General features: G+C 33.8%; 3 protein-coding genes, 1 long non-coding RNA gene and 2 pseudogenes across 7 annotated transcripts; 4 read left to right on the top strand and 2 right to left on the bottom strand.

The window, feature by feature from the left end:
* Positions 1-24,063: 24,063 nt before the first annotated feature.
* LOC145069963 (uncharacterized) lies at positions 24,064-24,950 on the bottom strand (annotated as a pseudogene). The gene is made up of 2 exons (XR_013689751.1): positions 24,587-24,950; positions 24,064-24,455 (listed from the first exon to the last, which is right to left on the bottom strand). The product of XR_013689751.1 is annotated as an uncharacterized LOC145069963 (transcript).
* An 8,395-nt stretch (positions 24,951-33,345) lies between these two features.
* On the top strand, positions 33,346-36,003 carry LOC145069967 (uncharacterized). Of its 2 annotated transcripts, XR_013689753.1 has the most exons (6): positions 33,346-33,455; positions 33,570-34,846; positions 35,086-35,160; positions 35,241-35,288; positions 35,563-35,626; positions 35,721-36,003. It is a non-coding gene; the product is annotated as an uncharacterized LOC145069967 (long non-coding RNA). The 2 variants fall into 2 exon arrangements; XR_013689752.1 differs by having other exon boundaries at positions 35,086-35,288.
* An 847-nt stretch (positions 36,004-36,850) lies between these two features.
* LOC145066807 (protein FAR1-RELATED SEQUENCE 5-like) lies at positions 36,851-40,149 on the top strand (annotated as a pseudogene). Its single transcript, XR_013688801.1, has 6 exons — positions 36,851-37,007; positions 37,437-37,869; positions 37,928-38,206; positions 38,313-38,571; positions 38,711-39,280; positions 39,443-40,149. The product of XR_013688801.1 is annotated as a protein FAR1-RELATED SEQUENCE 5-like (transcript).
* On the top strand, positions 39,089-39,586 carry LOC145066806 (putative protein FAR1-RELATED SEQUENCE 10). Its single transcript, XM_079014073.1, has 2 exons — positions 39,089-39,280; positions 39,443-39,586. Exons 1-2 carry the CDS (start codon positions 39,089-39,091, stop codon positions 39,584-39,586), a joined length of 336 nt encoding a protein of 111 aa, XP_078870199.1.
* Positions 39,620-40,054, top strand: LOC145066805 (uncharacterized). The gene has a single exon (XM_079014072.1). The coding sequence runs from the start codon at positions 39,620-39,622 to the stop codon at positions 40,052-40,054; it is 435 nt and encodes a 144-aa protein (XP_078870198.1).
* Positions 40,150-48,635: 8,486 nt separating the features above from the next.
* On the bottom strand, positions 48,636-49,500 carry LOC145069966 (uncharacterized). Its single transcript, XM_079016896.1, has 2 exons — positions 49,165-49,500; positions 48,636-49,034 (listed from the first exon to the last, which is right to left on the bottom strand). The coding sequence occupies exons 1-2, from the start codon at positions 49,405-49,407 to the stop codon at positions 48,930-48,932; spliced, it is 348 nt and encodes a 115-aa protein (XP_078873022.1). The 5' UTR covers positions 49,408-49,500; the 3' UTR covers positions 48,636-48,929.
* Between the last annotated feature and the right edge of the window lie 22,589 nt (positions 49,501-72,089).

The raw sequence follows: 72,089 nt of genomic DNA, 5'->3' as shown, positions 1-72,089 counted from the left end.
GGCAATGATTGACTGTGAGTAGCAGCTAGTGAGGGTTTACACTCCTAGTGGGGGAGGACTAGTGATCCAGGGTGAGAGACCACAGCACGGACCAGTTTTCTGTTCAGCAGCGAGGGCGAGATGCCACATTTAGTAGGGTTGCGCAGGATACGTCGCCTATGTCATGGATACCCATGATAAGGGTAAGGTAAAGTTTGATGATGTACTGGTAGTACGAGAGTACCCGGACGTATTCCCAGAGGATTTACGTGGGGTACCTCCGGAGAGACGGGTTGACTTTAGGATTGACCTCGTCCCTGGTGCGACTCCGATAGCCCAGGCACGATATTAATTGGCTCCTCCCGAGATGCAGGAGTTGTCTACGTAGCTGCAAGAGCTACTAGACAAAGGTTTTATCAGGCCGAGCAGTTCGCCATGGGGAGCCCCGATCCTGTTTGTAAAGAATAAGGATGGGTCACATCGCATGTGCATAGACTACCAGGAGATGAACAAGGTAATGGTGAAGAACCGTTACTCACTCCCGAGGATAGATGATTTGTTTGACCAGCTTCAGGGAGCATCTTTGTTCTCCAAGATTGATCTACAGTTAGGGTATCACCAGATGCGAGTCAGAGACGATGATGTGCATAAGACATCTTTTAGGAGTCGCTATGGTCATTACAAGTTTGCGGTGATGTCATTTGGGCTCACCAATGCTCCAACCGCATTCATGGATCTCATGAACTGTGTGTGCAGACCGATGTTGGATCGGTCTGTAATAGTCTTCATTGATGACATCTTGGTTTACTCCAAGATTCAGGAGCAACATGAGGAGCACCTGAGAGGGGTGTTGGAGATGTTGAGGAGGGAGACTTTTTGCGAAGTTCTCCAAGTGTGAGTTATGGTTACGCGAGGTGCAGTTTCTTGGGCACCTTGTCAACCAAAATGGTATTCTGGTCGATCCGGCCAAGATGCAGGCCGTGATGCAGTGGGAGATTCTGAGGTCTCCAACTGAGATTCAGAGTTTCCTGGGTTCGGCGGGTTATTACCGGTGATTTATCCAAGACTTTACCAAGATTGTAGTACCTTTGACCCGACTGACCAAGAAGTCGGTGGTTTTCTGTTGGGGGCCTGAGCAGCAGGCGGCTTTCATGACCCTCAGACAGCGATTGTGCGAGGCACCGATTCTCACCCTTACAGAGGGTGTAGATGATTATGTAGTCTATTGTGACGCTTCGATCACAGGCATGGGTGCAGTTTTGATGCAGCGGGGTCATGTGATATCTTATGCTTCGAGGTAGTTGAAACCTCACGAGGCTAACTATCCGACGCACGACTTAGAGTTGGGGGCAATGGTGTTTGACCTCAAGATTTGGTGGCATTACCTCTACGGGATCTGTTGTACCATTTACACGGACTACAAGAGTTTGAGGTACCTCATGGATCAGCTAAATCTGAACTTGAGGTAGCGTTGGTGGCTAGATGTGGTGAAGGACTATGATTGTGAGATCCTTTTCCATCCGGGCAAGGCCAACGTAGTGGCCGACACCCTGAGCCACTAGGCAGTAGCGGCCTCGATTTGATACATTTGTCTGAGGATGACAGTGATTACCCCATTGTTGGAGCAGATCCGAGAGGCGTAGGTCGAGGGCCTGAAGGAGGAGCGCCGGAAGTGCGAGCGGATTATAGGGCAGGTGGCCTCCTTTAATTATGATAGTTGTGGGTTGTTGACCCTGCACGGGAGGGTCTGGGTACCGTACTGGGGTGGAGTACGGCAGATGTTGATGGATGAGGCCCACAAGTCTAGGTTCTCCATCCATCCCGGAGAGACGAAGATGTACTGAGATCTTCGACCCGATTACTGGTGGCCCTGCATGAAGCGGGATGTAGCCTGGTATGTCAAGAGATGCCTGGCCTGCAGGAAGGTTAAGGCAGAACATCAGAGGCCCCACGACAACATGCAGCCATTAGACATCCCCGTGTGGAAGTGGGAGGACATTACTATGGATATCATCAATAAGCTTCCCAAGACGGCACATGGGGTTGATACGATATGCGTCATCGTGGATCGATTATCCAAGAGCGCCCACTTCATAATGATCCAGGAGAGCATCTGGTCGAGAAGTTGGCCAAGATTTATGTGCGAGAAGTAGTGGCACGACATGGAGTGCCTGTCTCGGTAGTGTCCAATCGAGATGTTCGTTTTACTTCCATGTTTTGGAAGTGGTTCCATTACGAGATGGGTACTCGTGTCCCCTTCAGCACCTCTTTCCACCCCATACGGACGGACAGAGTGAGATGACTATTCAGACTCTTAAGGACATGCTCTGTGCATGTTTTTTGGATTTCGGTGGCAGTTGGGATACGTATCTTCTGTTAGCGGAATTTTCGTATAACAACAGTTACCACGCCAGCATTGACCGACCTCCATTTAAGATGCTCTACGGGAGGAAGTTTAGGACCCCAATCTGTTGAGGCGAGGTCGGTCAGAGGTTCATGAGGAGTACTGAGGTAGTACTCAAGACCACAGAGCGGATCCAGTAGGTCTAGAGCAGGATCCAGACTGCTCAGAGTCGGAAAAAGAGCTACGCCGACAAGCGACGTTTGGATTTGGAGTTTCGGGATGGCGACATGGTCCTCCTGAAGGTGTCACCCTGGAAGGGTGTCATCCGGTTCCGGAAGTGGGGAAAGCTGGGCCCCAGGTATATTGGCCCCTTCAGGGTCATAGCCCGGGTAGGCACGATGACGTACAGATTGGATCTTCCCGCAGAGCTCAGCTAGATCCACAGCATTTTCCATGTTTCCCAGCTACGGAAGTGCTTATTGTATGACACAGCGGTAGTACCCTTAAAGGATATTCAGGTTGATGACAGCCTAAATTACATTGAGAGACCGGTGGCGATTTTGGATCGCAAGACGAAGGAGCTGAGGAACAAGAGGTTTGCGCTAGTGAAGGTGCAGTGGCAGCATCGCAAGGGCTCAGAGTGGACTTGGGAGCCCAAGGAGGAGATAAGGGAGCACTACCTAGAGTTGTTTTTAGACACAACAAACTTCAAGGACGAAGCATAAGACAAGTGGGGGAGAATTGTAATGCCTCGTTCCTAGTACACATTTAACTCGTTTAACTATTCATTTTGTAGAGCTACTCGACGAGTTGGTAGCGCTAACTCGTCGAGTAGATGCTAGTTTGGAAGCAGGGTTTAAGTGATCTACTCGACGAGTCGAGGGCCTTGACTCGACAAGTAGGGCCGCCAGGAGAAAACCCTAATATTTAGGGTTTGCATCCTATTTAAGCATCATATCTGGCCTCCACCCCGACCTCTATCACCTTCATACCCTACTCTCGAAACCCTAATCAACCCTTGAGTTTTCTTGATCTTTTCTTGACAATTGTGTGATTTGAAGCTAGGAGAAGGAAGGAAACCCTTGGTGATTCAAGAAGAGGCAGTAGATCCAGAGCTTATGTTACATTTCAGACCCTTTGGAGGTATAAAGCTTATACATTGGCTTCTATTCACTTAGATCTACATTTGAGCTTGCATATTGTCACTTTTGGGCCATTTCCAAGGTCATTTCCGATATTTGAACTCTTGGTGATGTAAGGACTTCAAATCTGGGCACTCTTGAGCTTTAAAAGCTCAAAGTCGCCACCTTTATTCATCCATGGCCCTATTCCATGAGTTAGACCTCCATTTTTATCTTGTGGTGGATGTTTTAGCTTCATAACACCATGCATGCACATAAATTTAGCAACCTTACGTGTAATGCTAGCCTAAGGAGTCCAGATCTGTGAGTTGGAAGCATTGGAATCGATTAGAATCGGCTGTTTGGATTTGACATATTGGGGACTCGACGAGTTGCTCATGCGACTCGGTGAGTCAAGTCATGGTCCCCCAACATTTTCTAGTTTCGACTGAACTCGTCGAGTTTAGGAAGTGTCTCAGCAAGATGGAGATAATTTAGACTAGGAAAACGAAGAACTCGGCTAGTCCAAGGAGGGACTTTACGAGTTGATTCGTTTTGTCCAGATTCTATACAAGATAGAACTCGACGATTCTGTGAAGAGACCCGACGAGTTGACTTAGTTTATCATGAGACTGGATAGCATAGAACTCGACAAGTTAGGAGATAACTCGACGAGTTGGGTTGAATAGGAGTTGACCTTGACTAGAGCATTGACTTTGACCAAGGGTGAAATGGTCATTTTATCCTAAGAAGGATTTTCTGATCTTGACTAAGCATTATTGTGATATTGATAGTCGGAGAGTCGTTGGAGCAGCTATTAAATACATCTCACCATGAGATTTTGCAGACAGGTTTGCAAGGTGAGTTTTTCTCTTGTAGGAACGGGTCTAAGGCACCAAGGTCGACCCGTTTAGTTATTATTAGTTCTGGACTATGGTCCGATGTCGAGCGGGGCCCGATGTAGATTTATATGCTTTTTTGGATCTCGATCTGATGTCGGGGCGGTCCCAAGGAATGCTTGTATGCTTGTATGCTTGATGTCTTTGTGATTCTTGCATTTGTTTGTTATGAGTAGGTGTTCCGAACTTAGGTCCGATGTCGGGGCAAGCCTAAGGAATATCTAGTTATTATGATATGATAGTATGTTTTCAGACTCCGGTCCAATGTCGGGGCGATTCTCGGACTCCGGTCTGATGACAGGGCGGTTCCTGAGGAATGTTAGTATGTTTTCTGGCTCCGGTCCGATGTCGGGGCGGTTCCCGAGGAATGGTAGTATGTTTTTGGATCTCGGTCCGATGTCGAGCGGGGCCCAAGGAATGTTCACATGTTATTATATGGGTTTATGTTATATGTTAGTTGATATGTTCATATGTATGTCGAGATCTGCTCGATGTCGGGCGGGGGCCGATGCCGGGAAAGCCAATGCCGAGCTAGACTCGATGTAACAGGGGCGGGGCCTAAGATATGTTATATGTTATGTGTATGGTATGTGGTAGTTTGGGGGAGCTCACTAAGCATCTTGCTTACAGTTTTCTGTTTTGGTTTTAGGTACTTCCACTAGCAAGGGGAAGGGATCGGGATGATCACATGGCACACACTACAGTTTAACCTGGGATGTTTCAGACTCATATATTTTTACATGATTTTGATACAATATTTGATATGATGTTTTGAGATACACGATTTATGATTTTTCTATATGATGATGGTTGAATTATGGTTTTCTTAAATGATTTTGAAAACAAAATTTTTTGGCCTATATTTTTGGGATGTTACACTACTACGACCATCAAAACATAGATTCAAGTGACTAGGTGATCCTATGCCACAAGAACCATACTAATAACGATTTTGTTTTTGTCGGAATGAGTTGTGAATCGACTCCATAACTCTTAAGATGTTCCAAGAAGACTTGGTTTACAAAATCTTATTTTCTTTATCACAACGAAAGGTTAATGATGATCTCATTAAGTTGTATCTCAATCTTCATTAGCAAACAATTTGAGAAAATCAAAGGTTTCAACAATAATGAATAAAAGTCGTCGGTGAAATTAATTAAACATCTATTCATGGATTGAAAAGATTACATACATCATTTATGTATAATTCTTTCTCAAGCCTTAAGTTCTTTAACTACTAATAGATAAATGCACCTATGAATCATCTTCTCATATAAATAGATCCACATATATTAAATGAATCAATCTCATTTTCCTTCAAAAATTTCATCCTTTTGAAGTTGGTATATGTGTTTCATATTTATATAGTTATGATTATTATGACATAGATAAGTTCTAATCAAATATCATTTGGTTATTTACGTGTTATGATCAGAACTATCAATTTAATGAAAACTTATAGATTTACTTCACAATTAACATTATGAGAAAATATTCTTTAACACATAATACATCGTTTCAGATCATGAATGTGAACATCCATTAAACGATAAGTAAATCTAGATTTATTCATAAATTACAAACTGTTACATGTCCCTATAAGGATAAGTACAAAACATTTATTGTTTAAATAAAAGACTATAACATCACTTGTTATATCTTCAACATGAAATGCCATTCGTTTGTAATCAGTTGATTATCTCTTCCAATCATTAACGCATAATATCAATTATTAGTGTCACCTAAAGTATAACATACTTAAGTGAATGATGGAAAAGTAAATAGTTCTATCATATAGATATCTGAAGTCTTGTAGATCTGTGTAATAAGTACGACAAAACTACTAGGATCTGTGTAACAAGTAAATGGTAATATCAATTATTAGGGTCTCTCTTTTGATTCGTGTAATAAGTACGACAGAACCTATAGAGGTAATGTCACCAAATCTTGAGGGAGAAAACCAGAGCCCCAACTCCAAATCATGTGTATGGTAGTTCGCCTCATAAGGCTTCAGCTGCCTCGAAGCATAAGCGATCACATGACCCCGTTATATCAACACTGCACCCAAACCCGTGATTGATGCATCACAGTATACCACAAAATCCTCAACACACTCAGGAAGGTCAAAATCGGTTCCTTACACAATCTCTACATCAGAGTCTCAAAATCTACCTGCTTCTCATGCCACAACAGAAGGTGACAGTATTCTTTGTCAACCGGGTCAAAGGAACCGTTATCTTAGATAAATCCAAAATGAATCTCCGATAGTAACCCGACAATCCAAAGAAAATCTAAATCTCGAATGGAGACCTCGGAACCTCCTACCTCAACCTTGGTCGGATCGACCAGGGTACCGTTCTGGTTGACAAGGTTTCCTAGAAACTACACCTCACGCAACCAAAACTCACACTTGGAGAACTTCACATACAACTTCTCCCTCCTCAAAGTCTCCAACACCTCTCCTCAGATGGTCCTCATATTGTTCCTGAGTCTTGGAATAGACTAAGATGTCATCAATAAACACAACCATAGATCGGTCCAACATAGGCTTGCATACACGATTTATGAGATCCATGAATGCGGCTGGAGCATTGGTGAGCCCAAAGGGCATCACCACGAACTCGTAATGACCACAACGAGTTCGAAAGGCCATCTTCTGCGTATCCTCCTCTCTAACCCTCATCTCTTGATAACATGAATGAAGATCATTCTTGGAAAGCCAATGCAACCCATACTTTTTTGGGAGTGGGTAACGGTTCTTTTAGCTTACTCAGCTTCCGGTTGTCAATATAAATCTGATGCGACCGATTGTGAACTACTCGGACGAATAAATCCTTTTTCTAACAACTATTGTAGCTGTGTAGATAACTCTTGCATCTCTAGAGGTACTAACCGATAAGGTATTTTGGCTATCGGAGCCGTACCTGGAACCAAGTCAATCCAAAACTCCACCTACCACTCCGGAGGCACTCCAGGAAAATCCTTCGGAAAAATGTTCGGATATTCTTGAACAATCGGTACATCACCCACAGTCACCTTACCCTCTTCCCAGGTATCCATCACATAAGTCACAAATCCGGAACAACCCTACTGAAGATAGCCCTTGCAGCCGAACAGAGAGTTAGTCCACGCTAAACACCCTCTCCCTGAATCACCAACTATACCCCACATGGGGTCCGAATACGTACCAACTGATGCTCGCAATTAATCATTTCCCCATTGGGTCTTAACCAATCCATCCCATAGTAACCTTTCTCTCGTGTAGGGGAATGAGAACCAAATCGATCGAGTACCACTCGCTGAACTACACCAAGGTGCTTCCCTGATGAACCCTTAATACTCACACGGGATAATCGTCAGCAATCTCAACCTCTAATGGATAATCCAGCTCCCTCGGAGCATCGATAAACCTTTTGCTGAGCGCAAGAGATAGAACGGATCAGTTAGCCCCCAAATAAAACAAAACCAAAGTAGAGATACCATTAACAAGGAACAACCCTAAATACATAACACAAATATAAGATGGAAAATCAAAATAAATAAAGAGATCAGGACAAGATACATACCCTTCACTGCATATGGTGCTGGACGAGCCTCCACAACTGTCAACTGAAAAGCCCTGGCCCTCACAACAGGCGCCTCTTCTTTGCCTTGGGGTCCATCTATGATCCTCAAGGTCGTCGAAATGGGCGCTGCAACTGGTCCCTCCACTGCTAAACTCGTACAATCGGCCCTTTTATAGCCCCTCTAATTACAATGAAAGCAAATTAGACTCGATCCTCGGGTGGTGGTAGTGCAATCCCTACTAGATAGGCCCACACTTCTAGTAGCCTGAACCACCCACCCTGAAAGCTCCATTGTGTGTCTTGCCGCACTTTCCACAACGGCCCCGGCCCTATTGGCTCCTTGATCTCGAATCAAACATCGTGGGCCTATTTCCCGAACCCTTAGACCAGTCTCCCTCTCTCTGGCTCTCATCACCATATCATCTAGTGTCCCGTAACTGGATATGCTCACAAACTGTCGTATATCGCTCCTCAACATATCATGATATCTCGTCGTCTTTATATCCTCGTCCGCCACATACCAAAGAACCAATAAAGCCCTCTCGTGATACATGACGGTGACCTTCGCCATCGTCTCAGTAGTCTGGCGAAGGTCCTGAAACTCCCTCGCCAACTGTTGGACGTCAATCACATGTACGAACACAACTCGATACCTCATCAAAAATTCCTCCCAAGGTGTGAGCAACCTCATCCCACCAGTCACGAGCTATGTCTTTCAGAAGACAGGGTGCAAGTCTAACCTTCGACCCCTCAGGGAAGCAGCTAGTACGGAAGGCGTTTGTGACATCTACTAACCAACGCCTGCTCGCAATAGGTTCCTTCTTCCTGAAGAACTCTCTAGCCCCACATGCCTAAAACTCTCACAAATTCAAAGAGTAAGCTCACACCATCGCCATCATCTTGAAACGAAAAGCTCACAAGCACTCATCCAAAATCTCCATGATATCCTCCTTGATCGTACTGAAGATCACATGAGTCTGGTCCATAATACTCTGGGTAATCTCATATGAAATGAACTCCCGCATCTGATCATCCATATGTCCAGCCCCAAAGCTAGAACCCGAACCATCACCGAAACCTATACCACCACCATAACTTCCTCGAGTGACCACCATGCGGAAAAATAAACCATCCAAACCATCTGAACACACTAGAAGAATCCTACATTCTATAAGCTCCTTGGTATCATCGTGACTTTCCTTGACTCGAGTATGGATCCTATGCTTCTAGTAGAATGGGACCAATACTACCTTCCACATCTATCCATAATTTCCTCAAGGATCACCACAAATCCACCAAGTTACTTCCTTATCAATCTAGACGATCTCTAGCAAAGCAAAGCTCACTGCACCGAATCACCTCCTAGGTTATATTAGGACTAACATCACACCATTCTCCACCATCGGGTGCAGAAGGAACTCCTCTAACACCTTCTAACTGGCTTACAAATAAAATTACATATCACCGGCACCAGATAATTCTTCGACTGAAAGGTCTCACACTACAACGGTTGGACTCAAGCAAGAGCTACATCATAGGGTTAAACCTAACCTACTAAAATTATATAATCCCAGTAATATGTAACTTAACGCATTCGCTTACTAGTTAGCTGATATTAATGAGAAATCTTAAAAGCACAAAGCACACAACATTCGATCATTGAGTAATCTGAATCAAAGCATAACCTAAACATGTCATCCTATCAACTGACTGATCTAGTACTAGCATACAAGTCTATAAGCTCATACAATAGGCATATAAATGCATCTATCCTAGAATTCTATCATGCAATCCTGAGTAGATCCTTAGCCCTAATCTAGCATACGTTTCACAAATTCACAATTCAAAGAATATCACATAGAACATTTATGGATATTTTGGGAAAACTTACTTCAGCTCGGTCGATTACATGCACCACACCCTTTTCTTTTATTAGAAAATCCTTTAATAAAAAATTCTTTTTATGTAAAATCTACCAAACCCTCAATTTAAGTTCAGATACACCTAAGAGTATGCCCAAATCCCTTAAACCATGGTTTTGATATCAACTTCTAATGTCCCAAAAATTAGAACCAAAAATTTATGTTTTTGTAATAATAAAACCATCAACCAAACATTGTTTATAGAAATTGAAAAGGAAATTAGAGTATATCAACAATCATACAAAAATATATCAGAGTCAAGTAGAGTAGAAAATCATGTTGTGTGCATTGCGATCATCCCGAGCTTTTCCCCTTTGAACCGTAAGTACCTGAAACATAAATAAAAAATCGTAAGCACAAAGCTTAGTGAGCTCCCCAAAATACCGCATATTATACATATATCTCAGCTCAAGGTTGTATCGAGTCTATTTCACCCCCGTGTCTATTTCACCCCTAAGTCTATTTCAACTCATATGTCAACATAAGGTTGTACCAAGTCTATTTCACCGCTAAGTCTATTTTAACTCAATCGGTAGTTTTCAACGGTACGGGTCTATTTCACCCCACATACATATAGAAAATAATCACACAGGCATATAGACATACAACAAGAGTCACAAACACTACAAGCACATACAATCCTTAGTGTCCTATAGTATAGTGAGCAAACTCACATCGATCCACTACAAAATAGATAGATACTTAGGCTACTGAACCGTAGAATCCCCACGCTAACCAATAAAATACAACTTTAATTAATAATTAGGTTATAAACCATAATCGAGAATTTAATTTACTAACCCCGACTCCTAGGGTAAAAGACCAATTTACCCTTCCCCTCTTAATTGTCCCAATAAATCATAGCCCAAACCCAAAAATACCCAAAACCCAAAGATAACCCAAATGCATAAAGGCCTAAGGCCTAACAATGGCCCGAATTAATAAAACTTTTAGCCTAACAAGATCCCAAAACCTAGAGTCCAAAAGTCGCCCAAAACCAAAAGCCCAAAATGGCCCCTAATGAGTACACTTAGTGTACTACCTGGGTACGCCCAGCGTACAGCTCCGCAACCAAGGACTTATGAGGCCTCGGCTGCATACACTTAGCCTATGCTGGATTACGCTCGACGTACACCCCTATTTGCCAAAACTCCATTAACCACTTAATGCTTTTCAGTCCAAATGTCCATTTTGCAGATCCAGACCTTAGGGAATGTCTTAAACGATAAAGTTACCAACTTTATGCCTTTGCATGGCTCAAAGAGACTCAAACCTTAGATTTGGCATTCTACTTTCATCAAATGAAATTAACCCATGCATGGTTGATCTATTACCATCAAGATGCAAACTTTATTGATTAGGGACCTCATAAACATCAAGAGGAGCAACTCAAAACTTCTAGAGTGACATTTACTCACTAGAACTCATTCATGGGACCAAAATATGCCCAAAACTCCATTAGATCTAGATCTAAGCATAGAATAATCAAGGTCAAGACTTTATACCTCTATGAAGTTGAGGAAGATGAGTAAACTCTAGATCTACAAGCTACAACTTCATCAATGCTCCATCACCAAGCTTCTTCGTCTTCAAGATTCACTAAACACCCACCAAAAAACACACACACAAGGATCAAATCTCTCTAAAATGGCTTAAGGTTTCCAAATGAGGCTTAAAGGGGCAATGGTGGATGCTAATGAGAGAACGTTAGGACATAAGGTTGTTTAAATAGGGTCCAAACCCAAAAAATTAGGGTTTGACCCCTGACCACATACATCCAACATACTAGACGTATGCCCAACGTACTCACAAAACCTCTAAATCTTCATTTAGTGCCATAAGGGACCAATTTTGCAAACAATTTTCATTCCAAGAGTCAAAATGTAAAATACCTTGAATCGAGTGTTACGTATTGGTTTTATCCGATCCAATTAAGTAAATCCTAATAGATTTCGGTTTTCAAAATATGGATCTAAATAGTCCAAACTAAATTCAAATTCGATCCGATCCGATCTAATTACAAATTGGTTGGAGCGGTTTTTATAATTCGATTTTAAAAAACCAGAACATTTTAAAACGACATATGATTTCCAATGTAGTTTTTACAGAAGAAGTAAAAACAAATTATTTAGTTGTGATTTAAACTTATAAACAACAATTCGGTTCTTATTTAATAAACCAAACCCAACCAGAAATTCAAAATAATAATTCAGTTTTGATGAAAATCAATCAAAAAAATCCGAATATCTGAACCAAATATTTCAATCCAAATTGTTCAATTGGACAATTCAGTTTTATCAAAATAATGTAAATGTTTTAAAACTATTACAACTTTTTTATACTTTTTAATTAGAAGTTTATAAACTTTTTTATTTTTTTAATATAACGTTCTAAACTAGTATTTAACAAATTATTTTAAAATGTTATATGAAATTATTAAATTGTCATACAAACTCTAGGAAACGCTGAACATTATAAATATTTAATCGAAAAAAATAGGCGAGTTTTTTTTTGATATAATCTTATGTACATGCGTCCAATACAAATATTTATAATCATTTTCTTTACCGTTGAACATTAAGATTTATGCGCTCAAAATTGGTTCATTGTCTCCTTTTAATAATGGTTACCTAACTACATATTTATTAAAAATTTAAAATATTGATTACATTTATTTTTAGGGATAATCACTAAAAATGACAAAGTGTATGAACATCTTTTGAGGGTACTATAAAATTATTATTAATTTTGTAAAATGAATTTTGACAAAATTACTTTAGTAAAAATTATTTTATAATATGGGGTAATGTTTTCAGAGTTAGCAATTTTCTTTTATGGTTTTTATTATAAAAATTGTTATATGAAATTTATTTATTTTTTGCAAAAGCTATTCGTATTTTTGGAAAGATTTTAAAGTGATGTTATTAATAAAGCAATGACGAAAATTAGACTCGTTTTATTAAGTCCATTATCCAAAATGTGTAACTATTTCGTCATAATTTCAATTTTAATCATTTTGTGATTAACCCTAAATTCTATGTAAATGTTCACAAAATTAACAAATTAAAACCAAAAGTAATAATGTGATCAGTCACCATATTGAAAAGGTGTTATTACTTGTCAATCCCTACCCAAATAAAAGAATTCATATTTTTCCACGTGACATCTTCTCATTCTAAAAAATTTCAATGTGAACTTCCAAAATTGCCCTTCTTCTCTTTTAGACTCTACCTTAAGTTTTCCCTCTTCAGTTTCGTTCACATTCAATCTACACGAACAAGAAATCAGGGAGTGCTAAGCTAACGGAATCTTCACTAAATTAGCATTACAAAGGTAATCAATTCCAAATTTATTGGTCAATTTCTCTATTTAGTCTATTTGCTGAAGGTAATCCCAAAGTTTTTAGGGAAAATTTCATTTATATCCTTAAAAAGTTTAAATATTACTTCTATATCCTTATAAATTTTATAATTACATATATATCCTTCTCAAACTATAAAACTCACACCTATATTCAAAATGATAATTTATGTTGGTTTAAATTAATCAAATATTAAAAAACTTATCCAAAAATTAAAATCCCGTATGTTTGTACTAAAATACCCTTCCCAAATTTTTAAACGTAATTAAAATTTTCAAAACTTAATGCCGCTAATTCTTCCTTATCGCAGGTATGAAACTGTCGACTAAACCTTGTGCTTCTTTTCTTCATTGCTATATCTCTTATTCATTAGATTAAGGCATTCAATTTGTAGGAATCGTTTCAAATTATTACATTAAAGTTCCTATTAAAGTTAGGAATTGTTTCAAAATGTGGCATTAAAGTTTGCATGTAATAGAAAGGAACAAGGATTGTATACTGAAGAATCTTGAACGTCCAATTCTTCTTAAATAGCTACTAGATTCTCGTATTAAGGGTTCTAAATAATGGTACAAAAATTAACGATAATATTGATTTTCCTCTTAAATAACATTCACAGTTACATTCAATGTTGAAATTACTAGTGAATAATTTAAGAGAAACCAACCAATCACCGAAAATCAAGAGGAATAATTCAATTATGAACTCGTGAAGATTGCAAAAGAAGAGGAGAATAACGACATGCTGGAGAAGAAGAGGAGAAATATGATTGAATTATAAAAACTTGATATCCTAATTAAAATGGTTTATTCCTAACTATTAATTTGAGAAGGGTATTTTAGTAAAACATATGAAATTTTGATTTTTGGATAAGTTTTATGATAGTAGATTAATTTAATCCTAATTAAATTATCACTTTGGATATATGTGTGAGTTTTATAGTTTGAGAAGGATATATATGTAATTATAAATTTTATAAGGATATAGAAGTAATATTTAAAGTTCTTAAGGATATGAATGAAATTATCCCAAGTTTTTAACCCTAATTTTCAGACCATTTAACCAGAAAATTTTAACTAAGGAACTGTTTCTTCTTTTCTTTCTCAAGTCTTATATGGGAAAAGTGGTATTTGATTGTGTCAGTAAACAAGTCTCTTGCTTTCTTTTCAAGTTGATTGGGATTGAATTCTGCAAGAAGGTCATTTGTTTGTGTAAAGTGTTTCTTTTTTTATTAATTACTTGTAATGGTTTTCTTTTTAGGTCTTATCTTTGGCTAGGTTGGTGTTGTCTGTTGGAAGTTATAGAAAAGCATTTGTTGCCTTCCATGTTGGATTTGAGAGCTTGAGGTAAGAGATTTGAAATCCGATTCTCTTTTTATTTTCATACAGGAAAGATATTCCAAATTTTTTCCTATTTCTATGATCATCATCTTCCTCATCAAAAACTTTATTTGTGACTTTTTTTTGTTGGGTCAAAAAATATGGTTAATATTTTGCTTTTCTAGGAAAATATATTTTTCTATAATGTAATATGTAATTTTGTGGTTGTGTACGGCTACACATGTGAGTGCGGCCGCACACCCTGTGTACGGCCGCACACGTGTGTGCAGTTGTACACTCGTGTGCTGTTGGTGGCCCATGTCTCATATATATAGGGCGAGGAGAGTAAGGCTAAGAGAGAGAAGGAGGAGCATATTATAGAGAGAGAAACTAGAGAGAAGAATAATGTGTGTGAGAGAATCTATGTGTATGGAGCATCACTCAGTTCATTGAATACATCATTAGATTCATCTTAATTCTTCTTCTCCTTCTATTCTATTTGATCTGACATCATCCAATTGATTGGGATTCCGCACCATCAATTGAATCTGATTGATACACAAGTAATTTGGGGACTTACAAGTGCTCTGATTGATACCACTTGTAAGTCCCCAAATTGCTTGTGTATCAATCAGACCCAATTGATGGTGCGGAATCCCAATCAATTGGATGATGTCAGATCAAATAGAATAGAAGGAGAAGAAGAATTAAGATGAATCTAATGATGTATTCAATGAATTGAGTGATGCTCCATACACATAGATTTTCTCACAAACACTATTCTTCTCTCCAGTTTCTCTCTCTACAATATGCTCCACATTCTCTCTCTTAGCCTACTTCACTTATGCACTCCTCACCCTATATATATATGAGACATGGGCCACTAGCAGCACACGAGTGTGCAGCTGCACACGCGTGTGCGGCCGTACACAGGATGTGCGGTCGCACACACATGTACAGTCGTACACAGGATGTGCGGCCGCACACACATGTGCAGCCGTACACAGCCACAAAATTACATATTACATTACAGAAAAATATATTTTCCTAGAAAAGCAAAGTATAAACCATATTTGGTCGATGTACATATGTCCAGCCGCACACGAGGGTGTGTGCAGCCGCACACGCACAGTCGATATCGAAAACCTTCAATTGACCATCGATTTTGCTCAAAAACGACATCATGGGAGTCGTTTTTATGGTTCTTACAATTATGAGGCTTCAATTTCACGAAAGATAATGGTTTTTGAAGTTTTTAGAGAGAGAGAGAGAGAGAGAGAGAGAGAGAGGAGTGGAAGCTATGTGTGGTCGAACTCAATGAGGAGGAAAAGTGAATGCTTTGACCGCACACTCTCCTTTTATACATTCCTTAAACTTGGGCTGCCATTCACCATTTAAAAACACAAGCCCAATACTCAAAATTTAAGAAAATAAAGCTTTTTGATGATTAATTACAAATAAAACTAAATTAAATTAAATTAAATTAAAATTAAAATAAAAGTAAAATTAAAAATAAAATTTTCTGAAATTTATCAACCCTAAAAAATAAAATATAAATATAAATAAAAATAAAATAAAACTAAAATTTTTAATTAAAACTATTTTTTTTTCTTTTATCTAAAAATGACCTTTTGAGATGTGGGATCAAATTTGTTAGACAATCATTTTCCGTTTGTCAGTACCTCTCTTTTCATGAATAGATCTGGTCGATCGTCGGTATTGTGGTCCACTTAAACACGAAAAATTGTGACAATTTTTAGGTACTTTATCAGTGACTAGACGGGTTGATCCTAAGTTACTAGATAAAATTCCTGAGGACCATTTATCAGACGATGACCAAGGATATTGCTATCCACCTAAATTGAGCAGCGAGATCTACAGACAATCTATAATTGTTAAATTTTAGTTGTACTAGAACGTGTTTCCCATTTCCTGATATACCCCCAATAATCAAGAACTTCTGAGATACTCCTTACTTTAGGTGAGCAGACAATTATTAGGAGAGAGAATTGATTAGAGTGCATATGCTGTACACCCAGGTCGGATATCTTCCAATCACGTAGAGGGTGAAACATATAACTAACTAGAGTTTCAGAGGGATTGAGAAGTAGAAAGTTGCATATGCTGTGTACCAGGTCGGATTCTTAATCACGTAAAGGAGACATCATATGGCTAACAGACAGAAAGAATAACATAGATAGAAGATGCAGAGACACAGATGTGCAAACAAATCTTGGTTCTTTAATTGCCTTCTACTACGGATTGAAGAACATATTATATGACGCTTTTGGTGACAAAGTCAAGGCTCTGTTTCAGCAGCCTCATGGAAACTGCCACTGCTGCCATCAAATTTAAGGATAGTGAACAGGTTCTAAGGCTTATCAGTGAAAAAGATCTTCTCATATTCAGAGAAAGAGATATTCGTACCTTGTCTCGTCACCAACTCATTTGCAGAAAAGATGTCATGGAGGCTGCTACCAAGGAATTTACTGGAATGGTCGCCACAATCATCAATGGAAAGGTATGGATGGGATCCATGGGAAAATCCAACCTGAAGTTGTTTGAAAAACCTGGAAAATGAAGACCAAGTCTATGATAGCCACAAACTAAGGGGGAGATTGATAGGCTGTACTTTGTGGTTTGGGCTAGGCATTCTTTTGTATAGGTCTTGGTAGGTTGATAGAGTGTGTTGTGGTGGTCATAGAATGTTAATGGGTGTGTGCGGCCGCACACGCTGTGTGCGGCCGTACACGCGTGTGCGACTCCACACTGGTGTACTGCTGTATATGGTATAAATAGGTTGTGTCAGTGTGTCAGTGATAGTGACGTACGTATGTGTATTTTCAAGGTGTACTTGACATTTATATGATATATATGTGTGCATGTTTGACTTAATTCTTCTTCTACTCCTTCTACACTCTGCTTGATTGTTATCAATTCATTGATTACTGATTTGGATCTATAGATTGGGACTCACAATTGGTATCAGAGTTTGGTTTGTATCAGTCAATTTTGTCAGATCTGGAGCTTATTTGATCTTATTTTGAAAAGATTTTAGCGTTTTTGGATAGATCTCTGAAAAATAAGGGGGGTTTCTTCTTTGCATTTTTCATAAAAACGAGTTTTTGATCGAGTTTTGGAGAAAAAGGGGTGAAAAACGTTGTTTTTTCGCGAATCTGTTGAAGTTGTGCGGCACGGTGTGCGGCTTGGTCTCGGTCAGCAGACGCCCTCGCACCTTGTCCTCGCAGCATAGCTTTGTATTAAAAAAAAAAAAAAAAAAAGGGAAATTGGGGCTGCTGGGATTCGAACCCGGGTCCCTTGAATCAACAAGCACGCGCCTTACTGGTTGGGCTAAGCTGAATCTTATTACAAACCTTCGAATTGTAACTCAAATACATTACCTTCGGTTCCTATTTTCGCAATTTTGACATTTTTAACCCAAAAATCAATTTCTTTTAATTTTAAATTCCATTTTCAACCAAAAATTTTAGTTTTTAATTTTTGACTTTTAATTTTGACTTTTGCCCTTAAATTTTGACTTTAATTTTAAAGTTTGACCTTTGACTTTATACTTTGACTTTTAAATTTTCAAATTTAGCTTTTAAGTTTGTCTTTTCAAGTCTGACTTTTAAGTTTGACTTTTTAAATTTGAATTTGAAGGTTGATTTTCTCGGTTTTTAAGTCAAAGGGCAATTAAATAATAATAATAATAATAATAATAATAATAATAATAATAGTAATAATAATAATAAAATGAGTTCCACATCAATTCCTGTAAATGAAGTTTCATGTACTCCATCTTGTGAAACTACTATTAAATTTCTTCGAGATCAAATTGATTTATTAAAAAGAGAAAATGAGGACCTCAAATATGAAGGCTATACTCTTAGGAAATGTCAGAAACCTCTGAAAGCTCAATTAGAGGCCAAGACTAAGGACTTTAGGAAATTACAAGAAGATTATAGCAACAAGTGTGAAAATTACGATCACATTAAGAAAAAAATTGTTGCTGTAACGGAAGAACTTGACGCTTTGAAAATTAAGTGTAGAAAAACAGATGTTAGTTTCAAAAATTATACTGCGTCAAGTAAGACAGTCGAGTCCTTATTTGAAAACCAATTAAAATTTAAAGATAATCAAAACAAGGGTCTAGGGTATGATAGTGTTATTCCCCTTTCAATCATAGCTATATATCTATCCCTATGACACAGGAAGAAATTAATAGGGAGGCACATCTTCAATATGGGAAACCTGCTGTGGTTGTGCCAGAAAAGGTTGAGGTGAACATTTCTAATGATTTTGTTACATGTGCAGGTAAAGTAGCCGAAGATGAGAACAAGGAAAGAACAATTGAACAATCCAATGACTCCTTGAGCTCTGAATCTGTTGCTTCGAACTCAGTTGCTTCTGATCAACCTGTTGTTGAGAAATACAGGCCACCAAAACAAGCGAAGTTGACGACTTGTTGCAAGTGTGCATGTGGGAACAACCGGAAACAAGGCATGGAAACACCACCAGGGGCAGGAAGAAACAACTTCCCAGTGAAGAAAAAGAAATGTTTTCACTGTGGAACACCTGGACACATTGCCCGAAATTGTCCTAATCGCGTATACGTTCCCTACTATGCACTAGGCTGGCAGAACGCGCTAAGAGGAAGATACTCCAAAAGAAACCCCTCAAGGTCACGGTCAGACAATGGCGACTGGAATGCCACGAAGGGCAAGAGTTCAACTCCCAAGGCCAAGAAATAATCTCCCAAGGGCAAGAAGGGAATGTCGGCCCAGAAGTCAAGTTCAAGAGATGCTCCTGTGAAACCAAGACCGGCTAGGTCAAAGTCATCTCGGCGATCGGCTTCGAGTTCAAAATCAAGTGCCGAGGCACCCATCGGATCGAAAATGAAATGGGTCAAACCCAACTACAAATGGGTTTCGAAGGCTCAATCTCCCAAATCTTCTAACGATTCTAATATTTCTACATCTTCTGTTTGTGATAAACAGGATATGTCATGGGAGAGAGTATCGTGCAAGGATAACAAAGGTCGACCCAGTTTCAAAATGGACTGGGTTTCAAAGACCAACTGATTCCGCTCTGTGTTGGAGCAGCTATGGAGGCATATCATCAGACTTGAGTTTGTTGGTAGTGGTTGTTCCAGGCACAAAATAGGAGACATCTCTCAACCGTACAACACTCGAAACTTTGTTTGAGAGTATGTGTCATTTGCAGGAAACGAAGAAAGGAAGGGATCACTCATGGGGTTAGTGCTTAATGACATGACGAATTTTCGAATCTGTTATGAGATTATGCATGCTGTTCTCAGACCTTCTGGATGCAAATTCAATCGGTGACTTACGGTTTGAGTTTTTCTTCTCGATACTCCTGAGTTTATCTTACATTGATTCAGTTCAAAGACAATTTTCTTTAATTTTTTTTTTATAGTTTTTCATTAGTAGGTATTGTTTGGGATGTGATATCAAGATAAAGTGATAACAGGCAGTCTAAACCAGTGTAAGGGACTGAATCTGAATTGTCTAGACTCTGTGATCAATGTGCTTGTAGGCACGAAGGATTTGACAGTGTGGATTTAGATAGGATTGATTGGACTGACCATACGACGCTCGGGTAGATTGAGTAGTGAGATAAACATGGCAACCCACGGGATACACTAAATTAATACGCATCTAGAACTGTAGCTTAACTTTTCCTTGATGTACGAACTTATGTCCTAATTCTGGTTCTGATAGGATGACTGGGGGGTTCTGATAAAGTAGGTCTGTAGGAAATTATTTTCTTTCTTTCTATCTGTTAGTCATATGTTGCTTCCTCTACGTGATTGGAAGAGATCCGACCTGGAATGCAACATATGCAACTCTATTTCTACGCACCTCTTTATCTATGAAATTCTTTCTATCTGTTAGCCATATGTTGTCCCCTCTGCGTGATCGGAAGATCTGACCTGGACACGGCATATGCACCCTACTATCTCTATATCCCTCTATCTCTATTAGTCATATGTTGTCCCCTATGCATGATTGAAATAGATCCGACCTGGGACACAACATATGCATCTGTTTCTAAATCTGACTTCCTCTTTAATAATTTTCTATTCACCTAAAGTAAGGAGTTCTTTGGAAGTTCTTGATAACCAGGGTATATCGGGAAGTGGGGAACACATTCTAGTGCAACTAAAATTGAACCATTTAGAGGTTGCATGTAGATCTCGCTGCTTAATTTAAGTGGACAACAATACTCGTGGTCGTCGTCAGATAAATGGTTTATTTAGAAAAGCTTGTCAATATTTTTCGTGTTTAAGTGGACCACAATACCGGCAATTGACCAGATCTATTCATGACGGTGAAGGTACTTATAAACAAGTTAAGACTGTCTTACAACTTTGATCCCAAATATTTTTGTTTTTGTTAAATTTGATCATAATCTTTCTCTATGCACAAATTTAAGGGGGAGAATTAAAAATTTTCAAAAATCAGAAAAATTAATAATCCAAAAATATTTTTTGTTTATGTTTTATTTTTTTTTTCAGAAAATATGAAAAACCCAAAAATATTATGTGCTAACTTTGTTTTAGTTTTGTTTTGTCTTGAAAAGTGAATTCAGGTGTAGATGAGACTCATGGAGACTGTATCGAGATTTCTGAGCCAAGACTTCATCCGTGATCATCGAAGAATTCTCATTCGAAGGAGCAAGAAATGAAGATTATTCTTTCAACATTCAATCTTTCAACCCCAGAAGCAAGGTGAAGTTACACTTGAAGATTATGTGACGGATTGTATTGAAGCCTCCTCACTCAGTCTGCTGCTATCTTAAACCTGTTGAAGTGATCCAGAAGATTAGTTCTCTTTGATGTTCTCTCTGAAGATTCTCAAGCTGAAAGCGCTATCTTTCAAGATAAGTACATCAAGCCTCCTCACCCAATGTGCGTTCAATGTCAAATTTTGAAGAAAATCCCAAACGCTCGAGATGAAGTCATTTAATGAATATTAATATGTTCATCTTGAAGCTATGAAGATATCGAAGATAAAAGCTGAAGTCAAGCTCCAAATGAAGATCGACAAGAAAAGCCAGCTACTTTTTAGGGGGACCTTGTTGGTTCAATTAGAAAAGAAAACTATAAACCAAGGGGGAGATTGTTGGGTCAAAAAATATGGTTTATACTTTTTTTTTCTAGGAAAATATATTTTTTCTATAATGTAATATGTAATTTTGTGGCTATGTACGGCTGCACATGTGTGTGCGGCCGCACACCCGGTGTACGGCCGCACACGCGTGTGCAGCTGTACACTTGTGTGCTGCTAGTGGCCCATGTCTCATATATTTAGGGCGAGGAGTGTACGGCTAGAAGTGAGAAGGAGGAGCATATTGTAGAGAGAGAAACTAGAGAGAAGAATAGTGTGTGTGAGAGAATCTATGTGTATGGAGCATCACTCAATTCATTGAATACATCATTAGATTCATCTTAATTCTTCTTATCCTTCTATTCTATTTGATCTGACATCATCCAATTGATTGAGATTCCGCACCATCAATTGTATCTGATTGATATACAAGCAATTTGGGGACTTACATTTTTTTGCTACAATGGCGTATGTAGTTACAACCACATCATACTTTTCTCAACATGATCTTTTGTTCTAATTCCAGTATGATAGACTACGATATTTGGTCTTATAGCTCTTTTTAGACTTTAATTGTTATTGTACCTTATTTTTGGAGTGCATTTGTATTTTTGTGTGTCTAGGTTTGTTTGTATGTGGGGCCTAACCAGAAGTACTATAAACATCTTGCTCACAAAACCAGATCACATTCAAGAAGGGTTGTAGTTATGAATCATATTAACAATACTAATACTCCCATTAAACCTTTGTCAAACCAGCAATCCACAAGTGATTTTTATCAATAAGTTTGTCAAATGGGTAATTGATTTCATTCCTTACTTACAAATTTAATTTTATTTCATGTAGGTTCTTCCTTTTAAGAACAAGCTGATGTGTCGTCCTCTACATGCTTTGTTGTTATACCAAATGTTTTAAAGGAGAATAAAATAAAGAAAAAGGGAAGCTCTAAAACATATCATTTACATCTGATCATTAAAAATATAATAAAAGAATCAAAATGGTAAGACGCTCTTATCATTTACATGGGATGCTCTTATGTTTGATTTGATAAACTGATGATTCAGCTTCACGATAAATAATGGTGAAATATATTTACTAAACTAATGATGTATTCTTATAATATGCTTTCATGGCAACGTTGTTTCCTCAGATAATCAACTATTTTATAGGTAAAGTTCTTTTTCTCGCGAATGAATTAAATTACCAGTGAATGATTGTTTACGTATGGTCTTGCTGCAGTTTTTAACCATTCCATCATCAAGTTCCCATAATTTGTACATGATGGTTGAAACAGATAGATTATTTTTATTTCCTTTAAAACTTTGTTTCATATTTTTTACTATTTTTCTTAGCTTAAATCATGTGTTATACTAATACTTGTATTTTCAGCAAAAAAAAATTGAAAGGAATAACAGGAGATTGTACAAAACTACATCAAAAGGTCCATAAATGACCGGTTCTCTCTTTTATTTTCAGGCAATGATAACTATGTTGTTGTTACAACTTTGTCAAAAGTCTTCTTACAACTTTGTTCGGCAGTTCGTATAGATCCTAGTGGGGATAATATTTGGATGTGGCTAGGACAGTGTGAAGTGTATTATCGGCTCTCTTGGAGTAAAAAAGTGGCTATATCATATGTTTGTGATTCTTTTAACCTATATTATCTTTTGCTTATGGACTCTTATTTTACATCGACCGATTTTTTCTTGGATTACTTTAGTGGTTCAAATTTTGTTTCAAGTTTTCTATGTGTTGGTTTTATTTCTCATAGGAATTTATTTATTGTTTCTTTGTAATTTTTGAATATTTAATGGAGAATTTTGTTTATTTGAAAACTTTCTTATGTTTAATTTTTTTTAAACGCTATTCAAATTTATATTATGTTTTATATAATCATAATTTTATTAAGCTTACAACCAAAACTTATATCTTATCGTATTAATTTAATAAAATTTAATAAATCTTTTATATTTCATTACATTTTTTATTATAAATTTTGTTTTTCTTTTTTACCCGTGGTTTCCACGGGTTGTAACCTAGTTAGTATATAGATAATCACCTATTAGACATTTAAACGCATAACTTTAACAAAAATGACAAATGATATAATGTGATCAATATATTTTATATTATGTAAAATAAATGATAAATATGTATATATGAGATATCAATGGTATTTTCAAGTACTCTGTTTTGCCTTCTAGAAACGAGATTTAATGTTGATGAAATACATCTAATGATGATCACAATATAGAAGTCATGATTTTCATAACCTCATATAACCATCTATGTGACTTGTTCAAATGATTTGATGATCTTCAATCAAAAATAAAATATAACCATATAATCCAACTTAATCAAATATTTAAAGTGTACAAACAAACAAGATTCTGTAAGATATAAATCATCATGAAGAACAATATAGAAACGTTATATCTTAATTCAGATAAACATCAAACTATAAATTTCAAACAAATTACATGAAAAATCAAAAACCACTTATTCAAAAATACCAAAAGCCAAACGCAAGAAAAAAAAAATCAAACTTATTTATTCACATTCCCTTCACATTTTCTTTTTCCTTTTTTTTCACTCTTTGAATTATACACCGTGGTTCACCTTCATCAACGTGCGTCACACCGCCGGAGGTGGTGGAGGAGCGGCATGCTCCTCCTCCTCCTTATGGTCGTCGGGAAGCATCTCCTTGATCTTTTCAATGATACCTTTCTTCTCCTCGGGTTTCGTGTTCTTCTCATTCAATGGCTTCTTCTTCTTCTTCTTCTCTCCGTTTTCATCATACTCTTCGTCGCTCGACTGTTGAACAATTTTCAACAAAGGAAACACATATTTAGTTTGGAAACATATCGTAATCAATCGGATTTCATTTGATCAAATCATTGACTTTAATCATCCAAAAGTTAGAAATGGAGACAAAAAAAACTTACGCTATTGGATCTGTGAAGTTTCTCTAGCAAGCTTTCCTTATTCTCCTCTGGTGCCGGTTGAGAGACGTCAACTTTCTGTTCAAACTCCGATGAGATCGCCGCCTGTTGGTCTTTCATCCCAAAAGTATCTAACAGTCCACGATCGGACGTCTGGACGTTCACTCCGACGCCCACTCCGACGCTCACTCCGACGCCCACTCCGCCCACTTCGACCTCCACTTCGGTCTCGTCTTCGTACTCTTCTTCGTCAGACATGATGAAAACTGATTCTGAAATAATAACAAAAACCGAGTATGTTAAAGAAAAAGCTCTTTGATTTATTGGTTGTTCTTGGAATATTGTGATTGTAAGAGTTGTGAGGGGGTTGAATTTATAGGGTCATAAGACAGGTAGTTGACGAGATTATGATACAAGTAAGCTAGAGGATAATTATAAATTTATTTTTTATTGGATTATTTTATTCTTCTTCAGTAACCATTGTTTAATTATTTTATATTTTGGTACTAATTTAACAAAAGAACGTGCAAAGAGCTCCGATTCATCAACAAATTAAATAATACTTATCAGACAAAGTTACATAAATGGTTTTAGCAAAGGGGACTAGATTTTTTCCTTATTATGAAGTTTTGCAAAAATTATCCTTAAGTTTGAATTTTTTGCAAGAACTGTTCTTATGGATAATTCTATTAAAAGTCAATGTTAATTTTTGTACGTTGACTATTATATCAATGTCATAGGGACTATTTTCTAAAATTTGTCTTAACAACAATTAAATCTATAGGGACATTTTCTCTACCGCATGTCCCTACCTATAATTAGAGGTGTCATAAAAAACCAAAATCTAATAACCAAACCGAACCAAATGATGTTTGGTTTATTTGGTTCGGGTTATTTGATTTTCGGTTAATTTGGTTTGGTTAACCGAATAAGGATATCTTATTCGGTTTGATTTTTGGTTAAACCGAATAAGCTATTATATATATATATATATATATATATATATATATATATATATATATATATATATATATATATATATATATATATATATTAGTTACTAAGATTTCCATGACATTTTTAGTTATTAACCATTATAAAATTATAATAGATTTATATTTTGTATTAAAAAACAAAAACAAATTAACCAAATAACCTTAAGTGGTTTCTTTTATTTTCATATATGATTAAAATTATATTAATCTATCTCTACAACTTGAATATAATAATTTATATATTAATGTAGTTTCTTTGTTTGGTAATAGTTTAGTAAGTTTGTTTTCTTTTAGTTTAATATTTTATTTTTATGTGCTAAATTTTATTCGGTTTAACCGTTAAACCGAACCGAATAAGCCATAACCAAATAAACCGAAACCGATTATACCGAATCTTATTTGGTTTGGTTATGGTTAGATTGAAAATATAAAAAAACCGATAAAATCGAACCGTTTTAACCTAAAACCAAAAAACCAAACCGAAAACAATCATCACTACTATTTGTCAGTATCGTAGTATGTCGTCGCCGCCATCATCACCACCGCCCATGAATGTTGAAACCTAATTTCATCATCTTGATTTCTCCCAACTATTAATAAGCTTTTTAATCTATTCGTCATCTAATTCTATAATCTTGATGTATCCAACTTAATATTACATATAACCAACTATGAATTCATCTAATTCTCAGGGGCGGACGTAGGATTCTATAGTAGGTGTTGCCGGTCCGTAGTAGGTGTTGCTGATTTATAGTAGATGTTGCCGGTGACACATTTTATAGTTGTACAAAAAAGAAAAAAAAATTGAAATTTTGCACTACGTCTGGAAAAACTAGGTGTTGTCGGTGCCACATTGGCACCATAGTAGATCTGCCATTGCTAATTCTATATTCTTGATGTATCCAACTCAATATTACATATAACCAACATTTTCAAACCTTTCATCAAAATGTAACAGGTCCAAGAATAAAAGCATACAACGTGAATCAGATACAAATCAAAACACATAAATACTTCAAAAAAACATTACATAATATAAGCATTACACAAACCATGCACATATGTCTAAGAACTTAAGGTATCTTATTTTTTTGCATATACACATACATCATCAACCAATCTTGATGAACACATAATTGTTTCAATGGGAACAACAACACTTATTTTGACTATTGGAAAACACAAAATAATTTGATTTTCTTCTTAATAATCTACGTACACATCCACACATCCATGTGGTGGGCTCATCAATCCGAATTTGAAAAACCAATTACCAAAATCTAAGGAAAAACCGTTTTGGATTTTCTCGATGAAGATAACATCCATGAGGGGCGTAAAACCATCACTACTAATAAGGGTTTGGTAGTCTATAATTAACTATGTATCATATATAGTCACCATAATGTTTTCCAATAATTAAGATTCTTCTAAATCGTTTTCTTTGCTTGAAATCTCCACCATTTGCCTCTTTAAAAACTTCGTTGTTTTGTTGAAGGTTTTCCAATGGGACAAGGGTTTCTGAATCTAACGACGAGGATGAGATTTCCGATAAGGTTTACGATTTCTGATGAGTAGAGGAATTTAAATATTGTATGGACGAAGAGTGTTTGATAAATCACAAAGGGTGAGTGATAACGGAAAGTAATTATAAGTTAATATTTGTCTTTGATATACATTTTTTATGAAACTGTTTTGACTTATTCAAGACCTAACTGTGTGACTTTTTATATATTTATTTTTTGTAAACATTTGTTTGATTAAATAAAGAAGACAGAATTTCGTAATTGGTCATTATGGTTTGCAAAATATCTCATTTGAAGGACTTTTAAAGAAAAAAGTTACGCCACTGGTCCTGTGATTTACAAAATTACATGAAAGGTCCTCCTTCCGTTAAATTTAACTTTTCAGCTGTTAGATTTTAATGAAAAATATTATTTTGCCCTTATACCAAATTTGCAATATACTATAAACCTCAATGATCATTTGTGTGTATATATATATATATATATATATATATATATATATATATATATATATATATGTAATTTCAACAATTTGATAACTTATTTTTTTTTATCATTTTGTCATTTTGTTTTCTATTTTTATATTATAATTTTAGTTATTTATGGTTTTTTAATGTTTTTATTTATTTTTATTCAAGTAAATAAACTTAAATTCGATAAACCATATCGAAATCGCTTTTTTTTTATTTTTTCTTATTTGTGAATGGAAGCGTTAATGTTTTTTTTTTTAATTTATGTTGTTACGGTTTATGTTTTGTTTTTACTTGCATGCTTCATAGTTAATATTGTTATCAACTTTATATTTGTATTTATCATTATCATTACTTCACCATTTGTTTTCTATTTATTTTTATAAATTTAGTTGTTTATTATTCTTCGATTGTTTTTATTTATTTTGATTCAAGTAATTAAAAATAGAAAAAAAAACTGAAACACCAAAATTGTAATATACTCTAATATATCAATATATTTTACACTTTTCATATTTTTTTGGTTTTTTTTCATATTTTTTTTATTTTTTATGTATTATTTTATTAATTTTTTCGTATTACTTTTTAGTTTTTTCCTATTTTTATTTTTTTCATTATTTCGTTTTATTTTTCATCACTTTAATAAAAAAAATAGTTTGACCTTTTTCTAAAAGTGTTGAATTTATGAATATATTAGAGTATATTACAATTTTGGTGTTTGAGTTTTTTTGGTTTTCTATTTTTTTTTTTAATTATTTTGGTTATTTATGGTTTTTGTAACTTTTTTTTATTTTAATTCGAGTAAATTAAAAAGTTATGTGTGTTTTATTTATTTAGATTTGTAAATATAAGTATTTTATTTACTCGAATCAAAATAAAAATTACAGAAACAATAGATAACCAAAATTAAAAAAAAAAAAAAAAAAAAAAAAAAAAAAAAAAAACTCAAACACCAAAATTGCAATATACTTTGATATATTCATATCTTTTACACTTTTTGGAAAAGATAGGAAAAATATCAAATTGATGAAAAACAAAACAAAACAGCGAAAAAATAAAATAGGAAAAAATTTAAAAATAATACAAAAAAATTAAAAAAATAATACGAAAAAATTTTAAAAAATACGAAAGAAACCAAAAAAAAACTTGAAAATTATAAACTGTATTAATATATTAGAGTATATTACAATTTTGGTGTTTGATTTTTTGTTTTTTGTTTTTATATTTTTCATTACATGAATCAAAATAAAAAAAAACAATAGAAGAATAATAAATAACTAAAATTATAAAAAAAAAAAAATAGAAAACAAAATGTTAAGTAATGATAATGATAAATTCAAACATAAAGTTGCTAACAATATTAACTATGGAACATCCAAGTAAATAAAACATTAATCGTAACTGCATAAAATTAAAAAAATTAAAAAAATATATTAACACTTCAATTAACAAATTATAAAAATTAAAGAAAAAACGATTTCGACATGCTTTGTTAAATTTAAAGTTTATTTACTTGAATAAAAACATTAAAAAAAAACTATAAGTAACTAAAATTATAAAATAAAAATAGAAAACAAAATATCAAAAAGATTAAAAAAAAGAGTTATCAAAAATTTGAAATTATATATATATATATATATATATATATATATATATATATATATATATATATATATATATATATATATATATATATATATATATATATATACAGAGAGAGAGAGAGAGAAAGAACTAGGTTCAAATGCTTCCTACAATTATTGTGTGTTTGAATGCACCAATAGGAATTTAGGAGAAAATAAATAATTAAATAAATCATTTGAGGGTATTATAGTAATCTTTGCCTATTTAATTATGGTAGATAATTAATATATTTATTATCGCTTTAAATATGGGATATCAAAGTCAAAATTGGTAGAAATTGGAAGGTAATGAAGGCGGCTTGGAAGGCAACGAAGGCGGTGAAGGTAGAAGCCCTAATTTCATATCAAAAGGAAGGAACGACTGTGGGGTCATTTGGTCTTATCTTCTTCCCCGAAAAAAATGAGACTCACAAACGACACATGATAAGAGTCGCAAACCAAACTACTCTTTTTTTTTCTTCTTTCATTATGTACAATCCCCTACTCTTATCTTCGTCTTCACCGGCGTCTCCATGGTGGGTGGTGTTGCAACGGTGCAACATAACCTCAAGATGCAACCTTCTGTCTCATTCATCCCCTCATCTCAATCCTCCTTCGGTGGCACCGAATTCAACACCTCCATTCAGCATAACCCGATTTTGAATTGAAAATCATAACCAAGCGCAAGGAACCATTTGGGTTATTTCTCCATCCGCCTCTCTCTTGGCTTGATTAAAATAGTGGAGATGGAAATCCATGTCAGGTGGTGATGGTGAAATTAGCAAATTTCAGGAAATAATTCGTTTTTGTAGGTCCTTTATACCTCTTACTCCTTTTTCAATTTTGATTCCTATGATTGGATAATTACCACAAATTTTTTATTATGGGTGTATCTGACAACAATTCTGCCAGAATGGAAGATCAAGTTCTAATTCTGTCATAATGGAATCTCGATTTTATGGCATGGAATCTCAATTACTCGTTAGTATTTGAAAGTATACATTCTTTTATTGTAAATTTCGTCACATTCATGTATTTATTAATTACATATGTTGTATGTTTCATCAAATGGAGTATCAAGATATGAGTATCCGATTTTGCCCACCGATTGTTTGCTAAAATGCTAGAATCAAATATTTCAACCATTTTTTTGTAATTTTTGAACTATCATATCTCTCTGATACTAGCTTGGAGTGATTTGAAGTTTTTTTATGCATATTCTCCTTTGTGTTAGATATATGTTAGGTTCTGAAGTCATTTTAATTGGATTAATATTGGTTGAGTTACAGTCCTTCGAACATTAGGTGTTACAACTATATTTTTAGCAGTTCTACTTTGTTCAGAAAATTTTTGTGATCTTTGAACTGTCATATTTCTCACAATCTTGCTTGTAATAATATGACCATTTTCCAACATATTGTCCTCTGTGTTAGCTACAATGTAGGCTCTAGAATCATTGTAATTAGATTAAGCAATTATTTGGATCAAGTGACTCGAGGAATACTTGATCAAGTGACTCGAGTATTACATTCTGTTAGAATAAATTAAAAGTCTTTAATGTCTAACACGTTCTATTAGAACTTATAGTTTTATTCTTTTAAAATATACTAAAAGTTTTAATATTTTAAAGTTGATTATGTTTTCGTTGTGGATATAGATTTTGAAGAGGTTTTCATTGATATGGAAAAAGAAGAAAACATGGAGAACGAGAGTATTCTAGCAGAATGTATTCTGTCAGAATATATAAAGTGTTTCTTAACAATAATATTTTTTAAGAATAGATTAGTGTTTTTGTTAGATTTTGATGTTTTTATTTTTATTTTTTTTTTACCCATTCTTAGTTTTAATCTTTAAGAATAAATATAAGTCATATTCTTTACGAATTAATGTAATTAGTGATTCTTAAAAAATAAAATTCGTATTCTTTATAAAATGTTATTCTTGATAATATGTTGTATAATTATTTACGCATGTTAATTATAAAATACTATATTGAATGAACCATATTCTACAAGAATAAAATCGAAAATATATTTACTAATTTATGTTTGACTCTCTGTCATTCTGACAGAATAAAATCGGTTAATATTAAAAATTATAATAGAATTAAATTTGAATTAATTTAAAAAATTCAGATTTAAAAAAGAAAATTAATTATCCCTTAAAATCCAAAAATTTTCTTTTTTAATATAGGTTAATCGACTAAAACACCATTATGCTGAAATTTGTGTGATTATATGATACATGTTATCCTATTGTAATATCATAGACCTTCAGATCATGACCATTGATTGTATTCATCCATTGGTCCAGAATTGTGCTTACGGGCATACAATATATATAAGAAACAAAATAATCTAGCCCTATATATATATATATATATATATATATATATATATATATATATATATATATATATATATATATATATATAGACACATACACACATAAAATTTATATGTATAATTTATATATATACAAAATTTCAAATTTACAAAATTACACAAATGGTCCTTGAGGTTTGTAGTATATTACAAGTTTGGTACAAGGGTAAAATAGTTTTTTCAATAAAATCTGATAGCTGAAAAGTTAGATTTAACGGCAATAAGACCTTTCATCTAATTTTGCAAACCACAAGGATTAGTGGCGTGATATTTTCCTTTAAAATCCTCAAAGTGAAATATTTTGCAAACCATAGAGACCAATTATGAAATTTTGTCAATAAAGAAAAGGCATAACCAAAATTACTATCCACTTACACCGGTTTAACATAAAAAAATGAAAAGTATTTTCCATACATAATAAACTAAATATAAACATTAAACAACTATCCAGTGAGTTGTATTCTATATTTTTGAAGTTTAGAACTTTGAATTTTATTCCTCATAAAAAAAGTCAACTATAAAAATAATGTCTTAGAAATTATATATTTTTTTGTTAGTTCAGAACTATAGTTGTATTCTATATTTGTTTTGTCACTACGCTTGATTCAAACGGATAATAATAGTATATTATATTTTCACTATGCTCGACTCAAATGGATAATAGTAGCATATCATGTCGTCACTATGCTTAATTTAAACGGATAATAGTAATATATTATGCCGTCATTACGCTCGACTCAAATGGATAATATTAGTATATTATGCCGTCACTATGCTCGACTCAAACGGATAATAGTGGTATATTATGTCATCACTATGCTCGACTCAAACGGATAATAGTGGTATATTATGTTGTCACTACGCTCGACTCAAAACGGATAATAGTGGTATATTATGTCGTCATTACGCTCAAATCAAACGGATAAAAGTGGTATATTATGTCTCACTATCCTCGATCCAAACGGATAATAGTATTATATTATGCCGCCGCTATGCTCGATTCAAACGGATAATAATATTATATTATACCGTCCCTCAACTCTCATAATTGTTATATCGCCACTCCACCAATTTGTCTTTGCCAATGGTATCTATTTAAGATAATTATACAATGAAACATCGAACCTCTAGTAAGTCATAAGTATACAATTATATAGGTGAGGATTGGACTATATCCAACTAACATACATTGAGTTCATTCCTGGATAGCCTCCTTTTTAAAGCACATTTCCTTAAGTATACTCCTACGTTATGGACACAATAACGATATATATGATGTATAAGAATTACGGAAACCCTAGTACCAATGAATAGTAATTACACTATTCACAATCAAGAAAACAAAATACTTCTACAGCTTAACGAAGTTATGTATCAAGAGTATTATCAAAGTATAAAAACATGTGAACTCAAGAACATTATGTTGACCTTTCAAAACCACATGTGTTCTTAGGAAAATGAGAGATGGAAGACTGAACCTCCGAAAGTACTAGTTGATCGATGAAGTCACCGCAGACTTATTATCGTTGTAGTTATGCCTAACTGCTAAGGCACCTTTTGTATTAGAATTTCTATTATTTTCAGAAACATATTATAATGTAATATTTTTATAATAATAGAAATGATATATATATATATATATATATATATATATATATATATATATATATCCTAATAAATAAGAGGATTTATGCCACGTGGCATTCTCTAAGCCGCTTCCAATCAAATTTTCCTGCTCATTCTTTCAATGTAAGTTTCCACAAATGCCCCCATTTCTTCTACACTCCTCAATTCCGCTACTGTCCTAACTATACTCCAGAAATCAGCTCTCAAATTATCGGGATTCTCATGATAATTAGCAAGATTGGTGTTAATTTGGTATGTTTTTCGATTCATTTTTCACCTAATTATTTAGATTTCATGAATTAGCTCTTGCATTGTTTACGATTTCTGCTGCTGCTATCATTCAAATATTTTTTTGCTCATTTTCAGTTTGTTGCTTTATTCTTCAATCCCATATTGTAAGGCTAAACGAATTGGAGGTCCCCACCGGCCTCGCTGCGCTCGCTAGCCACCTTGAAACACCGCCCCTAGCACTTGCTAGTGGGTCGCTACCGGGGACTCGTCGATGTTTTGGCAAGAAGAAAGAGAAATAGCAACGCATTGTGATTGGTTGGAAGAAGACAAAGCGGAAATCGGGTTTTGTGTTATTTTGCTTTTGTTCTGGGTTTGCGCTTGATGTTCTCCAAAACCATCGATCGGGAATTGTAAGCAGCTTCAACCTCTTCCATATCTCCCCTCAAAATAAAAAATACAAGAAACTCAACTTCCTCGAGAACATACGAATTGTGAGCATTGATTTGGGGATTTTGAAAGGAAAGAAGAAAGGATTTGATAGAGAGAAGTTTATCTTCGAGAACAAAGTGCAGATGAAATATGGATGCAAGAAAAAGGAGGACGTCGGAGGTGCCCTCAACACACAACTTCCAGGTGCCTTTTTTCACCCTGTTCTCTATATCTATATCATGTCCCAACATTTGATTTTCAGTTTTTTCTTCTGTATAAATTTTCATGACCATTTTGCTAAGTAACTCTTTGTGTGACATAATTTCATGCCTATTATGTGCTTGATAAAATGTCTGAGTGAACCCTGTTTAGAGAGAATTTTAAGTTGCCTTTTTTTTCTTCATAGATGAGAACTAAGGGCCATGGATTTTATTTGGTAGATTCTTTGATCATTCCCTGTAGATTTAGTAATGCTGAAAATACATATATGAAGTTGTTAATTATAAAGAACAAAGGAATGGATAATTATAAAGCAGGGAAACATTGTGATGCAATTAAATGGTTTTTTTGAGCTGTGATTCTTATGGAAAAGAGTGGTGATATGTTGGCACTATGGAAATCTTATTACCTTGACCATTTTACCCCTTGGTTATTTCTGGTTTGGTGAGGCGTTGCTTGATTTTAGTTTTTATTTTGTGATTTTTCGTGGTTGTGTTCGTGCTCTTGGTTGTTTCTTTTCATGAATGTTGAAGAAGTTTGTTGTTATATATCTGCAAAGAGTCTATGAGATATCTTATCCTGACAAAAAACGCCTCAAGGTAACTTTCTTTTCATTTATTATTTTCTTTTCTTTTTTGTTATTTTTTTATAATGGCTTTGTTATATTTATACATGAATACATTGCCCTGCTGGAGGAAGCCAAAAAATATGACCATAGAGACCTGGGCAAAAAACAAGAGCTTTTCTTTTTCCATCCACTTAAGGTAAAGTTTTATAGATAACAATATAATCTAATAATTCATATACATTGTAAGTAAATATTTTTATATACATTAAGACATTATAACTTGAAATTACTACATAAACTAGTTTTGCATTGCTATAAATTATCAGATTTCATTAAAATAGGATATGCTATAAATATAATAAACACATGTATGAAAGTTCATTGCTATTTCTTGCATTTATTTAACTATTTCTAATAGTAATACCATTCTTGCAGACTGTGGGATAGCATTCTAATAGTAATACTATTTCTAATAGTAATACCAGTTTAGACGAGATGTTTCAGTCACAGGTTTGTGAGATCCTTATTTACTTTTTGGTAAATACTGTAATTTTTTTCTCTTCTATTTCAATTTACCATTTCTATAACAGCATTGTAAATCCTATAAATTTAGCAGCGAGCAACATCCTACTTCAAAGGTAATTTCTCTTTGATACCTTTTTTTACAGCCAATTTTTTTCCAATTACTAAATGTTCAATTTGATATTGATCCAATACATACAATTGGATTCGATATCAAGTAAGCATTGTAAAAACACATTTTTGTATTTTTGTTGTAAGTTTAAGCTTTTTTTTATTTTTTTATTTTAATTCTTCCTTTGGCCTTCGGTTATGCATTTGTATTTTGGCTTTTTTGGAAGGATGTAAAGTTGAATAGAAAATGCATCGTTAAGTTCATAAAATTTTTTACAGTTATACAAAAGGAACTCAACTGAGATCTGTTTGAGACATAATTATTTGAGAGATTACATATCAGGTTTGTTCTAGTTTTTGATGAATTATTAGATTATTTCGCTGTTGAACTCTAATTGTAGTATCTTTAACCTTTGTTATAAACTGATGAATTTTAGTTTTCTTGGAAGGAAGAACAATATAGGTGAGATGATCTGGTGCAATAAGAAGAGCCAAGGGTATAATAGTCTTTTTTGGGGATTTGTCAATTGTAGCAAGTAGATTCAAAACTGTATAGAACATCTTGACAATGGTTGGCAAGGGTAAAAGGTTTTATGCACAAATATTAAATATATTTGGAATACCAAATTAGCAGATCATGATACAAAAGTGTATTCACCAATATAGTAAGTTAACCTTACTATATAGTTTTCAATTCACAAGCAAGTTGAAACCTGAAAATGCTAGCTAATATTTTTTATGAGTTTTATGAATAATATGATTGAAAAGATATAATATCAAATACTAATGTATGTTTTAAAAAAAAAAAAAGTAGTAATAAGTTGTATCATTAGAAAATGTCTTTTAGATGATTTGTGATTATTTTACGGAACATCGGTTTGATATATTGCAAGTAAAACATAATATAACTTGAACAATTTAAGTCCGAAAGTTGAAATTTCCTTAGCTAATGGGCAACTTAAGTTTGTGATTATATCTAATAATGATAAATCCAAAATATTAATATTTGAAACTACATGTTTAGTATGATACAAATTACAAAATCATTAAAAAATACAATATTACAATTTATAAGTTTTTCAAAATTAATGATATATTATTTTATTACATAATTTATTTTTTTTCTATTTAAAATTAATACCCATGGGTTCCACGGGTTTTAACCTAGTATATATATATATATATATATATATATATATATATATATATATATATATATATATATATATATATATATATATATATATATATATAGGAGTAGGATCAAATGAGAACACCTAAAAGGTTGAGAACGCGAGAACACTTATCAGCCAATCATTTTATTAGGGTATTTAAGTAAATTTGTATTTAATATAATTTTTAATTAATATAATACAATTAATAATCAATATATTATCCATTATTATTTACCTATAATTAAGGGATATTCCATACTTATCGTTTAATTGAAGATACGATTTCTGATTTTCAGTATACCATTCGTGATTTACTCAATCGAAATTTGTATCTCTAATATCGTTTATGGTTGAAGATAACAACGTAGGAATTTGTTAAGGAAGCAATATCGATGTCAGACTGTATTGATTACAGTAGCGATGATACCGAACATGATGATCAATATGGCGACGAAGCATTCGACAATAATCAATATGATGAAGACGACTTCTATCATTCGGATGATCAACACAGCGGAAGAATTCAATTATCTGATTGTGCGGGTGAAGGTAACAATCGAACATCTTTTAAATACAGATCATGTATTACAATCAGTATTGAATGTATGTATATGATGATTAAGAAGTGTCATTTATTCAGTACATATTTGTATATGATTAATCATATACGTTTTATGTATTAATTAGTTAATGCTTGTGTATATCACAAGTCGTTGTAGATTGTTTCGTAAGTTGATAAGCATTGGTGATTATGCGAAAACACAATTATATATAATAATGATTTAGATCTTTTGACATAGTTATGTGTATTTTAAAATGAGTAAACACTTCAACTTTGATTACTGTTTCACGCACGATGATTATGATTAGAAAATTGTTTAGTTTATGGGGACTCCTAGTTTATGAATACGTAATTGATCTAAATTTATATCATGTCTCTCATGTCGCATTATTGTTTTTTGTTGTCTAAAAAAACAGGTACAAATCGAATTGATTCTGAAGAGGAATCATTCAATAGTAATGTTGTTGACTCGCCCGGTGGGAAAACCAAGTTGTGGAAACCTATTGTTCCTAAAGATTTCATGCCAGATGTAGATGCTACTTATCAATCATTAGAGGCGGCGGTTGAAATGTATAAATTATATGCAGATAAAATAGGTTTTGGTGTCAGGTTAAATACAGTAACGAGGTTTGGTGACAAAACCATTAAAAGAAGGTATGTAGTGTGCAACAAAATGGGTAAAATACCTAACAGATCAACCGACACTTTGGATCCTGAGGGAACTGGAAGGAATAAACGAAACTCAAACTTCAGAATCACGGACTGCAATGCATTGATAAAGTTTGAAAGGTTACATATGCGAACTAATGCTTGTAAAATATATGAGTTTGAAGAGAAGCACAACCACCCCTAGAAACTAAAGAAGAAAGACGCTATTCCAAACGTGCACGATGACTTAGTTATAAAGACAAGCTAGTTTGCAAGGAGGTTATGAAAACTTTGGCCCTAAAGCAATTGATTATAAAAATTTTAGAAGGAAGATGGGAAACATTATAGGAGACAAGGATGCACAGCTGGTTGTTGACATAATGAACATGAGGAAAGATGAGTTACCTAACTACACATTTGAGTATAAATGTGTTGATAGTGTGTGAAACGCAATGTTTTGGGCGGATGAAACTGATAAGCTATATTACAAGGAGTTTGGAGATGTGATCTCATTTGATGCTACATTCCGAACAAATAAGTATGCTCTTATAGTTATCTATTTTTTTTTCTTTAAATATGATTATTGATGTTTTTTGAGTTTATAATCAATGTTCAATTTGTTTTTAATTACCTTTTTAATACAGGTATGGAATGATTTTTGTGCCGTTTACAGCCATTGATAACCACAAACGTTCAATAAACATTGGAGCATGTTTGTTAAGCAACGAGTCAATAGAATCTTATCATTGGTTGCTCGAAGCTTTTTTGAAAGCACATGGAAAACACCCTCAATTAGTGTTAACATACCAAGATCCAACAATTCTACAGGCCGTTGAAGCAATATTTCCTAGTTCTAATCATCGTTTATGTATGTGGCACATTATGAAAAAACTACAAGCTAAGGTGTGTACATTTTGGTTAAAGTTAACACACATCATTTTTTATTCAGCAATGATTTACATAGTTTATGTATTGTTAAAAACGATTAGCATATATATAGTTTATTCATAGATAATATTGTAAAATTCTAATGTTTTTTTAGGTTTCAGCTGATTTTTTAAAAAACACTGATTTTCGAAAGCGTTTTACTAAGCTTGTTTGGAATGTCTACATCGAGCCTGAAGTTTTTGAATCAAGTTGGAAACTGCTTATAAGAAGATTCAAACTACATGACAAAAGATGGTTCATAGACATGTACAGGGATCGAAAGCTTTGGATTCCAACCTATTTTAAAGACATGCCACTACACAGTCTGATGAAAACTACTTCAAGGTCTGAAAGCATCAACTCATTTTTTAATAAATACTCTAACTCTGGTAATTTGCTTGTCTATTTCATGATGAACTACGACACTGTAATTGGAAAGCAACGGAATGGTCAACAGAAACTAGAACATGATACATAAAATGCAAAGCATGAAATGACGCTTCCAAGTGGATTACTAGAACATGCAGCTGCGGTTTACACTAAAACCATTTTCTATGAGGTCAAAAAGGAAATATTTAAAGCAGCCTGGTACTGTTCTATTGGCAGTGTTGAAATGATTGATGGGTGGCAAGTTGTTATGATTACACAAACGGATAAGAGCAAACGGTTGAAGATAAAATGCAAGGTTATATTCATCGTTTAAACGCTATTCATTAGTGATCATACAAGTATATTATATCATTATTTTTAAATTACATGTACTTGTTTCAATATTATGTAATAACCACCAACTAATATGTTAATTCAATCAGTTACTAACATACATTATTTTTATTATACAATGTAGTTGGAACTAAAGTTGCCTGAAAAAGAAGTTAAATGTTCATGCAATCACTTCATACGTACTGGCATTTTGTGTCGTCATATTTTTGCTGTATTGAAAAACAACCATGTTGAAGAGATTCCAGAGCAGTATATTCTTAGAAGATAGAGAAGGGATGAAATTTCCAGCCATTTGCTTGCCATGAAACATGTTTCCATGGAAACAGAAGATGACACCTTTGAACTTCTAACAGAGGCATACAACAATATTGAATACTGCTTGGATCATTTCAAAAGAAGCAAGGAGAAATTGTTGGAATTTGTTGAAAAAACACGTAACTTGAAGCAGGAGGCAATGGAGTTTGTCAGTTCAAACCAAACATCATCTGATAATGATGAAGAAGAAATAATACAGATGCTTGGAATACGCAGCATTCCTGATGAAATAAATATTCATCCACCTTCATCTATACGTACCAAAGGCAGTGGAACTAAGAAAAGAATGGTTAGTGCTATTGAGAAAGCTGTTGCAGCTGCAAAGAAAAAAACCAGAATGTGCACAGGTTGCAATCAATATGTTAACCATAATTGGAGGACTTGCAAAGTCAAACTTGCACAAGAGTCAAAACAACCTTAAAATGGCCCATTCGTTTGCCCAATAGATTTTACTTTTATATTTGATTTATGAATAGGAATATGTTTCTATGATTTAGTATGTTTATTTTTTCTTAAAACACCTTCATTATTTTAAACGTTTTGTTTTATTCAACAATGAATAATAGCATATACAAATATGTTAATCATAACAGATTAATGATATTAACAGGAATTTAAACATTTGTTATTTGATTAAAACAGTTTGCACTTAGAATATATATATTTTTCCTTTGTTGAAATTATAAAAACATCAATCATTATAGACTACAGTCATATACAATTCAAGTAGTATTCATAGTTTATTGTATACTGTTAGTAGTATATCATAATAACAAACGTTTGTACGATTAACTTTTAAAACACCTATACATCATATATTGATTTATGTTTGCTTTTGGGTATATTTTAGTCATAATTTTAACCATAGTAGACTTTAAACCATTTGTTATAGTCAATAATGAATAATATCATAAATACATTAATTACTTCCAACATATTAATGATATGAAAATTGTGAAATACTCTCCTGTTAAGTTAAAACAATTTGCATTTAAAGTATAATATGTTATGAATAATTCATGTATTTATGCTATTATTCAATATTGAAAGACAACATACTTTAAGATATAAAAACAACAACAATCATCAATTTTTGACATAATTTAATTTTCCAAAAGTTAATGTAAAATTATAACTAATAAAATATCACCATTCCATTACTAAAAGTAGCAAACCAAAACGAACTATTGTACATTCTGCAACCCAAGTTAATATCCTTAGCATACAAAACCATTGTTTTAAAACTATCCAAAAGAAACCATCGAAGTCATAACTAAAATAACTTTTTTAACATAACTAACTAAAATCATCCAATCTCGTGTGAATTTGTTCCTTTGCAATGGCCAACAGTTGAGAACGTAGTCTTGAAGGAATCTTGTGGAATTCATCAACCTTTTGGAGCACATAATCTTTTTGCACATTATATTCATGAGTGACGATTTTGTATAAATACTTTGTCCTCAGTTTAACAAGTTGATCATCTTGTGCAGAAGACTCATTCTTGAACCCAGCTCTAAACTCATTCATACTTCCACCCATATACGTTTCCATGTGACGCATCGTAAACACACCACAATCAATGTGGTTGTTTATTGTTCTCCAAGGCATTTCCAGTCTATGTGGCATCACATTTGAAAACATCTCAGCTTTTGGATGATTCTGAGATTTTAATTAATCAACTATGTACTCTTTTTGAAAATGTAAAAAACATTGTCAACACATATGAAGTTTTATTAACTATGTAATGTAACTTTTATTAATCACTTACAATGATTTGGGGCAACTGACCATATCTCTCATCAATATGATCAACTTTGCTGTTGTCAATGATTACAAACTGTGGGTGTTGTAGATTGACCACAAAAAGAAAAATGTCGAAGGCACGGATGACTGGTAGGAAAAGCTGCAACGTTTATTCATTTGCATGTATTCACTTTATTTAATACTCATATTTGATCAATGATAAATAAACACATAAGTAAATTGTTTAGATATATCTCTTACCAATCCAACATAATGTAGGCTTGCGTCCATATCTTCAATAGAAAGCACCATATTTTCAATGAATTTATCTTTACGTTGACTTTCTGTTAAATCACTTTCAAGATACGAATTCTGTAATCCATTTTTAAAAACTCATTAGCTTATTTGTACGTTGTATTTAAAAAATAGTATAATCAACATTGATCAATATTAAATTATACCGTCACATCTGTCTTGCAATAAACTCTCAAATGCGATTCAGGTGCATGCTTACTTTCATCAAGATTCAACACTTGACTCCAACAATCAATCACATAACCAAATAGTTCACATGTTGGAAAAAAATTTCCATGTGAAACCTCTGAGCAGAAAAACCATCCAAAGTGTGGAAAACTATATCACTGCAAAAGACGTGACCAATTAATACTAATTTTAATAAGGAACCAACAAAATTAAGTAATTTTAAAAATATTTTAAATGCAACTTACCTTGGCTCTCCCTGGAGACAGAATATCCATCCTGCTACACGTTTTTCTTGTCGTGGAACTCCTTTGATGATATCAACAGCCCGTATAATGTAAGGAGATTTTAGATATTCTGATTTCATGCGAGGCCTGTACCCCTTTCTATTAAACTCATTTTCATCATTATTGAATGGTACTACAGACAAAGGAATTGGCATTTCCATTTCAGATGGTGGTGTAGTCTGAAAAGATTTTCTTCCAGATCTATTCATGAAGTCTGCATATTCCTGTGACATCTGAATACTGCATTTTGCTATCGGGGAGTTGTCAAACTTTTTGTGAGATGTTGCTAGAATCAACGTACGTTTAATTTCAGCCGCGTTATCATACCACCATTGAGATTGTTCTGGTTCCTCTGATGCGGAAACTTCATTAAACAAATCATCTACTTTGTTTTTCCATTCTTTGACCAACTGATTCTCAGGATATTTCTTAACAACATCATTTATTTTGTCTTCCAACACTTTTTTTTTTGCTGCACTAGCATGTCGTGCATCTCCTTTATTGTTGAAATAGTTGTCTAATACGGTCACCACAATATATTTACGTTACAAACCAAATAAAAACATTAATATGTCATTTAGTATTAATTTATACTATAATAACTCATAATTCAAATGTGAATAAGTAGTAAACTACCTCAACACTTTCCCCACTTCCACTAAAAAATTCATCTCCTTGATTTCCCTACGAAAATTAATACACTATTAGTTTTTGCACTATTAGCTTATTATTTATTAATGATTATACTAAAATTTTACCTTACACCTTCCATCACTAATTGGCACACCTCCTGCATCATTTCGCTGTCAACATTTTTGAATGTAATTAATTTAGATTATACAAAATAACAATTTTTAAATTTCATATGCATTATTCAATATAATAAAATACTACCTGAACTTTTTCTTGCCCTGCATTACTAGTTCCCGATGCTTCATTGATGACTTGAAATGGTTCTTGCAATTCACCCATACCCATACCTATTGTCCTACACTCTACTCTTTCTCGCTCACGCAGTTTATCAACATTCCAAAAACATATTGTTGGTCTGCCTCGTACAATCTTCACTGAACCGCATCGAACACTTTCTACGTATAGCAACTACAACAAAGACAAATAAATATTGTATTAATTATATACACTGTAATAATATGCACACATAAGTCAACCAATGTTGAATGACAGCTGAATTTAAAACAACTCTTACCAACAACAATATAATTGGCCCAACATAGAATCCTTTTTTGCTGTTTGGATTCCAAGCACTTTTTGTCTCTTTAAGGCAATCAAAAACATACCCACACCAATCAATGTCACTTAGATCCAGGTCTTTCGTGACTTTTGATAACATGGACAGGTCACATGTTCCCATGCTCATCGACTGACCTAGTGTATTACACAGCAGGACAAAGATGTTTACTTTAAAGAGTAAATCCGCACGTGTGGTTTGCATAATAACTTGTTGAACTGCCCTTGGTCTAATGTTATCTTCATCATCGAATTGTTTCTTCCAAACAGTTATCGTGTCGTCTGTGACTTCTCTATAAGCCATGGACTTTATTGTAACATTTCCCATAGGCAGACCCAACATTTTGTGAATAACATGCCGATTAATTGGTATCTCTCCATGATGAAGGTTAAGTACCATCCTATCTGCATCAAAATTCCTTACAACATAATGTACCATAATTGATGCACACCCATCCACTTTCATATTCAACAAATGCCCTAGACCAATAGAAGAAATATATGTTTCCTGTTCCATGCTAAGGTTATGCATAAAACTGTACAAAACATTTAGAGATGTCCGTACTTGTATTCGCTTTTCTTCTTCTACATCATTTCCTACAACTTTAGGCATTTTCCTTGCTTTCACTACATTTCCTTCTTTATTCTTTTGGATTTTAAATTTCTTCACATTTTCTTTGTCATCATTTTTGAAGGAAGAATAATGCATTCTCTTTTTCCTTATAAGCACAGGTTTAACATCTTCAAAATCAGAGTCTTCAACTTCAATAAGCTTCTTGACAGTAACATTATCTTTTCCTGTTAATACATATTTAACACAAGGAGTGATTACAACTAAATTACAAACATAATGCTATACTAAATTTTATTAAAAATAAATCATTACCTGAACATGAGTTTATAACAACAACTTCATCACCTTTTATTTTACATCTATCAAAGCGTCTTTTTGTTCTCAATTCATTTTCCCTATGTATTCCATTATTATCTGTCATGTCAACACTTTCAATCAAACCTGCCAATACATAGACAACATAATCATAACTGAAGACACTTTGATATACAACTTACATTACATGAAATCATCATTGATACCTTTCTGTTTTTGTATTTTTTTTTTTAATTTTTGAAAACCTTGCTTTTCCTACAGCAAACTTCTTCACATTGACTTTGAGTTTCATTTTCTTTTCTATTAATAAATACAAAACAATACAAGCTATTAAAACTAACTACAAAAATAAGCTCTAAATAAATTTAATTTTAAACAAATACATTACTTGAATCTGAGCTCAAAACTACGACTTTAAGATCCCTTTGTATTGAATTTTCTGGTGTGTGATTAACACGTTGCTCCACACCTGTCCAAAAAAGAAGACTTATAATCAACATAGATTCCAATTGATAATTAACATTTTAATTTTCTTTTAATCAACATCACCACCAGTTTGTCTTTTAGTTTTCTTCTTAGGTGTTGAACATTTATTTTGTCCTTCTCTTCTAATCCGAGGTTGTACTGTTTCGTTTCCTTGATTGTCTTCATCTTCAATATCAATAAGCAATGGATCGGATTATTCATTAGTGAATTTGTTGAATGCCATCTTTAGTAATATCCAAAATGATTATATACTTACTAAGAACAAAAACACATTCATTCGGAGTGAGAGCACAATACAAAAACATTAAAAACACAGATATTATGAATATTTATGATTAATATAGATTACCATGTCAAATTGAGGATACGAATATTGTTGCATTTGGCTTTAGAGAAATGGCCTTCATCATACATATTCTGTTTGTAAAAAAAATGAAAAAAATAAATTATTTTTTCTTGGAGAATCATAGGTAAAAAGTAAAACAATCATATAATATACCTGAGCAACACAGAGATCTAAGAATCTAAGATTGTTGAAAAGTGAAAGTTTGTTATAAGCTTCATCTGTAAAGCTAAAAAAAATAAATGAACTCTTCATAAATCATTAAATCAAGTAAGTGAAGTAACACAGTATGAAGTAATATATATAAGTAAATATGGGACATTAGACAACCTTTATATGGATATTTTCAATGATGAGTTCATAAAAGTTTAATATTTGCTTTGATAAAGTTGTTAAGATGATAAAGATTGAAACTTTTTATTTCAAGAATCAAGTAAAAGCCTTGACCAACACAACATACCTAGTGATATCTAGCAAGTCCAGATGCTAATAATTGTCTCTAACCATCTGCAAACTTTTATCTGATACCCTGTTATCCCACATCAATGAATTTCTATCAAAAATATACAAGATTAAAAAACTGGAATAAATCTATATCCCTTGTAACTGTAATATACCTTACAACCACTTAAGTTCAACGTTCCTGCTCCTTGGGAGGTACCAAATAAATGAAAAGTCACCAATCTGTTTTACTGTTGAAAGTTTCTTGCTGTTTTTGGACTTTTATTTCAGGCTTGAGCTCTGATGTCCTTATTAGTAGTTGTATTAGGGTGCTGATATTTTGAGCCTCCTTATTTGATTTCATAACATACCAGATTAATACTGACAAGGCACAACCCACTGGATACCAAAGCAAGCATATAGGATCATATCTATGAAACTTGAAAAGCCACGATACTTACCTCCGTGAATTAAAGTTGGTAGAGTGGGAGGGCATTCCAGAAGAGAAGCCATCTCATTCCATAAGGCCATGCCCCCAATCTCTAGATGAGTTTTAGCCAAATACCCTCTATGTCCCTTTCCTGCTTTGAATCCAGTGGGTTTGAGTTTATAAAACAAATAATAAAGAAGAGAAATAGAAATCAGACCTGTAGAAGAGAAAATAATCAACGAATCTTACACCCCGTTCCCAAGTTCAACTTAACGAGAGAAAGGAAAGGAAATATGTGAAAATTAGAAGAAAATATAACAAATTTGTGTTCCCGAGTTTCATTAAAGGAGGGAAGTGGAAGGAAGTGGAAGGAAATGGAAAGATCATTTTCCCTCCTAACTTTCCTTCCGATTTGGGAGGATTTGGAAAGAAAGAACAAAATTATTCATTTTCCTTCCACTTCTCTCCAACTCCGGAACACAAAAGAAAATTTTGTTTTCCTTTCCTTTCTTTTCTTTTCTCTCATGACTTTCTTTTCTCTTCTCTTCTTTTCTTTTGTTAAACTCGGGAACGAGGCGTTAGGAATTTACAGCATAGAAACAGGGTCAAATGGCGTTGAAGATGAAAAAGAAAGAGAAGATACCTGTGACGATTTTTTTGCAGGTCAGTTGAAATGTTTATAGGACTGGAATCGGAAGAAATCAGAAGAGATGATCGGAAGAAATCGGAAGAAATCGCGTTGAAGATGAAAAAGAAAGAGAAGGTACCTGCATCGATTTTTTTGCAGTTCAGTTGAAATGTTTATAGGACTAGAATCGGAAGAAATCAGAAGAAATCGGAAGAAATCGAAATGCGTAAAGAGATGATCGGAAGAAATCGGAGGCAACGCTACCAGAACGATCTAAATCAATTGAAAATGGAAGCGTTGGAAGGAAAATGGATCGGAAGTTTGGAACTGAAGAAAGGAGATCAAACACCGCCATGGCTGCAACACCATTTGTGCTGCCCCGCCAAGTTACGGGTTGTATTTCATCCTTCGCTGGAACCTGATGCTCGGAGAAGTTAGATGCAGAACAATATCATGACAGCCTCGACATGGACATCAATGGAAATGAGTAGCAAAAGAAGAAGGAAATAATGACACTGATCCTAATCCGATTGGATTACACTGGCGGTGAAGTACAAATAGAACACGTGTGAATCCCCAGTTTTAAAAATAACCTAAAGGACCCCTGAAAAAGAAGGAAATAAACAAACCTACGGGGAACAACTAAAGGGACCAAAACAGTCAGATCTTTCACATTTATTGTTCCTTTCATACAGAACTTTAATATATATATATATATATATATATATATATATATATATATATATATATATATATATATATATATAGAGAGAGAGAGAGAGAGAGAGAGAGAGAGAGAGAGAGTCAAGATCAAATGAGAAGGAAATTTTTGGTAGGAAGGTAAGAAGTTTTTTTTTCTACATATTTTTTTTAGGAACAAACTAAAGGAATCATTAGATGATTCATTTGTAAGATTATTCACAAGAAAAAATTCTCAAAAAAACATCTCGATGATTCATTTATACAATGATTTTGTTGTTATTCACTAAAATTGTCATAAAAGTGAATTTTTTCTTAATTTATTTAAAAATGAATCATAAACATGTTTTTTTGGGAATTTTTTCTTGTGAATCATCTTACAAATGAATCATCTAGTGATTCATTTATTTTATTCGTCAAAAAAATATGTAGAAAAAAAAATTTCTTATCTTCGTACCAAAAAAAATTCCTTACCGGACACAAAAAAAGGTCTTCTAAAAATATATTTATATAAAAAAATCCAAAATATTATATACTATGTTAGAAATGGAAAAAATTAAACAAAAAAAATGGCCTATGTAGTAGGAATCGAACTATGGTAATTGGTAAGGCCCCATAAAAGCTTATGCCCTCTCACCAATTTGTCTAATACTAGATACTTTAGAAACTGCCAACTAATATATTTATATACATACTCATTACTACAAAACAAAAAAATAGGTTGAGATATGTAGCCCAAAAGAGTCGAACACGGGTGGTTGAATACTACGTGACGCGTCCTTAACCAACTGCCCTTCAATACTTTTAGTATTAAATGTCAATGATATTATATATAATATAATCACGCTATGTAAATATGATAATTTTCGGGCCCTGTTTTTTTCGGGGTCCTGTCCGGTGGAACATTTTGAACACCCCTAGGGCCGACCCTATATATATATATATATATATATATATATATATATATATATATATATATATATATATATATATATATATATAATGACAAATGATATAATGTGATCAATATATTTTATATTATGTAAAATAAATGATAAATATGTATCTATGAGATATCAATGGTATTTTCAAGTACTCTGTTTTGCCTTCTAGAATCGAGATTTAATGTTGATGAAATGCATCTAATGATGATCACAATATAGAAGTCATGATTTTCATAACCTCATATAACCATTTATGTGACTTGTTCAAATGATCTGATGATCTTCAATCAAAAATAAAATATAACCATATAATCCAACTTAATCAAATATTTAAAGTGTACAAACAAACAAGATTCTGTAAGATATAAATCATCATGAAGAACAATATAGAAACATTATATCTCAATTCAGATAAACACCAAACTATAAATTTCAAACAAATTACATGAAAAATCAAAAACCACTTATTCAAAATTACCAAAAACCAAAAGCCAAACGCATGAAAAAAAAAAATCAAACTTATTTATTCACATTCCCTTCTTCCTTTTTTTCTTTCACTCTTTGAATTATACACCGTGGTTCACCTTCATCAGCGTGCGTCACACCGCCAGAGGTGGTGGAGGAGCGGCATGCTCCTCCTCCTCCTTATGGTCGTCTGGAAGCTTCTCCTTGATCTTTTCAGTGAAACCTTTCTTTCTCCTTAGGTGTCGTGTTCTTCTCATTCAACGACTTCTTCTTTTTCTTCTTCTTCTCTCCGTTTTCATCATACTCTTCGTCGCTCGACTGTTGAACAATTTTCAACAAAGGAAACACATATTTAGTTTGGAAACATATCGTAATCAATCGGATTTCATTTGATCAAATCATTGACTTTAATCATCCAAAAGTTAGAAATGGAGACAAAAAAACTTACGCTCCTGGATCTGTGAAGTTTCTTGAGCAAGCTTTCCTTCTTCTCCTCCGGTTCCGGTTGAGAGACGTCAACTTTCTGTTCAAACTCCGATGAGATCGCCGCCTGTTGGTCTTTCATCCCAAAAGTATCTAACAGTCCACGATCGGACGTCGGGACGTTCACTCCGACGCCCACTCCGCCCACTTCGACCTCCACTTCGGTCTCGTCTTCGATCTCTTCTTCGTACTCTTCTTCGTCAGACATGATGAAAACTGATTCTGAAATAATAACAAAAACCGAGTATGTTAAAGAAAAAGCTCTTTAATTTATTGGTTGTTCTTGGAATATTGTGATTGTAAGAGTTGTGAGGGGGTTGAATTTATAGGGTCCTGAGACAGGTAGTTGACGAGATTATGTTACAAGTAAGCTAGAGGATAATTATAAATTTATTTTTTATTAGATTATTTTATTCTTCTTCAGTAACCATTAAATAATACTAATTTAAGAAACGTGCAAAAAGTTCCGATTCATCAACAAATTAAATAATACTTATCAGACAAAGTTACATAAATGGTTTTAGCAAAATGTACTAGATTTGTTCCTTTTTAGGAAGTTTCGCAAAAATTATCCTTAAGTTTGAATTTTTTGCATGAACTGTTCTTATGGATATTTCTATTAAAAGTAAATGTTAATTTTTGTACTTTGACTATTATATCCTTCATGTCATAGGGAATATTTCTAAAATTTGTTTTAACAAGTAAATCTGTAGGGACATTTTCTCTACAACATGCCACTACCTACAATCATCACCATTGTTTGTTAGTATCGTAGTATGTCGTCGCCGCCATCACCACCACCACCCATGAATTTTGAAAGCTAGTTTCATCATCTTGATTTCTCCCAACTATTAATAAGCTTTTCAATCCATTCGCCATCTAATTCTATAATCTTGATGTATCCAACTTAATATCACATATAACCAACTATGAATTCATCTAATTCTATAATCTTGATGTATCCAACTCAATATTACATGTAACTAACATTTTCAAACCTTTCATCAAAATGTAACAGGTCCAATAATAAGTATATCCAATGTGAATCAGATACAAATAAAAACGCATAAATACTAGAAAAAAACATTACATCATATAAGCATTACACAAACCATGCACATATGTCGAAGAACTTAAGGTATCTTATTTTTTGCATATACACATACATCATCAACCAATCTTGATGAACACATAATTGTTTCAATAGGAACAACAACACTTATTTATATATATACTAATAATTTACAAGTGCATGATGAATAGTACTTGCATCCTATTGGTGAGTTTTTTTTTTTTTTTTTTCCATTTTTCTTTTTTGGTCTACTTTTCCTTAGTTTATTTGTTTTTTTCAGTTCTGCTTCCATCTACGTATTGTCTGCTCCCACCTCCAGCTTACTGCCAATGAGGTGCTAACAACAGATATCCCACCGCTTCTCCTCATAATGTATCCACTTCCTTCTTACACCCATCCCTACGCATTCCACCGCGTGCGCCTCTATTCTCCCTTTACCCTGTTCCCTCTCTAAATCGGTACATCAATAATAGATCGGAGAGGAAACCGAAGGAATCGCCAAGCCGGTTAACGTTTTCCGACTACCACTTCATCTGGATTCATCGGCGAACCCTTCGTTTTCCATCAGAGACACACCGCCCCACCATAACAGACCGATTACGCCAGCCATAACCATGAGAATTTTCGTTTGCTAAATACTTATCTGAAATCGGCTCGCTAAATACATATCTGAAATCGGCAACGAGGTCGGTCCAGGTAGGGACATCGAACCCTTTTAAACTGCTATCAGGTAATTTCGTTTGGGGGCCGGGAGACGGAAGGCGACAGTCATTACAGCAACAACGATGATGGTCGGTCCTAAAGGCTCATCGGTGTCTCTACGTTTCCCGATCCAAACAAGAAGCACCAACATCTTTATCTATAAATCGTCAATCTGATTGTCTGTTTATGTTTTTAACTGTATGTGCCTGTGTTTTTAACTACATGTGTACGTCAATTGTGTGGGTCTCAGTCTACATCATTAGTTCGTTTGTGTTAGAAGTCTATGCCAGGGATCGGGAAAATCAAACTTTTTTTTATTCTTATCACAAATATTGGACTATACATGAAACCAAGACCAAACAATCTCTACAAACCCCTACTATCAACCATCACTACTAAAACTCCTCCTCCATCAGGTATGTTCACACATTTTTATAAATTGTAGGAATTACGTAGAAAATATTTTGGATTTTCTGTTGATATTTTGTTATCATGCATTGCAGAATATTAGAGGTAAATGGTTTTACATGTGTAAATTATATATGCAAAGGGAATCTCACAATAGAGTGGCCAACATATTTTGTGTGTATAAACACCATACTTGATCTTTTTTAAATCAACTTTTTAAATATTTCCTTAAATGTTGGTTTTAAAAATAGATTTTTTGAAGGCTGGGTTAATCATATGTGGAAGAAATTACAATATGTTTCTTTTGTAATGATTTCCTTAGGTTGTCCGTTCAGAAAATTACATCTATACCCTTGCAGGTAGGCTTTCATTTTTGCAGCTTTAGTTGCTAGCAAAGTTTTTTGAGGTTATCTACAATAAAGAAATCATTTTACCTAAATTTAAAAAAAATCAAACTAGATCCTAAGCATAACATTTTGAAGTGATTATCATGATGAAAACCTAAAAGAATCAATATAGTTAAATAAAGTCCAGCTCCTGAAATTGAAATTGGAATGCAGTAGATTTGAACTGAAATTGATTTTTTTTCTTCAAACAGAAGTATCTACATTTCTAAATTCCTTTGGATAGATGTATTGTGTAACTAAAAGAATGAAGGTTAGCAATCTCATTATAAAATTCCGATTATAGCTACTACAGGCAAATTTCTGATCATGTTATATGTAGGATAACTAGATGCGAAAACTTTAAAAACGTATTATGGAGAAATGAACTTTTATTTTATCAGATTCCAGTTTATTTGACAGATTCAACTCCTTTTTTTGTATGTTTAGCCTTCAACAATACAAAGTGGTTGAGATGAAAGTTCTTGCAAAATAGAAAGATCTTCAGGTAATATACGTACTGAATGACCTATAAACAAAAAATGAACAATATTATTCATTTAATCAAAAACATTAATAGATTGTTGATATTTTTTATGTAGATATGGTCCAAACTATATAAATATATGCTTTTTACATTGTAGGCAAATATTCCAGATATTAAAAAGTGCTTAGATGTTGTTGCTACTTTACAAGGTAAAACGGACAGTGATTAAGTTAGTTATTGTAAAAAAAATAATAAAAAAAATAAACCAAATCCTTTCTTTTTCTTCTTGGATTGATCAATTTTTATATGGGTGATTGATATTTTGAGAAATATTCTTTTCTGCAACATTGTACCCAAAATATTCTTCCTAATTATAGCAATATTCAATTCTGTAACAGAAAAAAATAAAAGTATGACACTATTTCTTGCATTGAATTGTGTAATATTTTTTTTTCCTATTTATTTATTTTGTTAACAGTCACTACTTACAGATTTTGAAATATTTTAAGGCATCTATTCGCGGGTGTAGATTGATAATACAAATTTTGTGTGTTTATGGTTGGGAGCAAATTTAATGCTGGAGTACTCATGTGAAGAGGTGCATATGTTATTCTTAAATATTTCCTCTACGCTTATTTTTGGGTAAATTATACTTTGTGTCCCTGTAGTCTGTTGATTTTCACACATATATCCTTTCCAAAAAGTTTCTATACAAGATAAAGACAAATGTTTTCCTTTTGTGCATTCCTATAGTGCATCTAATCCCGCAAAGCGGGAATCTTCCCTAGTTTTGACTATTGGAAAACACAAAATAATTTGATTTTCTTCTTAATAATCTTCCTACACACCCACACATCCATGTGGTGGGCTCATCAATGTCCGAATTTGAAAAATCAATTACCAAAATCTAAGGAAAAACCATTTTGGATTTCCTCGATGAAGATAACATCCATGAGGGGCGCAAAACCATCACCACTAATAAGGGTTTGGTAGTCTATAATTAACTATGTATCATATATAGTCGCCATAATGTTTTCCAAGAATTAAGATTCTTATAAACCGTCGTCTTTGCTCGAAATCTCCACCATGTCGCCTCTTTACAAACATCGTTGTTTTGTTGAAGGTTTTCCAATGGGACAAGGGTTTTTGAATCTGACAACGAGGATAAGATTTCCAATAGGGGTTACGATTTCTGATGAGTAGAGGATTTTAAATTTTTTATGGACAGAGAGTGTTTGATAAATCACAAAGGGGGAGTGATGACGGAAAGTAATTATAAGTTAATATTTATCTTTAATAAACATTTTTTATGAAACAGTTTTTGACTTATTCAAGACCTAACTGTGTGACTTATATATTTATTTTATGTAAACAATTGTTTGATTAAATAAATAAGACAAAATTTCATAATTGGTCATTGTGGTTTGCAAAATATTTTATTCTGAGGACTTTCAAGGAAAACGTTACGTCACTGGTTCTGTGATTTGCAAAACTATATGAAAGGTCCTCTTGCCATTAAATATAACTTTTCACCTGTTAGATTTTAATAAAAAAAAAATATTATTTTGTCCTTGTACCAAAATTGCAATATACTACAAACTTCAAATACCATTTGTGTAATTTTGTAAATTTGAAATTCCATGTATATATACACACACATATATATATATATATATATATATATATATATATATATATATATATATATATATATATATATATATATATAATTTCAACAATTTGATAACTTTTTTTTATATATTTTTGTCATTTTGTTTTCTATTTTTATATTATAGTTTTAGTTATTTATGGTTTTTTTAATGTTTTTATTTATTTTGATTCAAGTAAATAAACTTAAATTCGATAAACCATATCGAAATCGTTTTTTTTTTTAATTTTTTCTTATTTGTGAATTGAAGCGTTAATGTTTCTTTTTTATTTTACGTTGTTACGGTTCATGTTTTGATTTTTACTTGCACGATTCATAGTTAATATCGTTATCAACATTATGTTTGCATTTATCATTATCATTACTTCACCATTTGTTTTTTTTTTTTTTATAATTTTAGTTGTTTATTATTCTTTTATTTTTTTTATTCAAGTAATGAAAAATAGGAAGAAAAAAAAACTAAAACACCAAAATTGTAATATACTCTAATATATTAATAAATTTTACACTTTTCATATACTTTTTGGTTTTTTTGGTATTTTTAAAATTTTTTTGTATTATTTTATTAATTTTTTCGTATTAATTTTTAGTTTTTTCCTATTTTTATTTTTTTCATTATTTCGTTTTATTTTTCATCACTTTGATAAAAAAAATAGTTTGATCTTTTTCTAAAAGTGTAGAATGTATGAATATATTAGAGTATATTATAATTTTGGTGTTTGATTTTTTTTGGTTTTCTATTTTTTTTAATTATTTTGGTTATTTATGGTTTTTGTAAAAAAAATATATTCGAGTAAATTAAAATTTTATGTTTATTTTCTTTATTTAGATTTGTAAATATAAGTATTTTATTTACTCGAATCAAAATAAAAATTATAAAATCCATAAATAACCAATTATTAAAAAAAAAATCAAACACCAAAATTGTAATATACTTTGATATATTTACATATTTTACACTTTTTTGGAAATGGTCAAAAAAAAGTTATCAAATTGACGAAAAGTAAAATGAAACAATGAAAAGAATAAAAATAGGAAAAAAATTTAATTAATACAAATTTTTTTTTTAAAATAATACAAATTTTTTTAAAAAATACCAAAATAACAAAAGATGAAAACTATAAATTGTATTAATATATTAGATTATATTACAATTTTGGTGTTTGATTATTTGTTTTTTGTTTTTCTATTTTTCATTACTTGAATCAAAATAAATAAAAACAATAGAAGAATAATAAATAACCAAAATTATATAAAAAAATAGAAAAGAAAATGTTAAGTAATGACAATGATAAATACAAATATAAAGTTGCTAAAAAATTAACTATAATAGAACATCCAAGTAAAAAAAAAACATCAACCGTAAGTGCATAAATTAAAAAAAAAATAAAGAAAAAATATTAATGATTCAATTCACAAATTAAAAAAATTAAAGAAAAAACGATTTCGACATGCTTTGTCAAATTTAAGTTTATTTACTTGAATAAAAACATTAAAAAACTATAAATAACTAAAATTATAAAACAAAAATAGAAAACAAAATATCAAAAGATAAAAAAAAGAGTTATCATGTTGAAATAATATATATATATATATATATATATATATATATATATATATATATATATATATATATATATATATATATATATATATATATAATTTCAAATTTACAAAATTACACAAATGGTCCTTGAGGTTTGTAATATATTACAAGTTTGGTATAAGGGTAAAATAGTTTTTTTCAATAAAATCTAATAGCTGAAAAGTTAGATTTAACGGCAGTATGACCTTTCGTGTAATTTCGCAAATCACATGGATCAGTGGCGTGACATGCGTGACATTTTCCTTTAAAGTTCTCAAAATGAGATATTCTGCAAACCATAGGGACCAATTATGAAATTTAGTCAATAAAGAAAGGGAGTAACAAAAATTACTATCCACTTAAACCGACTTAAAATAAGAAAATAAAGAGTATTTTACATACATAATAAACTAAATATAAACATTAAACAACTATCAACTGAGTTGTATTCTATATTTTTGAAGTTTAGAACTTGAATTTTATTCTCATAAAAAAGTCAACTATAAAAATAATGTCTTGAAAATGTATATTTTTTTAAGTCCAAAACTATAGTTGTATTTTATATTTTTCTTGTTTTTACGTTTGATTCAAATGGATAATAGTAGTATATTATATTGTCACTACGCTCGACTCAAATGGATAATAGTAGTATATCATGTCATCACTACGTTTAATTGAAACGGATAATAGTAATATATTATGTCGTCGTTACGTCCGACTCAAACGGATAATAGTAGTATATTATGACGTCACTATGCTCGACTCAAACAGATAATAGTGGTATAGTATGTTGTCACCACGCTCGACTCAAAACGGATAATAGTGGTATATTATGTCGTTACTACGTTCAAATCAAACGGATAATAGTGGTATATTATGTCGTCACTACCCTCGATCCAAACGGATACTAGTATTATACTATGCCGCCGCTACGCTCGATTCAAACAGATAATAATATTATATTATGCCGTCACTCAACTCTACTAATCGCTATATCGCCACTCCGCCAATTTGTCTTTGCCAAGGATATCTATTTAATATAATCATACAATGAAACATCGAACCTCTAGTACGTTATAAGTGTACAATTATATAGGTGAGGATTGGACTATATCCACTAACATACATTGAGTTAATTCATGGATAGCCTCCTTTTTAAGGCACTCACTTCCTTAAGTATACTCCTACATTATGGACACAATAATGATATATATGATGTATAAGAGTTACAGAAACCCTAGTACCCATGAATAGTAATCACACTATTCTCAATCAAGAAAACAAAATACTTCTATAGCTTAACAAAGTTATGTATCAAGAGTATTATCAAAGTATAAAAACATATGAACTCACCAACATTATGTTGACATTTCAAAAACACATGCATTCTTAGGAAACCGAGAGATGGAAGATTGAACCCCCAGAAGCAGTGGTTGATCGATGAAGCAACCGAAGACTTATTATTATTGTAGTTATGCCTAACTGCTAAGACACCTTTTGTATTAGAATTTCTATTATTTTCAGAAACGTATTATGATGTAATATTTTTATCCATAATAGAAATGATATATATATATATATATATATATATATATATATATATAGGTTTGTACTGTTCAATGTATGTTCAATAATTTATTATCCAACGCCCTAACGTCGCACGGCCCGACATTTCTGCCGTCGGCTGAGGGTGTGACAAAAACACAACAACGAATTAATTGTGATTATAGTGATAGAAATGAAATGGTATGCAAACCATATAATTCCTTAGCATGTAGTCCATATGAGATGTTAGAGTGCGGACCATGCGAATCGTGTTTTGGCAAGTGCTCAAGCAAAGTAGGGTATATTACTTTATGTTTGAGACTTTGATACCATAGTTGGTTAAAATGGGCAAGATGAAAATATATTTCGGAAGCTAAGTCTTTGTGGTAACTTACTTTAGGGATTAGAAGAAAAAAATAATGATGATGTGGTTGAGCATGAAATGATGTACTTAGGCAACGTAGAATGCCTAAGTGAGGTAATGGTCAAATGATGACTTATGGGTTGAAGAGCCCAATAATACTTCTTCATGCCTTCAATTTTGTAGGAATATGATGATATTGTATGTCTTAAAATAATTTATATCATTATTAGAGTAATTTGTTAAAAGTTCAAAAGGGGGACAAAAGGGCAAAAGTGTCTAAGAGGGTTGATAGCCCCTAATGATGTATTATTAATTAATAGAATGGATTAACATTGTGAAAAAATGACCAAGGTTATATGGTCATCGACGAAATTAAAAAGTGACGAGTTGAAGTTCCAATTAGATTGCCCGCAATGTGATTCCGAGGACGTAATCCTTTTAAGGGGTAGATAATTGTAACATCATAAAAATTTAAGAATTTGTTTTTAAATTAATGAAGAAAATAAATGAAAGATGATGTATATAGTTAAATAATCAAGGATTTATCATATCTTTAGTGTTATGAAGTTTGGAATGCTAAAAGTGAAAATAATAACATTTTAAAAGTTAAAGGGCCAAAAGTGTCAAGTGGCAAAGTGATTTGACCAAAGGGTACTCAATTAGTGGAAGGGACTACCAAATTTATAAAATGGATGGAGAATGACTTAATATTTCAAAACTTGAGGTAAAGCCAGATATTGAGGTTTAGTGGGTTTTGGCTAAAAGATGTAAACTAGAGGGACTAATTGTGAAAATTATTGGAAAATAAAATGCAATCCTCCTTAATTCTTCTTTGGATTGTAATTGACGAAGGAAAACTCTTTGATGGCAATTTTCATCTCCTTGGCTTCTAGAGTTTGATTCAAGAGGTGATTTGAGCAACCAAGTAAAGAAAGGGAAGAAAAAAGGCTTGCAAGGTAAAATCTCTTCCCCTTTTGGCCTAGAAATCGATTTTATGAAGTGGGTAGAATCCCAATGTCGAATTTCAAGGGATAAAATGAATGGGGTATTGGTTTCTAACCTACCTTGAGTGGTTTTCATAATGGGGTATTGGTTTCTAACCTCCCTTGAAGGGTTTTCATGGTTAATCTCAATCCAATCATCCCATTGATGAACTTGATGATTTGGTTAAAAAGCTCCATGAACTCTAGACATCTAAATGGGTATTTTTTTATTTATATATGAAATTGGAATGGATTATATGACCTATATGATTTCTGATGACAATGAATCCAATTGGAATACTCAAACACATCCATGACGGTAGAATCAAGTATAAACATAGGTTTTAGATGGTTTTAAGAGAAATTGTGATGAAATCAATGTAATTCTTGGTATGTGAGCATTTAATGAGTATATGATCCATATAAACATGATTTGATACTAATAATATGATTTAAATTCAAAAAACATGAATACTTGAATGATATCAAGTTCAATTTATGGAGTATTTGGCCATAAGGGGATTTTGGGAATTAACTATGGAATTGAAAAATCGTTTATTGTTAAGAGCTTAGTATGGGAATAAATTGTGTTATAATTGTTGGATTAGGTGTCTAAGCGCATAACTATAATTGGTATGTACTTGACCCGATAGTAGCATCGTCCATTTCAGATTGTCTTCACGAGAACAATTTGATAGATGGATATTTGAGTAAGAGGTTATCTATGATTTATTAATATATTATAAGTATAATATATTAATTGAGAGATCATATTATTTAATTAGTATTGATCAAGAATTTATTTAGTGATCAAAAGAGAATAATTAAATTGATACATATGGATTTGGCTAATGATCTATGATTGATTTGTGATGGGCTAAGCTTTTGGATTAGTCCAAATCAAATGCATGGATCATAAGCTTATATGTGTGGATTAGGGTTTCACATGACTCTTGGGTTTCTACACATATAAATATGTTATCCTGATCCCTAAGATCGACCACTACTTGTAATCTAAGAAGAGAAGTCGATTTTAGAGTCTCCTTAGCCTCTCTCTCATATCCATTTAGTTGTTTATTAGTGTTTGTGACTTGTTTGAGGCACAACACTTGGGGTGCTAAGTTCTCACAAGGCCAAAGTCTGACTAGCTACATCAAAATTTAATCTTCTAACTTGTCTTATGATTCATATATGAAATTTTGTATGCTAGTCGAGGCTTCATGTTTTGGAACCAATGTTGCATGTATAATTAGAGAAAACTTAGATCCAAAGCATTAGGATTGTATGTGCACCATATGAATGTTAGAGTACATAAAATCAAACAGTGGTATCAGAACCATGGGTGTTTTCTATTGTATTAATGCAATTGGGTAATTTTCAAAGCTAAAAAAACTGCATTTCGAGATTCTGCCAGGGCCAACTCGTCGAGTTCATCATTGAACTCGACGAGTTGGATGATTTTTTTCATGAACTTGACAAGTCCATAATGGGACTCGACGAGTTGGATGATTTGATGGCAGAATTCTCGAGTTTTTGGACTGTTTTGGATTAGGATCATTACCACAAACTGTTTTGATGCATAAAGTTTGATTTTAATGACTTGATAATGTTTATCCCCATCCAAAACATGAGGTTTGTCAAATTTTAACATAATTACTTAATTTTGTGAAAAACTAATTATTTGTAAATTTTGAAACTATCTTGAAAATGAACTAGGTCAGATTGGTAAATGATGAATTATATGATAATTGGATTAGCTTAATTTGATCTATGTGTTTCTTGAAAAGTTCCATAACTTGTCCTCAAGTTATGGAATATGAAAAATCTTTATTTATGAAACCATTAACTATTTTGAGTTATAGAATTCAAGAGATCTTGAAAGGTTTCATAACTTGTCCTCAAGTTTGGAACTTGAAGAGTCTCATTTATGAAACTTTAATTCAAAACGCTAGAATTTTTAAAGTTTGAAATTCAACCCTTATACTATTATAATATTAAAGTTTAATACTTATATATATATATATATATATATGTATATGTGTGTGTGTGTGTATGTATGTATAAGACAAGTCAATCTTACCATTAGTAGGCATCATTCACGAAGCCAGTCTATAAGAGGGGGGGGGGGGGTATAAGGTTACTACGTATAAAATGTTGGCTTAATGGGTGTCCACTCTCACCCACCACTTCCTTGACTAGTGGAGGGTCGTTAGCCGAACGGGTAGGATAGGACATTAATTCTCATTAATAAGTATAATGATAATTATCTAAAGTAACTAAACTTTTATAAGTTCCCAATCTTAGTTACTTTAGGAAAAAATGTGAAAATGGTGTTATTCCATGAAATTGCACTTTGCACCTTGTTAAGTCGTTAGTAGAGCGTGTGTGGTAAACCGACACACTAATTTGGGACTGACAATGTGTGGCAAAGGGTAGCTCGATGTTAATCATGGATCAATGGAGCGTGTGTGGTTAACCGACACATTGATTAGGTGATTTGTAACATTGAGAGTACCAAGCATATTTGCATGGTTATTCACACCTTGTTTGTGATCCTCGGTATCCCAGTCACAAACTTGAAGGTCAAAATCGAGATTTAAACATGCCACTAAAGTTCAATGAATCTAAAAAGAATCTAGGAATTTCAATTCATTTAAAACTTAATTATCTATTTCGTTTTTCATGGTGGAAATTGGTAAATCGTCATTTACCTACCTTCAAATATTTTACAACTGGATTACGACATCCCTCTTCCGAATTTTGAAATATTGTGTTGGATCCTAGCCTTAATATTTCAGTTTGGGTGTCATATTAATGATCCTTATCTAATCTAAACTTTGTCCTTTCTTTTCAGATGTCTACTTCAAACAATGCTTCAAACCCAATCCGTTCAGGCTCTTTCTCCCTCATGAACTTACGTGGGAGGGTCATTTTTGATGGTTCAAACTTCAATGATTTGATTCAAAACATCCGAATGGCCATTCGCTATGAGGACAAAGAATATGTCCTAGATAAAGAGCTTAAGGAGATTGATGAATCTACTGCTACTCCCGAACAGATTGCTGAATACAAGGCCCATCAGAGGGACGTGACCAAAGTGTCGTGTATTATGATTGGAACCATGACTGTTGAACTGCAGAAGTCCTATGAGGACTTTCGGCCTTATGAAATGCACCAAGATTTGATGGAAAGATACCATCAAAGTGACGGCAGGAAAGGTATGAAATCATAGCGTCCATGATCACTACCAAAATGAAGGATGGAGAGTCCATCACGACCCACTTGCAAAAGATGAAAAGGTTTGTGGACCGCTTGTTGAAGTTGCATGTCAACTTCGATGAAGAGTTGGCCATAAATATCATTTTACACTCTTTTCCTTCTTGTTATGATCAGTTTCGTATGAATTATCATATGAACAAGGAGGATGTCACTCTTAGCAAGATTCTAGGCCTTTTAAGGACTGCTGAAAATAGTCTCAAAGGTAAATTTGTTGTACCTACTCCTACCACTACTGCCCCTGTCTTGGCAATTGGACAAGGGAAAGGAAAGAAGAGGAAAGCTTCCTCAAAGAGCCACAAGGGAAAGTCCCATGTTGGATCCTCTTCTAGTGGGTCCAAAGGTGGTCCTGCTACTCCCTCCTCAAATCCAAAGGAAGCCGACTGCTTCCATTGTCATGAAAAAGGGAACTTGAAGTGAAGCAGCCCCAAATACTTGCAGGAAATAAAGGATCAAAAGATTAAGCCCTGATTTGTAGGTATTTACACTATTCTGTCTTATAACTCATCACATGCTAACTCTTGGATCCTTGATACAGGATGTGGTTTTCACAATTGTTCTGATTTGCAGGGACTAAAATGAAGTAGGGATGTGGAGCATGGGAAGATGAACTTGATAATGGGGAATAGGAAAAAGTCGCCTGTCACCAAGATTGGAGTTTATTCATTAATGCTTAGTAATGAGTTAAAATTAGAATTGAATAATTGTTGCTACTCGTCTGATATGGCAAGAAGTATTATTTCTTTTCACAGTTTGTATAAACAAGGTTTTACCTTTTCTTTTAATAATGAAATTGGTGGTGTTAATGCTTATTATAATGGTACATTTTATTTCGAAGCATTACCTTGTAATGGTATATATGAAACTGTAATGGTTGTAGATAACTTAGGAAATAATGTGTTGCATATCAATTCGTCCAATGGTTTGGATAAAGCATGCTTATGGCATTGTCGTCTTGGACATGTCAACATGAAGTGCATAGCCCAACTCCAAAATGATGGAGTGTTGGAGTCATTTGACTTAAAGTTGGATGGCACTTGTGAATCTTGTTTGCTTGGAAAGATGACCAAGTCACCCTTCACTGGTACTTGTGAAATGGGTGAGGATTTGTTGGATCTCATACACACCAATGTGTGTGGACCCTTTAGATCCGCCACAAGGAATGCTAACCGCTTCTATGTGAATTTTACTGATGATTATAGTAGATATGGGTATGTCTACTTAATCAAGCATAAGTCAGAAACCTTTGAAAAATCCAAAGAGTTTAAACAAGAAGTGGAGAATCAGCTGGGCAGGAAGATAAAGATGCTTCGATCCAATTGAGGAGGAGAGTATCTTAGTATCAAGTTCCACGACTATCTTAATGAATGTGGAATTGTTTCACAATTGACGCCACCTAGGACACCACAGCTTAATGGTGTGGCTGAGAGGCGCAATCGAACCTTGCTATACATGGTTCGTTCTATGATGAGTCGAGCTTCGTTACCTATCTCATTTTAGGGGTATGCCTTAGAGACTACCGCCCATATCCTTAATCTAGTCCCAGCTAAAAAGGTTTCCAAAACAACTCACGAGATGTGGACAGGGAAGGTTCCCTCGTTAGCACACATCAAGGTTTGGGGTCGCGAGGCTTTTGTGAGAAAAAGAAACTCACGATAAGCTCGAACCTCGAGGTGAGCATTGTATTTTCATCGAATATCCATAGGAATCCTTTGGATATCTCTTCGATAGACCGAGTGACAATGTTGTCTTCGTTGCAAGGAGATGAGTCTTTCGCGAGAGAGAACTCATGCCAAGAGGATAGTGGGAGGCAAAGTGACCTTGAAGAGCTTCAAGAGTTAAGCGATGAAGGAACCTCAAACTGTAACATACACGTTAATAAACTTGTTTAGTTATCGTGTTTTGTATGTTTGTTAGTTTGAAATCGAATATTATTAAATAATATATGGTTTTGAACGTTGAGTTCTAACAAGATAGTTTTATGAGAATTGAAGTAAAACTATGTTTAGAGTCATTCGGAAAGCGTTAGAAGTGATGGTAAGTCTTATGTGATTCCGATCAAAAATTCAACTATCAGAATTAATGAAAATATAACATTTAATATGGAAAGAAGTAAACTAATGTTACTGTAAGTTGTAAATTATTTCGTTAGAAACGTATAGGCGAAAACGTCGTCGAAAACGGAGTTCCGAGCGAAAAGTTATGACCTATCAAAGTTTCGCGACAGAACCGGCACGACACTATACAACCTAAAAAGTGAGTTTAAAATAAAATACTTTTTAGCCATAGTTATCTAAATGTGAGTTGTAGTATACGTAAAACCAAGAGCGTGCATAAAAGAACGTCCAAATCTGAGTTCGTATGAGGAAGTTATGATTTTTCAAAGATTCGGCATAACAATGTACAAATCAAAATTTAAATTATGCATCAAGCAATCTTTAGCTGACACAGCCTAAAAGAGAATCGAAGGTCTCGTCAATAGTAGTTCAACGGTAAAAAGACAGATGAAAACGGATGTCGGATGAAGAAGTTATGAAATTTTAATGGACTTTTCCTGTCCCGGCCTATTAAAAATTATAATTTAAAAAATAAATCAAAATTAGCCGATGGAGTTTAAATGAGAGTTCTAGAGCACGGTCTCACCTACATGTGGATATAAATAACATCAAAGATGGAGCTTGTATACGAAAGATATGAATTTTTGAAGTTCGGAGCATAAACTTCGAGATTTGACAAAGCTCACGATGTAAGCATAATAACTCACGACGTGAGGTAGTCCATCGACACCTCTCAAGCCTAGAACACATGTGGAAAGCCTACGAGCTGATCAGGATAAGCTCACGACATGAGCTTATATGGCTCACAACGTGAGAGTCGAATATTCGACCTATAAATAGACGACCAACCCTCTTGTTTTTGTTTACACAAAAATGAAACCGTCTCTCCCATATTGCTGATTTTGAGCCATTTTCCCATGCCAATGATCTTTAACTGATGACAGTGTTTAGTTAGATTCTACCGGCAAAACGCACTTAAGGGGTAATTTCATCGCAACATTCGGTTATTTCACGGTGAGTTCAATATAGGGACAATTGTATGTTATGTGTTATATGTGCAATGTGCTTTCCTCTGCAATTGATTTAAGTGGCTATTTCTTGATATTGGATTTCATGCCTTTGGCCATGTAGAGAATGTCTCGTATCACTTTGGTATTCGCTTTGTGCCTTTGGCCATGTAGAGCATGATTCGTATCACTTTGGTATTGGCTTCGGGCTGGGTAGGGTTGAAAGCCTATATATGCTAGCAATATGATAAACAGAAATTGTATTTTGTGTGCCACTTGGATTTAAGTTTTTATGATGTATATCATGTTTATGATCCTGAATTGTTGTATCTCATTGATTGTAAACCCTTGAATCTAATCATTGGTTGATATGGAAAGCATGTTATATGATACACATATGCCCTTGTTGTCCTTTGTTTCTTTTGTTCCTGTCATATTGTTATATATATATATATATATATATATATATATATATATATATACACACACACACACGCACGCATATATATATATATATATATATATATATATATATATATATATATATATATGACATAGCACTATATTGTATCTATTGTTGAACTCACTAAGCGTCACCCGCTTATCCCTCTCAGTGTTTAACTATTTCAGGTGATAAGCATCCAGAGTAAACATGTTTTGTTGGAAGACTTAGAATAGTAACACTACTATGTTTGTACTTATCATACATACATATATATATATATATATATATATATATATGTGTGTGTGTGTGTGTGTGTGTGTGTGTTATAAATTCCTGGGTAGTTATATATTTTATGAAACTTTGTAAAAACTTTGTTAGTCGGTTTGTATCCATGCTTTTGTAATTAGACCATTAATGTAAATTATAATTATGAATATGCGAGTAGCATGTTTTGACTTTATGATAATGTTAAGCGTGAAAGGGGTCTTTCACAAACACTAGCGCTCAACCCGAGGAGGAAACTCATGTTGAACCGATTAACGATTCCTTACATCTGAGGTGTTCCAGTAGAGTTAGACATGCACCTGAGTTTTATGGTTTCCATATAACTACTGAAGGTGATACATTTATCAGTGATAGTACACTGGTAAATTTAGATGAATCTAACAACTACAAGGAAGCCATGATAGGCCCCGAGTCTGCTAAATGGAAAGAGGCTATGGACATGAGATTCAATCCATGTATGATAATCAAGTTTGGAACTTGGTTGACAATGTACCAGGTCGTAAGACGGTCGGGTGCAAATGGATCTTCAAGAAGAAGACTGACATGGATGGGAAAGGACACACTTATAAGGCACGACTGGTTGCGAAGGGCTTTACTCAAATTCCTGGAGTTGACTATGATGAGACCTTCTCACCAGTGGCTAAAATTAAGTCTATAAGGGTCATGCTAGCCATAGCTGCATTTCATGATTATGAAATGTGGCAAATGGATGTCAAAACTGCTTTCCTTAATGGGAAGTTGGCTGAGGATGTTTACATGAATCAGCCAGAGGGTTTTGTCAATGAAAAGTACCCTAATAGAGTGTGTAAGCTTGAAAAAAAATGCATTTATGGATTGAAACAAGAATCTCGCAGATGGAATGTTTGTTTCGATAATAAAGTCAAAGTGTTTGGTTTTTCGAGAAGAAAAGATGAGTCCTGTGTATATGTCAAAGCTAGTGGGAGTATAGTTAGCTTTCTGGTGTTGTATGTGGATTACATACTACTCATAGAAAATGACGTTCCAACCTTGCAGGAGGTTAAGTCCTTGCTTGGAAAGTGCTTCGCTATGAAGGACCTTGGGGACGCTGCTTACATTCTAGGGATAAGGATATTGAGAAATAAGAGTAAAAGACTAGTAGGACTTAGTCAAAGTACCTACTTGGATAAGGTGTTTAAACGCTTCAGCATGGAGGATTCCAAGAAAGGAGAACTACCTATCCAGAGAAATACCAAACCGAGTAAGACTTAGAGTCCGAGTACAAATGTTGAGATACCGCAGATGAGTCAAATACCATATGCTTCTTCAGTTGGTCGATCATGTATGCTATAACTTGTACTCGCCCTGATGTGGCCTTTGCTTTAATCATGGTCAGCAGATATCAAGGGAATCCTGGTAAAGTTCACTGGACTGCGGTAAACAACATTCTTAAGTACCTGGGGAGAACTAAGGACTAGATCCTAACCCTTGGTGGGAGTGATGACTTGAGAGTGATAGGGTATAGTGATGCCAGCTTTCAGACCGACAGAGATAATTTCCACTCTCAGTCGGGTTGGATATTTACCTTAAATGGTGGAGCAGTAACTTGGAAAAGTTCCAAACATGAATTTGTAGTTGATTCAATGTGCGAATCAGAATACATAGCAGCAAGTGAAGCTTCAAAGGAGGCGATATGGCTAAAGAGCTTCATCGGAGACCTTGGAGTTGTACCAGCTGTAAAGGAGCCTGTGGAGATTTTCTGTGACAACTAGGGTGCGGTAGCCTTAGCCAAGGAACCAAGGGATCATGGTAGTTCCAGGCACATCGACAAAAAATATCACTTCATAATACATCAAATAGAAGAAGGAATCCTCGTAATGAAGGGGGTATTGTCAAAAGAGAACCCAGTAGATCCCCTTACGAAGGGACTGAGTAGGGTTAAGCACTTGCAGCACGCTAAGAGAATCGGGCTGAAGAACGGTATTAGTTCTAATGATAAGATAGACATTTAGAAACTTGCAATAGCTAAAATGTAATTGACATTTGATGATTGAATAAAAGGAGTTTTATTTATAAGTAAAGATATTGTCTTGTGTCAATTGTTTACTATTGTTTATTTTGCATGTTTTGACTTCCAGAATAATAAGATTATTCAAACTATCCACAGTCGATCATACTTTGGAAGAAGGTTATGAAAGTAGACTGTCATGAATGGGTTTTTGTAAGATTGTCTAAGGTGTTAGACATAGAAAAGTTTGCTACAAACATTCATGAGTGCTCTTGAAATAAGATTTGAGTATTGGATTAAACCCATACTCACATGAATCACTTCATGGAATTTATCACGAGTGATTGTGAGATGATAATATCATATAGTCTTCAAACTAAGATATATGAGTTGTTGATTATGAGTTGGTTGTACATTGATAGTGAGAAAATACATCGGTAACTCGATGTTATAAAACGTGCTTTTGTGTATGATTTAACGAGTAGTTAGTACAAGTATATACGTCAATGTTTATCCGTTCCTTTTATATCTGAGAGGATTAGAAGTGATATCTTGGGCCCCTCTATGATTTTGTTTTGACTTATGTGTTGGGCCCGGTCAGGAATAAATTGATGTGTTTAATTAAGTTCTATGTCAAAAAAATCAGAAATCGGGAAACAAACTGTTGGACAATGAGTATGACTTTATTCCATGTCTTTGTCCACACGATATCTTGTAGAACAGAGGATTATATGATCACTTATATAATGGACGCATCAGAGTGTGACAACGGGTTTTTGAGAGTTACGATTGCTAATCGGATTTTAAGTAACATTGGCAATTATAGTTATTAGACTTATCCAAGTAGGAGACTGTTGGATTATGTGTCTAAGCCCATAACTATAATTGGTATGTACTTGACCCGATAGTAGCATGGTCCATTTCGGATTTTCTTCACCAGAACAATTTGATAGATGGATATTTGAGTAAGTGGTTATTTATGATTTATTAATATATTATAAGTATAATATATTAATTGAGAGATCATATTATTTAATTAGTATTGATCAAGAATTAATTTAGTGATCAAAAGAGACTAATTAAATTGATACATATGGATTTGGCTAATGATCCATGATTGATTTGTGATGGGCTAAGCTTATGGATTAGTCCATGAAGTGTTAGTCCAAATCAAATGCATGGATCATAAGCTTATATGTGTGGATTAGGGTTTCACATGACTCTTGGGTTTCTACACATATAATTATGTTATCCTCAGCCCTAAGATCATCCAATACTTGTATTCCAAGAAGAGAATTCGATTTTAGAGTCTCCTTAGCCTCTCTCATATCCATTTAGTTGTTTATTGCTGTTTGTGACTTGTTTAAGGAACAACACTTGGGGTGCTAAGTTCTCACAATTCCAAAGTTTTACTAGCTACATCAAAATATAATCTTCTAACTTGTCTTATGATTCGTATATGAAATTTTATATGTTAGTCGAGGCTTCATGCTTTCGAACCAATGTTGCATGTAGAATTAGAGAAAACCTAGATCCAAAGCATTAGGGTTGTATGTGACATCCCCAAAATCTCGGCCAGAAAAGACCGATTTCATTTATGCTTTTAAAATAATTTCAGAGTAAATCCTTTTGATTTGAAAGAGTTGCGGAATTTGTTCCCAAAAACAAAACATGATAAAACAATGTTTACCAAAGCATTTCATAAAAGAAATGCATTTTTCATTATATAATCAAAACTCGGGGTGTCATGTTCCGATACAGACCAATAAGCATAAACGATAACATTACAAGTCATTCAACAAATATATACATATACAGACTTGTAAACAAAACAACTTGATGGTTCATCCATCTTATGCCCTCGCGCCACTTCCTGTAATACAAATAAAACTGAGTGGGTCAGGCTTGGGAGCCTGGTGAGCATATAGGGTTTTCAACCCACAATAAATAATCATATTTAATTTCCACCAACCAACAATAACCCAATTACCCATTCCCGTTATTCTCACTTTATGTCCCTAAAATAACTAACACAAGGGACCTAGTCTAAGAATATTTCATCGGGGCGACAACACATGCTTCGGGGGTACCTCAGCAATATAAGTCAAATAAGGCAACCATGAGGGGGATGGAGTACAGTGAATGAACACCCAAGTTCATTAACACCTACAGGTGGCGAACCTGCTAATGTTTCCACAAGACTGTCTAGAATAGCCCGTGGTCGTCATCTAAACTCTGCTAGATGACTAAATCAAACAACGACGAGGCCTCTCATCTGTTTATTACACACCAACTATCTACCCATGTTCTACCCAACATATTAGTAGATAAAAATATACATTTTTATACATAGTTTAAAAACCTGTATAACATGCTTTAATCAACACATATTCCACATAACAGATGAGGCACACACACACATAACACATATCTCATAGAGAATAAATCATATCTATGAGATAGAAGAGAGTGAATATACATTCACACATATAACAACAAAATATATACACATAGCATGTATTTTATATAAAATACTTAATAATAATGTGTTGGAAGAAGGTAAATACACACTCACCTGATCAGAAGATGATCGGACAGCACTACGACTTGTAGAAGTAGTAATCCTCAGCAGATCTGAAAGATCTTCACAAAAATCGAACTTCTCGCGGGCAGAGCTTCGGCTCGGGAACCACACTTCTCGGGATCTTTGGGATCTCAGGACTTGCCTCGGGGCTCGAGAATAATACCAGGGCTTCGGGATATTTCTGGCACGCAAAACGATGCAAAACGGGAGAGAGAAGAGAGAAAATGAACAAAAGAATCAGTTGCCTTCGGATCCTATTTATAGGAGGTTGGAGCCTCGGAGTACCAGGGCGTACTGCAGTACGCGGGGCGTACTGCTTCCGAAATCGTCACTGCATGCGTCATCCGAAGACTCGAGTGCGAATGTCGACATCCTCGATGTACGTGGGGCGTACTTCGGATCGGATTGCTGACTCTTCTTCGGATAATGCCGAATTTAAAGATTTAATTTAAATATAAAATATTTAATAAAATTCGGAAATTCATATCTTCTTCATACGAACTCCGTTTTCGACGTTCTTTATATCCACGCGAAGGTGAGACTATGCTCTACAACTTTCGTTTAGACTCTGTCGGCTAATTTTGAACTTATATTTAATAGGCCGCGACAGAAAAACTTCGTTATAAATTCATAACTTCTTCGTTTGACGTCCGTTTTCGCCTAAATTTTTATCGCTTCGACACCAACAACGAGAACTTCGATCCTCGTTTAGATTGCTTCGGCTAAAAACCGCTCGATCTCAAATCGAGTATTTCGGGCTGCACACCGCTAAGTCGAAACTTCAATAAATCATAACTTCCTCATACGAAGTCAGATTTGGGCGTTCTATATATATTCGGAAACCTCGTTTCAACTACTACAACATTATTCAAAGATATTAAGTTTATTTTACACTTAAATTTTGACGCTTATTTTTATTCTTAATTAATCAAACCACATAATTAAGCAATTAAGCACAAAACACATAATACTCAAATAATACAATCTTATTATTTCAAAACGGGTTACAAAGGTTAACCTAGACTATTACATTGCTAAAAATGGCAAGCCCGGAAACACAGGCGTTACAATTCTCTCCACCTTAGAATGATTCCGTCCCCGGAATCACACATCAACAAACAAATGTGGATAGCGACTCAACATGTCACTCTCCGTCTTCCAGGTGAGATTCGGCCCATTCGTGTGTTTCCATCGGACAAGCACTAACCCAACCATTTTGCGTCGCAACTTCTTAGTCTTTCGGTCAACAATTGCCTCTGGTTCTTCAATCAACCTTTTGTTCTCATCAATTCTCAATTCAGAAATTGGAATTATGTCGGGAACTTCTCCCGTGAACTTCCTCAAATAACACACATGAAAAGTGTTGTGAATTCCATTCAGTTCTTCGGGTAATTCGAGCTTGTAAGCTTGGTTCCCAATCCTCTGAAGAACTTTAAACGGTCCAATAAACCTTGGACTCAACTTTCCCCTTTTACCAAATCTTATAAGTCCCTTCCACGGCGAGACTTTAAGCAAAACCGAATCTCCAACTTCGAAGGTCATTGGCCTTCGCTTCTTGTCAGCATAGCTCTTTTGACGATCTTGAGCTGCTAACATTCTTTCCCTAATTATTTTCAACTTTTCAGCAGTTTGATGAACCATCTCCGGTCCCATAAACTGCTTTTCCCCAGCCTCATGCCAACAAGACGGCGTACGACACTTTTGTCCATACAAAGTTTGATAAGGTGCCATCTTTATGCTCGAGTGGAAACTATTATTATAGGAAAATTCTACCAAAGGTAAATGTTCATCCCAATTACCTAGGAATTCCAAGGTACATGCTCTCATCATATCTTCAAGTGTTTGTATTGTTCTTTCACTCTGACCATCAGTCTGCGGATGGTAAGCTATGCTTAAACATAACTTGGTACCCATTTCCTCTTGTAGACTTTTCCAAAACCTTGAGGTGAAACGGCTATCACGATCCGATACAATTGTTAACGGAACACCGTGAAGCCTCACAATTTCCCTCACGTAAGAATTTGCAAGCTTCTCCATAGACCATTTCTCCTTGGCTGCTATGAAATACGCAC

The sequence above is a fragment of the Lactuca serriola genome, chromosome 8 (genome assembly GCF_051521515.1).
Source record: "Lactuca serriola cultivar US96UC23 chromosome 8, Lser_US96UC23_V15, whole genome shotgun sequence".
Taxonomy (NCBI): Eukaryota; Viridiplantae; Streptophyta; class Magnoliopsida; order Asterales; family Asteraceae; genus Lactuca; species Lactuca serriola.
Note: the sequence above shows the minus strand (reverse complement) of the source record. Positions and strands in the feature narration are given on the sequence as shown.

Excerpts from the sequence above, each read along its gene's own strand:
- LOC145066806 (XM_079014073.1), top strand. The coding sequence starts at position 39,089 with ATGACGCTTCCAAGTGGATTACTAGAACATGCAGCTGCGGTTTACACT. Across the intron at positions 39,281-39,442 it reads GGTTGAAGATAAAATGCAAG|TTGGAACTAAAGTTGCCTGA; the intron begins GTTATATTCATC and ends TATACAATGTAG.
- LOC145066805 (XM_079014072.1), top strand. The coding sequence starts at position 39,620 with ATGAAACATGTTTCCATGGAAACAGAAGATGACACCTTTGAACTTCTA.
- LOC145069966 (XM_079016896.1), bottom strand. The coding sequence starts at position 49,407 with ATGTCTGACGAAGAAGAGTACGAAGAAGAGATCGAAGACGAGACCGAA. Across the intron at positions 49,035-49,164 it reads AACTTCACAGATCCAGGAGC|TCGAGCGACGAAGAGTATGA; the intron begins GTAAGTTTTTTT and ends ATTGTTCAACAG.